The sequence below is a fragment of the Microtus pennsylvanicus genome, chromosome 13, assembly GCF_037038515.1.
Source record: "Microtus pennsylvanicus isolate mMicPen1 chromosome 13, mMicPen1.hap1, whole genome shotgun sequence".
Taxonomy (NCBI): domain Eukaryota; kingdom Metazoa; phylum Chordata; class Mammalia; order Rodentia; family Cricetidae; genus Microtus; species Microtus pennsylvanicus.
The window spans coordinates 77,340,981-77,411,556 of record NC_134591.1 but is presented as its reverse complement, the minus strand read 5'-3'; the positions used below and the strand labels follow the sequence as shown (position 1 = coordinate 77,411,556).

The 70,576-nt window shown below is 48.4% G+C and overlaps 2 protein-coding genes across 3 annotated transcripts in view; both read left to right on the top strand.

Moving 5' to 3' along the window:
• Positions 1–21,325: 21,325 nt before the first annotated feature.
• On the top strand, positions 21,326–50,816 carry Slc25a33 (solute carrier family 25 member 33). The gene is made up of 7 exons (XM_075945391.1): positions 21,326–21,619; positions 33,885–34,064; positions 40,625–40,702; positions 42,522–42,622; positions 44,366–44,432; positions 48,281–48,561; positions 50,353–50,816. Exons 1-7 carry the CDS (start codon positions 21,564–21,566, stop codon positions 50,550–50,552), a joined length of 963 nt encoding a protein of 320 aa, XP_075801506.1. The 5' UTR covers positions 21,326–21,563; the 3' UTR covers positions 50,553–50,816.
• Positions 50,817–56,548: 5,732 nt separating this feature from the next.
• Tmem201 (transmembrane protein 201) overlaps positions 56,549–70,576 on the top strand; it is a 22,813-nt gene continuing 8,785 nt past the window's right edge. Inside the window, exons 1-6 of one of the 2 annotated variants that reach the window (XM_075947184.1) lie at positions 56,549–56,781; positions 62,449–62,569; positions 63,367–63,561; positions 64,519–64,695; positions 65,507–65,856; positions 66,302–66,505. In XM_075947184.1, the coding sequence (XP_075803299.1) occupies positions 56,669–56,781; positions 62,449–62,569; positions 63,367–63,561; positions 64,519–64,695; positions 65,507–65,856; positions 66,302–66,505 (1,160 nt within the window). In that variant the 5' untranslated portion in view covers positions 56,549–56,668. Of the gene's footprint in view, positions 56,782–62,448; positions 62,570–63,366; positions 63,562–64,518; positions 64,696–65,506; positions 65,857–66,298; positions 66,506–70,576 lie in introns of both variants that reach the window. The other variant, XM_075947185.1, reaches the window with a different exon arrangement.

Genomic DNA, 70,576 nt, shown 5'->3' with positions numbered 1-70,576 from the left:
TGTCCAGGTGCAGGAGCAGGGAGGTAAAGATGGCTGTCCAGGTGCAGGAGCAGGGAGGTAAAGATGGCTGTCCAGGTGCAGGAGCAGGGAGGTAAATATGGCTGTCCAGGTGCAGGAGCAGGGAGGTAAAGATGGCTGTCCAGGCGAAGGTTCAGGGAGGTAAAGATGGCTGTCCAGGTGAAGGAGCAGGGAGGGCTATTCTCCTTTTTGTCTCTGCATTCTATGGGAGCCACCAATGCATCAGACAGTGCCTGCATCAGCGAGGGCCCACATTTTTTTTATGTGCATGGATGTTTGCCCTGCATCTATGTACATACATCGTGTACATTCCTGGTGGCCTCAGAAGCCAGAAGAGAGCTTCAGATCCCCTGGAACTGGAGTTATAGACAGGTGTGAGCTACCATGTGGGTGCTGGGAATTGAACCCAGGTCCTCTGAAAGAACAGCAAGTGCTCTTGAGTACTGAGCCATCTCTCCAACCCTAAGAGTCTAACTTTTGATTTAGGATGCCAATTCAAATATTGATCTTCTCCAGAAAAATTTCCCAGGTACACCCAGAAACTCTGTGTAACTGTCAGGGCATCCTCCGACCAATCAAACTAACTATGAAATTCAGTGTAACAGGGAACAAAGAGTTAAGAGCCCTGTAGGTCACTCAGCACCCATAACCTTCTCCCCCGCACTTTTTCATTTCAGTTCTTTCTTTTCTTTTTTTCTTTCTTTCTTTTTTTGGAGAAATTGTGTCACTATGTAACCTCTACTGGCCTGGAACCTGTTAGGTCTCAAACAGGGACAAATGGCTAAGGTGTCTATTCAACATATCAGTGTGGATGCTGGCTGCCAGGTTCTCCCTGCATCTTTCAGTCCCTACAGAGCTCTCCTGGCTGGAACACCCCAACTCCTACCTAAACTTCTTCCCTCCAGCTGTCCTCCCCAATATAATACAGCCATTTCAGTTACCTGGTCTGTCTTTTGGTCTGCCCTTTATCTTTCGGCCTCCCGCCCCCCTTCCTCTCCTCATGTGGCACAGGGTCATGTCAACTCTGAATTCTCCCAGGTGTCCCTGTCTCTGGCTACACTCTCCCTTTCATCTACAATAAATTTTCTCCTCCACCATACCTGGGAGAAGTCATGTCCTTCCTTTTTTTGTTTCTTTTCTTCCCCCCCCCCCCATTCAGAACCCACTACATACACCAGGCTGGCCTCGAACTCACATTGACCTGCCTGTCTCTGCCTTTCGAATGGAATGCTGGGATCAAAGGCATGCTACATCTCGTTGACACCGTTTGTTGTTTGAGCCTGCCTCCTCCTTGATGTGCGTGGCTCAGTCGTGTCTCAAACAGTCTTAGAGAAGAGAGATCGTAGCATATGAACTAGGGTGTATTCACTACTGGATTGCTGGAACATTCCCAGCCTGGAGGATAAAAGCCACCCCTCCTACAGACTGCCATTGACACCCAGGACTTCTCCTCCTCAACTCTCTCCTTCCCTGACTCACCAGGCTTCAGCCACACTGGTCTGCTTCCTTCTGCCCCCTACACAATCAGAGGTCCTCAGGGCCTTCGTACTTCCTGTCCACACTGCTCAGACTGTCTCCCCAGCCTCTTACAATGTAGTTTCCATGCATCCTCCATGTCTCAGCCTCAAGACAGCTCTGACCCTCCCCAAAGGAATCTGGATGTGCACGATTATTGCTTACTGCCTTCCTGCATTGAATGCCGGAGGAATTTAACAGCCCTTTATCCCGTTGCTGGTGGTTGATCTCCTCTAGAACTGAGCTCCACGAAGGACAAGGAGTGTTTCTTCTTCACACCAGAGTTCTGGGCCTAACATTGAGGAAAAATTCAGGTAGAGAGAAGCTGTGTGTATTTGTGCATATGTGTATGTAAGTGGTAATGTGTGTGTGTGTGTGTGTGTGTGTGTGTGTGTGTGTGTGTGTGTGTGGTGCATGCACACATACACGTGCGGGTGCCCAAGGTAGTATGTGTGCAGAGGCCAGAGGGAGACTTCAGGTGTCCTGCTTCCTCACTCTCTACCTTACTCCCTTGAGTCAGGGTCTCTCAGTGAATCTGGAGCTAGGGTGGTAGCTATCAAGCCCCAGCAATCCTCCTGCCTCAACCTCCCATAGTGTTACATAGGTGCTGGGATCTGAACTCAAGTCCTCGCGCTTGCACAGCAAGCATTCTTATCTACTGCCATCACTCCGTACTTACCTGACATCTTCTATCCGTTTTCACCTCCTGCCATCTCTCTGTTCTAACCTCCCGCCATCTCTCCGGTCTGACCTACTGCCATCTCTCCAGCCCTATTCCCCTCTCTCACTCCCCATACTTTTGCAGTGCTGGAGATAAAACCCACACAGGGCCTTGCACATGCTCAGTGCATGCTCCGCCACAGAGCCTCCGCCCCTGCCCTATGGCCTTCTTTACTGAGTAAAATGAAACCACACTTCTCCAGTGTCCTTAAGTACTAGTGCTAGAGATAAGGGGCCCTCTCCTGGTGGAACCCACAGGTCAGGGGGAGGGGCCTGGGGGCAGAACCATGAAAGCTGTAAGGAAGGGGAAACCACACGAAGCAGGTCCCCGATACCTCAGTCTCTTTCATTGTAAAGGCAGACAGCAATACTGTAGCCTCCGCTTATGGTGACAGAGAGCGTGAGTCCTAAGGAGAAGAGCAGATACTCTCTACATGTGGCCACGTGCTGGGTCTGACAGGCCTGTCCACTCCCCTTGCCTGGGCCCGAAGTGGCAGCCTCCTTCACACGGAAGCCCTGCTCACGCTGTAGTCACGCCAAGTCTGCAACTGGAGCCAGCTCCTTTGGAAGGATACAACTGTGGGGTCATTTCTGTGAGCCAATGACTTCTTCAAACCCTTGGGGCTTACCAGCCCTGGGCAGAGTATCTTGATTCTTTCTCTCAGGGTCACTGGACCCAGAAAGAATTACCTATGGAGGGCTAGGCTGTAGCTCAGAGGTCGCCCAGCATGCAGGAAGCTCTGGGTTTCATCCCCAGCACTGCATACACTGGGTGTGATGGTGCAAACCTGTAATCCCTGCGCTAGGGAGACGGAGGCAGAAGAGTCAGAAGCTGCAAGCCTTGCCGGGTAGATATTGTCTTTGAGGCCTCCCCGAGCTACATGAGAGCCTCTCTCCAAACAAGCAAGCAAACAAAAATTGCTCATGGAAAAGCAACTTGGTGCGCCTGAAGCTGTTCTGCCCCACCTCCACTACAGGGACTTCTACGTGAGGCACTGCCAGGGTCACCCACAGGGACCTAGACCTTTCTGCTTTGTGTGCCTGGAGGTGTGGGGACTCCTCAATTCCTGATCCTCCAAAGGGAACTTGAGTCTCTTAAAATGTTGTCAGGCGCAATTGAGGCGAAGCCACTGAGCAGACAGAGCCCTCCCTACCCAGCCACATCAGCCTCTACTGCTCTTCCTTCCTGGCTGCCTCTAGGCAGGTACCCAGCAGAGGGAGAGGTCTCCGGATTTCAGCACCAGTGGCTCAGAAAGCCAGCCATCCGCAGTGGACCTAGGACAAGCACTTGGCTGAGACCCTAGGTCAGCCTCACATTGAAACAGTAACCAGTTCAGGCTTGGTTGGAGGGCCCAGCAGGATCACCAGGAAGTTTAGTGTTGAAAGTGAAAGCAAGCCAAGGCTCTCAACAACCTAGGGCTCAACCACGAAGTTCTGCAGAGGGTCCAGCCTTTCGCAGATCAGAGAGATTATGAATGAGGTGTTGAGTCAGTGAGAAAAAACACAGACTTCTGTTCTGCGGGATAAAAGCTTCTCTCCCATTTTATTACTCTTTCTGGTGCTTACTCTTTCTTTCTCTGTTCTGTTCTACCCTGATGTTCCCCTTCTGTTTCCTGATGACTTCCCTCTCTCCACTTCCTGATGTCCTCTCTACCTTCCCTGGTGGTTTTCTTCTGTTTGTCTTTACTTTCTTCCTTATAGCTTATATATCCCAGCAAAATTTTTCAAGCAATATAAATTAGAATGTGGTTCCATGCTATAGAGATTTGCATTGGTATGGATCTTGGTTTGCTGATTTAAATTTAAGGTCAATTTTGTTATACTGTGTATATGCATTTTTGATCTTGATTAAGGCATTGTGTTTATCCAGCTCATTTAAAAGTGTAGTATATAATTAAGAAATATAGGTTAATAGATAATCATCTATAATAGTCAAACTTGTAGTCATGTTAGTTAGCTTTTCTAGATATATAAAGATATATTTCAGTTAGATAATCTTCAAACTTTTCAAAGATCTACAGAATATGACATTTAAAATGTTTTAAGAGCTTAACACTTTTCATGGCAATGAGAAACATCTGCTCCTGGCAGCACCAAGCTACTTTAAAAGGATGATGGGCATTAAAGAGGCTCCTTAAGGCATTGGTTAGCCATTTGGGCAAGAAACTGCTTTGGCCTATAGCAAGGCAGAACTTAGCTAGGCAGGGAAAACTAAACTGAATGCTAGGAGGAAGAAGGCAGAGTCAGAAGAAGTCATGTAGCCCCACTGGAGACAGACACTGGAACTTTACCTGGTAAGCTGCAGCCTCCTGGCTATGGACAGGTTAATGGAGATGACTTAATTTAAAATATGAGTTAGCCAGAAATACACCTAAGCTATTGGCTAAACAGTATTGCAAATAATATGGTTTACTGTGATTATTTCAGGGCTGAGCATCCGGGAACAAACAAGTGGACTCTTACAACAGTTCCAGTCTATTTTTTAAGTGAATGATTACAATGAATACAAGTAAAACCCAACATGTTTTCCATATCCCTTACATGATTAAGCCTTTTACATATTACAGTATTACAGGTAAAAAACAAATCACCCCCAAGAGTCCACATACATTCAAGTCCAAGCAACTTGATATAGATTAACAAAGTGTAAGCAAGCAAGGTGTTTTTCTCAGCCAGTTCTTTGGCAGCCTGAATTTTTCAGTTATAAAGAAAAGATCAACCACTTTATTATTTATTTCAAAAGGTAATCTTATAAAAATCTTAAAATAATCGCAAATCTAAACTTTTTTTAAAATTTATTACATATACAGTGTTCTGCTTGCATGTATATTTGCAGGCCAGAAGAGGGCACTAGATCTCATTACAGATGGGTGTGAGCCACCATGTGGTTGCTAGAAATTGAACTCAGGACCTCTGGAAAAGCAATCAGTGCTCTTAACCTCTGAGCCATCTCTCCAGCCCCAAATCTAAACTTTTATATATGAGAAACAATTAGTCATCTCTACTTAAATCCTCAGGGTGCATACCTACTCGCCAACAGCTTTTTATTGTTATTATTAAATAATATTAGTAAGCTAAGGGCAGAAATGGGTACAAGGAATTGATCATCATCACCTTTGGCTACCAATCTATCCTAGCAAGAAAGGTACGTCGGCCTGCAATAGCCAGGCTGCCATTATTTTTGTTCCCTGACCTCAATGAGTCCCTCAGTCAACTCTGTGCCTTTCTAAACTTTTAAATTGTTCCCCAAGATTTTCTACCTCATTGCCACTAACAGACACCATCTTAACCTGACCTTACTAACAATCTACGTGTCTAAATGTGGTGGTTGAATCACTAATCTGCTCCAGCAGCAGTGCGTGGAGAAAAGTCAATCACTGCTGTTGTAAGTATCAGTAACACTGCCCAGTGAAGGGCTAGAACCCCCTGGGAGTTTTCATAGATCACGAGGGGTACGGTGACCTTGAGAGCAAGTGGCAGAGCTGTGCTCAATAGCAGCCTGAGGTCTTCGGGACACAGTCCTCGGGGCTCTCCCTCTGCTGACCGTCCAGCCATGTTCCATGAATTCCAAAACCGTTTGTTAGTTCCCTCTCATGGCTCCCGACAATTTTCACATGGAAAGCTGAGGCCAGAGGGGTCGCCACCCTCCTGACTACAGGAACTCTGTGCCTTTCCATCTTGTGTGGACTCGGTGAGCGGGCTGCTCACTGGTTCCCGTGGGTAGTCTGTCTGCTACAGAGGCCATGACTGCCTCATCCTCATCTGTCACTCGGCATTTCCCTCCGAAGTCGGTTCACAGCCAACCTCTTCCCAGCATCTCAGCTTGCCCTGGTCTCAAGCTTGCCCTCCTTGTCTGCACTGTTCTACCCTCTCTGCCCCAACCTCCAGGTCCCAGCCTTTTGCCAATAGATTCCTTTCCATGGGCCACCAAGATGACGCTTTAGGAGCTGTTCAGCAGTTTCATTTGCTCTTGGGGTAGATGGTAATCTCAGGCTCGCGCTCTCTCTCTTCCTGTCCCTCCCCGTAATTCCCTAGCCTCAGAGGACTCATGACTTACCAGCCTCCCTCTCCAGGCTTCGGCCTTGTCTCCTGACACTCTCCATCCAGAGATCTCCCAACCCTTGCTGATCTATCTTCAGGGACCCATTCTTCAGAGGGGTCCCCCTGGTGCCTCCCCGGAGGAATGCAGTGATTTCTTCCACCTTTTCGAGATTTTGCATTTTCTCTCTTTTTTTTTAAAGATATATTTATTTATTATATATACAACTTTTTGCCTCCATGTATAACCACACGCCAGAGGAGGGCACCAGATCTCATTACAGATGGTTGGAGCCACCATGTGGTTGCTGGGAATTGAACTCAGGACCTCTGGAAGAGCAGACAGTGGTCTTAACCACTGAGCCATCTCTCCAGCCCAAGATTTTGCATTTTCTGAGGGCCCCATGAAGCTTGCACTCTGGAGGCCGGTGCCATGGTCAGATTTGTGGCAGAGTAAAGGTCAAGTCATGCATGCAGACATGAACAAACAGGTGAATGCATGAACGAGATCCCTCTGTGTCTCCTGCTCCTCCAGACTGGATGCTGCTGTGGATTCCAGGATTATTGCATCTCCACCATGAGATGGCCATATTAATGCCCTTGGCCCAGCATCCCCCAGAATCCAGGGCAGTAGCTGGCTGAGGAATAATATGTCTTCTTCTCAGGTCAGCATCACACTCAGTGGACAAGAACCCAGCACTATTTCTCTTGTGCTGAGGGTCCTCAAGGGCATGTCAATCAGTGTGGCATAAACCCAAGATGAGAACAGGGGAGCCAAAACTAAGAGAATAATGTGGCTTGTATTAATTGGGTGCTTTCTCTAGGCAATCCCAACTATCTTATGTCATCCTTACCATGCCCTGGAAGGTAGGTGCCGTTATGGTCCATATCATTATAGTTGGAGAAACCACTGCTCAGCAAGCCTCAGCAGTGGATTCAGCATCCTGGGATGTGAGCCCATCCGGCCTGACTCTCCTGGGAGCTGCTCACTCTTGTACCAGCTCAGCAGTACATAACCACACTCTGCAGGCAGAGGCAGCTGGGTTCATTTCTGACTCTGGACAGGACACAAGTTATTTAAAATCTCTCTCCCCCCTCCCTCTCACTTCCTTTCCCTCTGCCCTCATCTCTCTCATGTATGCATATATTTTGAGGGTCTCTGTGGGGGGGGGGGTGCAGCATGCGCACCTGTGTGCATACACCAGAGTGTGACATCTCACCTAGTTTTTGCTTGTTTGTTGGTTTTAACAGGGACTCTTACTGAACCTGGAGCTCACTGATTCAGCTAAATGCCTAAGGAGCTCAAGGACTGCCCTGTCTCCACTTCCGTGGCACTTGGCACTGGGTTACTTATGCATGCCATCAGCCTGGCTTCCCATGGATACTGGGGATCCAGACTCAAGTAGCCATGTTGTTAACAAGCACTTTAGTAAGCCATCCCCAGTACCTACTTAACCTCTCATCAGCTGGGATGAATGAGGATAAGAAGTCACCGGTGGTTGGGAGGCCCACATAGAAAAGACTCGTGAAGGGACTGGAGAGATGGCTCAGCGGTTAGGATCACTGACTGCTCTTCCAAAGGGCATGGCTTCAATCCCCAGCACCCACATGCCAGCTCACAACTGTTTGGAACTCCAAGACGTGACACCCTCACACAGATGCACATGCAGACGATACACCGAGCACATAAAATAAAAACAAATTATAAAAAAAAGAATTTTGTTTTGTTTTAAAAAAAAGAAAAGGTACGTGAAGGGTGCCATGCAGTCCAGGCTCAAGGGACAGGACTAAGAATACATACAGCCCAGTGACAGAGGGTTCCCCTAGCATGTGTGCGATGCCAGGGAGATGAGCACTTGGGGGAGGGGTGGTATGCAGGGGCAGAGACTCTGACTGATGAGCTTGGCAGTGGTTGTGGAACTCACGCACGGCATGGTCTGTGTCTGGCTGTCATGCAGACCATCCATCCCTGATGGTCGTCAGATGAAGTGAAACAGTTCCTAAATCTCCATTCCACAGTTGTAAAACCCCCAAATCACAACAGCTAGAGGCTAACCCTGCTGGCGTGAGAAGCTGGCCTGGCAGGACCTCATCTGGCAGCACATTCCGGCCTTTTCTGGCCGCAAAGCTGCTTACCGGGTGCTTAAAGAGTCCCTGTGTGTGACTATTCAAAACACTGTACACCTGAAAATGGAATACTGCCAGAGTCAGATATGGCTTTAACCAACTCCTCTAAAATTGTTACGACACAGGCCAGTGAATCACACCAGGCCTTTGCTCTCAGATTTCTCCCCTAGAGCTGTACCCTGACCAAGGCTTTTGGATGAGGGATTATGTTTATCCCATGGCTGCCATACAATAGGAGCTCAATAAATGACAGTTCTCTCTTCTTTTAGGATGATGACATCCTTAACGTCTTTCTTTACAGCCCAGCCCAGTGTTCAACATGTTAGTTCTTATTTTAAAAAAAAAATGAGCCGGGCGGTGGTGGCGCACGCCTTTAATCCCAGCACTCGGGAGGCAGAGGCAGGCGGATCTCTGTGAGTTCAAGACCAACCTGGTCTACAAGAGCTAGTTCCAGGACAGGCTCCAAAGCCACAGAGAAACCCTGTCTCGAAAAACCAAAAAAAAAAAAAAAAATGTGTTTGTGTGTGTGTGTGTGTGTGTGTGTGTGTGTGTGTACGTGCTTGCATGTACCAATTAAGGCCAGAAGATGGCACCAGATTCCCTGGAACTGACAGCTGTGAGCTACCTGATGTAGGTGCTGGGACCTAACTAGGTCCCAAGAGCAAGAGCAGCAATTGCTCTTAATGACTGAGCCATCTTGGGCTGGAGAGATGATTCAGTGGATAAGAGCACTGGCTGCTCCTGCAGAGGACCCAGGTTTAGTTCTCAGCACCCACGTGGCAGCTCACAGCTGAGCCACCATCGCTCCAGTCCCTAACACGGCCGTTATTGTTCCTCCTTCTCAACTATCAGCTAAATCAGCCTTGCCACACAAGTGAGGAAACTGAGGCACAGTTGACACTTTGATCGCAGAGCCTTGGGTTCTGCTGCCTCTCAGAAGCTGAGACCAAGATAGCAGCAGGAGAGAGGAAGGGAGAGATTTTCCTGACAGCACCTACCCACTGGCCAGCTACTGACCCTGAGGTGCCACCGAGCCATTAGAGTGACCACCAAGTTTTCAACATCACACAACATAATTACAAACATAAACGTAGGCTTCTTAAATTTGACTTTATTCCAAAGGTGATTTCCTTCTAAGAAAAGATCAGGAACACTGTGAGCAGGGACAAGGAACTCTCAGAGAGTCAGGGAAAGCAGGTTCCCACCTGGCAGAGACTCACAGGCTGCCCTGGCTTTTCCTTGCCAAGCACGGACAATGTTGGCCTTTCATTATCAAGGAAGCTTGGCTTGTACACTCTCACTAGGACCTTCGCTGGAAACCTGGCTCAGGCTGGATCTGTTACAAAGAGAAAGGGAAGTGCAGTGTCCTGGTGTTTGCCTTTTGCCCCACACGGCTGCTTCTACCCTCGCTGCCTCTGCATAGAAACAAGTCTCACTGGCTTCCTATCATTTGATTATACATGAAGCTACCAGAAACTTCCAGAGAAAAAAAAATGAGCCCTACCCTAGTCTCTGGGCTCTGTTGTGGAATATTATTTTAAGGTGTGTTACATTTGTTTATGCTACAGAACATTTGTTTTAATGATGCAGAGATGTGTTGCATTCCTTTATCTTGCATTTGTTTAACTCTGCGAAGCTGTGTTAGTTTGCCTGTATAAAACACCCGGGTGGGCTAATAAAGAGCTGAATGGCCAATAGCAAGCCAGGAGCAAGGATAGGCGGGGCTGTCAGGCAGAGAGAATAAATAGAAGGAGAAAAAGCAAAAAAGATCAAGAAAAAAAAAGAAAAGAAAAGAAGGGGTCAGCCAGCCACTCATCCAGCCACGGAGTAAGAATGAAAGTAAGATTAGAGAAATAAGAAAAGGAAAAATCCAGATGCAAAAGGCAGACGGGATAATTTTCAGAAAAACTGGCAAGCCGGACAAGCTGGCCAAGTCAGATGGTGGTGGTGGTACATGCCTTTAATCCCAGCACCCGAGGACAAAGGCAGGTGAATATCTGTGAGTTTGAGTCCAGCCTGATCTACAAGAGCTAGTTCCAGGATAGCTAAGGCTGTTACACAGAGAAACCCTGTCTCAGAAAAGAAAGAGAGAAAGAGAGGAAGGAAGGAAGGAAGGAAGGAAGGAAGGAAGGAAGGAAGGAAGGAAAGGAAGAAAGACAAGAAAGGAAGAAAAGCTGGCAAGAGGGCTGGAGAGATGACTCAGTGGTTGAGAGCATTGCTTGCTCTTCCAAAGGTCCTGAGTTCAATTCCCAGCAACCACATGGTGGCTCACAACCATCTGTAATGAGGTCTGGTGCCCTCTTCTGGCCTTCAGGCATACACACAGAAAGAATATAATAAATAAATATTTAAATATTAAAAAAAAAGCGGGCTAGAAATAAGCCAAACTAAAGCTGGGCATTTATAAGTAAGAAATAAGCCTCCACGTGTATTTGCTTGGGAGTTGGGTGGAGGGCCCCCTGTGGTGATATTTTATTTGTGCTTTAACAAATAATGTTTGCCTGAAGATCAGAGTGCAAAGCTAAGCCACTAGTTAGCCACACAAGTCAGGCAGTGGTGGTGCACACCTTTAATCTCAGCACTCAGGAGACAGATCTCTGTGAGTTCAGGGTCACCCTGGGTTTAACACTAGATTGATCCAATCTAAAAGAGAAATAGAGCTCACAGCTTTAATCCCAGCATTAGGGAGGTGGAGACATTGAGTGATGAGGCTGGGCAGAGAAAGAAATATAAGGCAAGAGGAGACAGGAGCTCCGGATTCAGTCTGAGGTTTCATAGAAACAGCATTCAGTCTGAGGACTTGTAGAGACAGGACACCCCATTCGGCCGAGGATTTGGTAGAGGTAAGAACTAGTAGCTGGCTGCTCTGTTTCTCTATCTTTCACCATGAGCCTCTATATCTGACTCCAGGTTTTTATTATTAAAACCAATTAGAATTTGTGCTACAGCCCCCCCCAAAAAGAACAAAGAGTAAAACAAACCAAATAAAACCATCTGCAGTGCTCATAAAGCAGACCTGTTCTCCGCAGCTCCCCACAAGGCGATGAAACCCCAAAGCCACGGTGGTGGCGAACAATTGCTGGTGCCAGCAGTTTCTGCAGCAAAACAAGAATTAGAGAATTAGAGGCTTGAGAGGCGAGAGCGAGGGGAAGAAACAAGACAGAACCCGCATCAGGTCACTGGAAGCCACTGGCCCTTGGAAACCTGAGTGGGGAAGGATGCTTTGCTTCTTCCACCTGCCAAGCTGGCAACATCAAATGGATCAACATGCGCCTCTTCACCTCTGAACTTGACATGCGGTACTTTGTTCACGCTATCTCTTTATGCTAGTGGTTGAATCCATGGCCTTGGGAATGCGAAGCATGTGCTCTACCACTGAGCTCCGCCCCATCCCCTGAGCTAGTGGTGCATGTAGTTGGCCTTGCTTTTTTCTATCTCATCAACTTCACTGGGCTACAACGTACATACAATAAAATGTATCTATTGCAAAGGGGACTTTGGTGGTGGTGGTGGTGGTGGAACAGGTCTCAGGTGGCCCAGAATGACCCCAAACTTGCTATGTAGTCGATCATGATCTTGAACTCCCAATCCTCCTGCCTCTGCTTCCCGAGTACTGGGATTATAAACCCTGTCAGAACACAGTCAAAAGAATGTTGCATAGTGCACAATGCCTTGGGGAACTGTGGAGAGGCCCCAGGAAAGAAGGCAGGCCTTTGTCCTCGGGTGCGTTTTATTCCTGGATTTTCTCGGATGTGATCACATGCCTCCTTTGACAAACATTTACATTCAGTTTATGAGTCATATTCATTCTCGTTGGATGTCAGGACATAGTCATAGAACCCAGTCCGGACCCTGAATGTGGGCACGGCCCTCTGTCTTGCTCTTCTGCTTCCCTAGATATAATCTATAGTGCCTGCCAGGCAATTATGTTTAAATTGGTCTGCCCTGAGAAAGGGCTGTTCTGTTGATACTTAGTATGTACGTACTGGTGTTTATTGACACGTTTTTCTGACCTCAAACACCCTTCCTTGGATCATTGCTTTCTTTGTTACATTTATGTATAAAAGTACAATGGAACTGAAATAAGATTGTCTCCAGCATTAGGCTGTGGTCTACCCCATTCTTCCAGGTCCTCAGATGCCAGGTCCAGCAAAGATCTGCACAGGTTGGAGGAAAAATCGACAGGCGTCATCCACCATCTATGGCAAATTTAAACTTTACTAGCAGGGTGGTGGTGGTGTACGCCTTTAATCCCAGCACTCGGGAGGCAGAGGCAGGCAGATCTCTGTGAGTTCGAGGCCAGCCTGGTCTACAAGAGCTAGTTCCAGGACAGGAACCAAAAGCTACAAAGAAACCCTGTCTCGAAAAAAATTTAAACTTTACTTTTACTTTGGACAGTCCCATGTATCCTAGGTTGGCCAAGAACTCAAAATGCAGCTGACGAAGACTCTGAACCTCTGATCAACCTGCTTCCATCTCCCAAGTACTGGATCAAAGGCACGTGCCGCCATGCCCAGCCTCAAAGTGGAACTTTCAATTAATTTTATTTTCATTCGGTTTTTATTCCTATACATCACAGAACATTTTTTTTTTTTGATTTTCAAGACAGGGTTTCTCCGTAGCTTTTGGTTCCTGTCCTAGAACTAGCTTTTCTAGACCAGGCTGGCCTCGAACTCACAGAGATCCGCCTGTCTCTGCCTCCCGAGTGCTGGGATTAAAGGCGTGCGCCACCACCGCCCGGCCACAGAACATTTTCTTGACCCTAAGACGTACCCTCCAGCTTACACTGCAATGTGCTGAATAGTTTCATGTCAACTTGACACAAGCTGAAGTCATCTGAGAGGAGGGAAGCTCGGTTGAGAAAATACCTCCATAAGATCAGGCTATAAACTAGCCTATTGGGTACTGTGTTAGTGATAGATGTGGGAGCCCATCATGGGCGGGGCCATCCCTAGGCTGGTGGCCCTGGGTTCTATAAGAAAGCAGGATGGGAAAGCCATGAAGAGCAAGCTAGTTAGCAGCATCCCTCCATGGCCTCTGCATCAGCTCCTGCCTCCAGGTTCCTGCTCTGCTTGAGTTCCTGCCCTCACTGCTTTCCCTGATGAACTGTTTGGTGGAACTGTGAATGAAACAAACCCTTTCTCCCCAGGATGTTTTTGGTCCTGGTGTTTGGTCACAATCATAGAAACCTGACTAAGGCATATAGTCAGACCTTCTTATCCCCCACCCCAGGCAGGGTCAGTTCTGCCCCTACTGTTCTATTGTATAAACAGAACCATGGACTCTTTTATGCCCGTTTCTTCCTCTCTTCCGCCTGTGTCTCTCTCTCTCTCTCTCTCTCTCTCTCTCTCTCTCTCTCTCTCTCTCTCTCTCTGTGTGTGTGTGTGTGTGTGTGTGTGTGTGTGTGTATATGTGCTATTATAAATAAGATTCTATTAAATTACAGTTACTTGTATGCGTGTGGTCATACGTGTGGCATGGCACATGTTTGGAAGTGCAAGAACAGCTTGCAGAGCCGGCTCTCTCTTCCCTTTGTGTGGGCTCTGGTACTGAAGCCAGGTCAGCAGACCTGTTGGCAAGTATCTTTCCCTACACAGTCATCAAGTACCTTCCCTGCTGAGTCATCTTATTGGCCCAAAATAGGGTTTCTTAAAGCTTCAAAAGCCAATTATTTGCAAATAAATAAGATAAAAAAAGACACTTCTTTTGAATACACTTTGCTTCCTGTGACCTTGCTGAATTCACCAATTAGTTCTGAGCTGCTGCAGAAATTACTCGGGATTTCGTACTAATTACATCATCTGTGACTAGAGAGGCTTTGACTTCTCCCTTCCAAATGTTAACAGACTCAGGCCTATTACACAGAAAGCCAATGTCCAAGAGACAGATGCTGAAGAAGACACAGCAGCCCCCCCTCCCCCGAGGATGCTACTTACCTGGACTAATGGCCCAGATCGCCTTCCAACCTTTGGGAAAGGAGGAGATGCTTACATGAGGACCAGGTTAGGAAATGCCTGCAGAAGCAAGCATTCCCCAAGAACTTTAGTCAGGTAGCCTGGTCTTTTGACACCTACCAGGGATGATACTCTCCTGGCAATTGCCACAAATGCATACATATGTACATATGTGTGTGAATATATCTATCTAATGAAATACAGCCCTATCTACCCGCATTTCCCCATCCCTTCCCCATGTTTCTTCAAAATGCCTTTTCCACCTCTCTTTCTCTTTCTCACCCACAAAGTGCAGTTAGTGCTGCCCATGTGTGCATGGGTGTGAGGCCATCCACTGGAGCATGGAATGCCCATCAGTGGCCACATCTTTGGAAATGAATGGTTCTTCCTCCCCCACCAATTGCCCACGGCCAGTGGCTCCTCAGGAAAGAGTGGGGCCTGGAGATCCTCTACTCTGTGTAACCAGAGACTGGAGGTATTCTCCATCCCCCGGACAGGTTTCTCTCCACCCACCAGGTCCCACTCACTAGTTCCCACAGCTGGTTATGAAATAACCACTCTGAGGCTTAATTTTTTCTTTTTCGAGACAGGGTTTCTCTGAAGCTTTGGAACCTATCCTGCAGCTAGCTCTTGTAGATCAGGCTGGTCTCGAACTCACAAAGATCCGCCTGCCTCTGCCTCCCGATTGCTGGGATTAAAGGCGTGTGCCACCACCGCCTGGCTCTGAGGCTTAATATTAATTACCTACTTTTTGACCTTTTAACTCAGGCGTCTTACTAACTAACTCTTACATCTTAACCCATTTCTATTATTTTATATTTTACCACAAGGCTAGTGGTTTGTTACCTCTTGCTTCTTGAGTGGCTACATGGCATCTGCCTGACTCTGCCTTCTTTCTTCCTCTTATCGCTGCTTAAATTTCCCACCTTGCTATATTGTGCCTTTCCACAGGCCAAAGAAGCTTCTTTATTAGCCAGTGGTAATAGTACATATTCACAGCATACAGAGGGGAATCCCACATCACCCTGTCTGTGCCAGGATTTTGGCTAGCTTGCTCTTGTGCGGATCTTGTGGGTTCGTGATTGCAATAGCCACATCCCATCCAGAAAACTGCATTTCATGGCAGTCTTCTCCAGCCACCTCTTCCCCGAGTCTGGGTGGTGGTGGAGTTAACGGAGTCATTCCACTGGGGCTGAACTCAGTCTCTTACTCTTTAGAGCAAGACAGTCTGAATATAGAGTGAAGACAAGCCCTGAGAATGAGAGAAGGGGGATAAACCAAGATGGAGCCGCTGACGACAACCCAGCACTCAGTCTTTGTGCTTTGCTTTGCTTTGCTTTTCTTTTCTTGCCTTACTGCATTGTCTGGAACCACTAATGCAGATGAAGAAGAGGTTAGAGCTAACGTTTTAGATGCTAATCTTGGGAATTAGGCAGTCGCTGTTTACCATTAAGTATGATGTCAGCTGTAGGATTATTTTTGTTTTGAGATAGTCTCACAGAGTTTAGGCTCCCTTTAAATTCCTGATTCTCTTGCCTCTTCCTCCCCAGTGAAGGACTAGGAGTCCACAAGATCCCAGGAAGTCAGGCAGAAAGGGAAAAGAGACTCCAGGTGGATTAATACACTTTGATTTGACAGATTTTTTTTTCCTGCCAGAGAGAATTTTTCAATGGAGCTTTCTAAGGAGGGTGAGGTAAATTGGTTTCCTGTGTCAAGAACTAATCTGTTCCCTCTCTTTGTCTAGATTACCCGACCCCCTGTGACAGCCCAAACCAGTCAGTTCTGAGGGGGAAAAAAAGGGGGGTAGCCAATCTCCAAACACAAAAAGTTTGTCTCTGAGACAAACTCCAGAACCACTTTAGGTCCCCTTCCCACCTGGGAACCTGTCTTTTCATGTGCTTTGCTTTGTGTTTTTGCTTTTACTAAAACTTGGCTGTGGGAGCTGGAGAAATGGTTCACCAGTTAAGAGCACTGGCTGCTCTAGCAGAGGACAGGCGTTCTCTTTCCAGCACCACACGGCAGCTCACAACCTTGTACACTTCAGTTCCAGGGGATCCAATGCTCTCTTCTGTCCTCCAAGGGGATATGGCAGACAGGTAACACACAGTCACACATACAGACCAAACACCCAAGCACATAAAACAAAAATTAAAAAAAAAATTGGCTGTGGTGAGACCTTGCTTTTCCTGCTTTTTTATTCTTTAAATAGGCAGAGGAAATAATAGGTTTCTACAGCCCTGGCCGACTCACCGTGACGGCACACAAGGGCTAGATTACAGGTGTGTACTGCACGCCTGGCGTAGACACCGTTTATCAGCGAGAAGATTGCTGAGGGCTTTTATCATGAGCAGTGTGCACGCACGCCAAACACCTTCCTGTGTTTATTGACATCCTCGTTCCCCCTCCCCACCCACCTTTGTTCTCTTGACCTGCTGACCACTTGGTTCCTCACCCACCCACCCACCCTGCTGAGTGTATTATTGCCGTTTCGATGGTAAACCCACTTCATATTCCCGGATCATGAGCCATTTGGTCATATTTTACCTTTTTATTGTAATTACTGAACTTGATTGTATATTTTTTCTTTTTGAGACAAAGTTTCATATAGCCCAGGCTGGCCTGGAACTCACTATGTAGCTGAGGATGACTGAAAACTTCTCATCCTTCTGGCTCTGCCTCTTCTGGGGTTCCAGATGCATACCGCCATGCCTAGCTGTGGAATGATCCTTCTGGACGCTGTGAAGATGTGCTGCTCTCGTTGTTAATAAAGAGCTGATTAGCCAATAGCTAGGCAGAAAGAGCTTAGGTGGGCCGGCCAAACTGAGAACCCAGGGAAGAAGGAGGGCAGAGTGGCCAGCCAGAGGCAAAGGAAGCAGGAGATGAACATGCCATACTGAAAAAAAGTACCGCCAAGTGGAAGAGCGTAGATAAGAAACGTGGGTTAAGTTGTAAGAGCTAGTTAGTAACAAGCCTAAGTGATCGGCCAAACATTTATAATTAATAAGTCTTTGTGTGGTTATTTGGGGAGCTGTCGGTCCTGATGAAGAACTCCACCTACAATGCCCAGTTTGTTTATTTATTTATTTATATGTATATGTGTGATTTTTCTGAATGTATTTCTATGTACCACTGTGTGCCTGGTACCCTTGGGGGCCAGAAGAGATCGCCGGATCCCTTGGAAGTGGAGTTAACAGTCAGTTGTAAACAGATTGTGAGTGCGGGGAATCAAACCCTGGTCCTCTGGAAGGGCAGCTGGTGCTCTGAACTGCTGAGCCATCTCTCCAGCCCATGCCCAGGTTTTGTGCGGTGTTGGATATGACCCAGGAGGCTTTTTTCAAGCACACTACTAACTGACCCGAAGGTTTGCACGTCTCATCAAGTATTTGTGTCCATTTCGGTCTCCAGGGACCCTCAGAGCCCACACTACTGCTTGAGACAGGATAAAGTCTCTAGAGCTGTGCTAAACACATGAAACCTCTAGCTCCCTCCACATGGGACGGCTGAGCCAAATAACTTATTTACATATATCAACAGAAAGTTCCAGACTTCCTTCTGAAAATGCCGCTTTAGTCTTCCTTCCCAGCAAGAGATACACCGGGGAGTGAGGGCTAGTGCGGGCCTTGCGCAGGATTTGACAGGCGCTGCAGTCAAATCCTCTCAGTGGGCGGGGAACGGGAGCAAGAGACATTAACCGAGAGGCTTTGCAAAGAGGCCAGTCTCTGAGCCGGCTTGAAAGACTCACAGCAAGGGGGAGGAAGGAGAGGTAGTCTAGGCCAGAGAAGGAACTGGGGCAGTGGAGGAAGGGTGACATCTTGGCATCAGAAGCCGTGCGTTCAAAAGCACAGAGGCGTGACAAGTCATTACATCAGCCTCCAACTTAGCTGTTGACCTTGAACAGATCTGTCCTGCTTGTTGGTAAAGAGGGAACCAAACAACAGGGCTGCCAAGACCCGGGTTTGCAGGGAGATGATATACGGGAAAGACCTTGGGAAAATTCCCACAGGAGCGCTGCCTTGCTGCTGACAAGGAGAGGAGGAGTCTCAGTGGCGCGACCAGCCCAGCACTTCACTGACAGGCCTGAGGAGCAAGCAGCCAAGAGACTGGCTCTTCCTGGGCGTCAGAGCCTAGCAACCAGCCTCACACAGGAAAGGGGAGGGCTCCAAGGGCTCCAAGGGTGACACCTCCTCTGATTTAGGATGGGGCGTGGTGGCTCTTGGGAGGCTGAGGCAGGCAAGCTGAGCTGAGTTCAAGGTTAGTTTGGTCTACCTTGAAAGTTCCAGGTTGACCAGTGCTGCATAGTGAGACCCTGACTCGGGGCAGAAACAGACAACCATACCCAGAGTCCTGCCTGGAAAGGGACAGTTCCCTTCTGGTTAAGAGGCTGGCAGTAGTTTGCCTAGGCTCTCCACTACCCTACAAACCTTCAGCTGGGGCTGGAAAGACGGCTTAACCACCTCAGAAAATACCAGTTCTCTTCCCAGCACCAACATGGTGGTTCACAACCATCTGTAACTCCAGCTCCAGGGGATCTGACTCCTTCTTCTGGCCTCATTGGTTACCAGGCATACATGTGGCATACATACATGCAGGCAACAACACTTATACATATAGATGCTTTTTAGTAAAAGCTTTAAAAATCAACTTTGGCTAACTAAGACAAGCTCTCACTTCCTAAGCAACTGAAGCAAAGGGTTTGGGTAGATACAGGAAGCATGAAGAATCTCACCTTTTTCTTTCCTTTCTCTATTATTAGAGCACAGCTGGTGTGCACCCACCCACACCGACACCCAGAGCGCTACCACTGGACTATCATCCCAGACTTGGAGCGCTACTATTCCCCCGCGCTGCCTGACAGCGATGGCTTTAATATAGAGCCATCACTGTGTTTGTATTTTACATGACTACCGAGCCTAGCAGTTGTTTCTCAGCAGTGCCCCCTATCAAACACAGATTGGCTGTGTTTACCCACAACTTGCCTCCCACTCCTGTCGCCCTGTGTGCACACAGGGCATCTAGCAGCTGGGTCTGGGGAAGGTGGCGCTTTGCTTTTCATCAGGTCTGGGAAACGGAATACAAAAGGTTGGCGTATTCCGCCTCTGGACACTCCGAAGGGTAAAGCGACAAAGGAGCGGATTGCGTGAACAGGTGGCTTCTAGCTAGCGGCGAAGTAGGAGAGATAAAAGGAAAGGGATGGGTTCCAGGAGCTAGAAGTGTCAGATGGAGGAGGGAGAAAGATTAAAAAAAAAAGGGAGGAGGAGAGAGTAGGGGCGGGAAGGGAAGGAGGAAGGGGGGATATGAATCAGTTTGTAAGCATAAATTTATGGCCTTGGTGCCTATGCAGGAACAGAGTCACTACCAGGACAGGGAACAGCAGAGGCTGAACAGGTTTGGGGGGAGAGGAGTAGAGTGGGAAGTTCAACCTAGGCCATTTGTTTATTAGTTTCTTGGGCAGTGCTGGGTGGCAGGTACCGTGACAGGAACAATCTGTCTGGAACAACCATGAAGTCTAAAAACAAGGTTCCCTGCTCCCACGAAGCTCACATTCCAGGATGGTTAGAACAGTTTAAATAAAACGACAAAGTAAGTGAGGAAGTCACGTGATCAGGGTGCTGCCAGGGTAACCAGGCAAGGCCCAGTCAGAGCCCGGCTTGGAGGTAAGAAGATGCCAGTCTCAGTGTGGCAGTGGTCCAGGACATCTAAGCAGAGAGGCAGTTTGGGTATCTCAGTCTGCATATTAGAACACACAGTACAAAATTCACAGTGAAAAATACATACTAAATATAACACTATTTATAGAAAGACCAAGAACGCTCAGAGTTCTAAGGGTGTGCTGGAGGAGAGCAGGCTCTTTAGATCAAGTGTTTGTTTTTCCTCCTAAGCTCAGAGCTGGGAGATGCAATATATAATCTGTGTCCTTTTTTGCACATGGGAATATTACAAAATTAACTTCTTAAAAAGATCCAGCGGGCTGTGGAGATGGCTCAGGGTAAGGGGACCTGCAGTCCAGCCTGATGACCTGAGTTCAGTTCCTGGGACCCACAGGATGGAAGGCAAGAACTGACTCCTGCAAGCTGTCCTCTGACCTCACACCTGCAGGGTGGCATGTGTGGACCCCATAACATGCTCAACACACACACACACAGCTGGGTGTGGTAGGTAGTGCTTGCTTTTTTATTGTTGTTGTTGTTTGAGACAGGATTTTTCTGTGTATCCCTGGCTATTCTGGAACTTATCATGTAGACCAGGCTGTCCTCGAACTCACAGAGATCCTCCCGCCTCTGCCTCCTGAGTGCTGGGATTAAAGGTGTGCACCCACATGCCTTTAATCTCAGTACTGGAAAGGCAGAGGTAGGTGGATCGATGTGACTCCGAGGTCACTTGGTCTACATAGAAAGTTCCAGGTCAACCAGGGCTTCATAGTGAGGCCATGTCTTAAAACAACAACAACAACAATAAAACAAACATATGCCAAGCCTGGTGGCACACATTTTTTAATTCCTGTACTCAGGAGGCAGAGGTAGGCAGATCAAACGTGAGTTCGAGGCTAGCCTGGTCTACATGACAAATTCCAGGCTATTCAGGGCTGCACAGTAAGACTATCTCAAGACAAATCACAAACACATAAACTTCTCTCTCTCTCTCTCCCTTTTCTTTCCTCTCTCCTTCCCCTCCCTCACTCCATTTCTTTTTCTTTTCTATTTTTTTTTTTTAAGGAGAGACCGGGAGCATGAGGCCTGGTTACAATGACCAAGCCGCCTGGGCAGGTTTTCACGCCATCCACTCGCAAGCCTGGCCAGCCTCGCACGGCCAACCTCCCGGGACCGACCCCGCCCCGCGTCTGCACGATCGCCACGCCCCACATCCACCTGTCGTCCAATAGGCACACGGGATGCGGGCCCACACCCCCGCCGCGCCGCGTCCCGCCCCGTGACGTCACGGCCCAGCCTCCGCCACGTGACGGCCGCGCGCCGGGCTCTGGCTAGCGGCTGGGAAGCGCCGCCGAGGCCGCTGACTGGCCAGGCGCCACGCCGCGGAGGGAGCCGGGCGCCTGGGCCTCCCGCGCGCGAGCTCGCGCATGGGAGCGTCGGCGGCTGCCTGAGGGAAGGCAGCGAGGCCAGCGGAGCCCGAGACCTCGAGGCGTCCCTCGAGCGGCTGCGGCGGGCTGCGGCGGGCCGCGGAGCCGGCGCGGCCATGGCGACGGGCGCTCAGCAGAAGGAGAACACGCTGCTTCATCTCTTCGCCGGCGGGTGAGCCTCGGGCCCGAGCCGTGCTCTCCTCCGCCCCGGCGTTGCCGCGTTCCCCCACCCGCCGCGGCCCGGGGTGAAGCGAGGGCTGGCGGCCCGGGAGGGTTGGGACTTCGGTCTCCCCACGGTCGCGGTCGCCACCCGGCGCGTCCGCGCTCCCATCCCCCACCCGCCGACCGCCTCTCTCCTTAAAACAATTCCTGGCTGGTGTGACTGTCACCAGGGGCGAGCGCTTCTAGCCCCTGTGGCTCCAGCCCCCTGCTTGTCGCTGGCTACGCTGCAGTCACTCACCGCTTCGGAGGTGCGGACGTTGGAGAGCCTGGGGAGCGCAGGAGGTACTGCGCTCGGTCAGAGGGCTGCGAGCAGGTGTCGCAAGGCAGCGGTGGCCTGCGGAGTGCGGGGGAACGGATGCTGGCCTGCACCACGTGGGAGGGAAAATGGGGACCTCGGAAGGTTTGTCTGTGCTAGTCGGTCTTTAAGCACCTTCAGTGCTTTTCGATGTAGGGACACATTATGGTATGTGGATACGAATAGGAGTTGAATTTTCCCCCTCCAAAAGAAAAAAAAACAGAAGTTAAATTATTTTTTTAATATTTGTTCATTTTTTTCCCCTTTTGTCATAGCGGCTACTGGCATGGGAGCCTTTTGGTGCTGGTGTTTTGAGGGTTTTTTTTTTTTTTTTGAGAAACGCTCTCATGTCTTGTAGCTGAGGATGATCCTCCTGCCTCCTCCACAAGAAAGATGTTGGGGTCACTGGTGTGGCCCAGTGAGCCTGGATTTTATGTGGTGCTAAGTATGAAATCCAGGACTTTGTGCATGCTATGCAAACTCTCTATGAAGTTACGTTCCCCAGCCCTGGGGTGTTGAGCTCCTTGGCCTAGCCCAGTTTTAAGTATAGGGTGCTTTACATAACCTTCAGGGTTCATCCTGAGCACTTTAGCTGTGGTCTGGACTATGTATTACCCAAACAGTTCCTTATACTAAACAAGTGCTGAATAATTCCCCGGAAAATAACCACGATGCTCCCATCGTTTCTGACGCCTTTGTACTTTTACTATGGCCAGCAGTTGTTTTCTCCGGACAGGTAGCTTTGATTGTGCTTCCACAGGAAGGATTTCTTACTCATTTTATTTCTGTCACCGTGTTATTCCTCTCATCCATGTCTGCACTGATCCTACCTTTGAGAGTGACACCCAGAAGGCTCCCTTAAAGGCGACCACTTCATATAAATTTGTCAAACCTGGGAATTTAAAAACACTTTAGGCATATTTTTAAAGGCAAGAGAATTTTTTAAAAACGAGTTTATGATGAATGAGCTTTTTTTTCCTTTCGTGCTATTTTTACTGAGGTGGGCTCTTAACATTGTGTTCATGCTCTTAACTGGAGGAGTTCCAGAGTGCCCTGTATTGTGACCCACTATAGTTGATGGCCTTGTCTGGATGAATCTCCCTGTAAACACTTCACAGTGCCCTCTGGCTGCCAGCCTTTTCTTTCCTGACAGAGAATACTGCAGTGGGCAGCGCAGGGCAGCTTCCAGGACTCATTAAGGTGTAGGGAGTTGATTAGCGCTGTGCCTGAAGCCGTGGTGTTTAATAAGCTCTAGTTGCTTCATTAGCAGTTTGAGATCTCTGTGTTTGCAGATAAGAAATGAACCTTCAAAAGATTGTTTGCAGAGCTGCTAATTGGATTTTAGCCTAAAATACTTCTGTCCCTTTTAAGGTAGAGCATGAAAGGAGTTGAATATAATGAACAGGGCACAGGCTGTAGTTAGAAGTTGTCAACCCAGGGGTCCTCAGAACATTTCCCTCTGTTGCTAAGCTGGCCTCTTTCCAGGGAGCTAAGTTCAATGCCTGTGAAAAGTCAGGGGTCTTGCTTTTAAAATCTGTTGTTTCTCTTGTTTATTGGCTAGTCATTGATGGCTGTATTCTCAGACAGATTTAATGCTATCCCAGATTAATAATAGTACAAACTATTTGTTTTTGAGACAAGATCTAGAATTCACAGAGATTCTCTGTCTCCACTTCTGCCTCACAAACACTGGAATTAAAGATGCATGCCACCAGGTCCTGGTAATTTCCAGAGATTTTTAACTCGCTATGACAGGCTTATCAATTTAATATAACCATTGAAAATTAATTTTAGATCCTGGAAACATGAAGGCTGCATCAAAATAGTTTGTGATCTATAATTTTTTTTTCTTGAAGAGCCAAGTTTCTCTATTATTCCCAGCGGTTATTGCCAAAGGAGAAAGTAGTCCTGAATTAACATGCAATAGTCAGGTTTTCAGAATAGCACATTGTCCTTTGAGAAGAAAGACCACCACAGACCCAACATCTGGAAATGCAGTTTGGCAGAGGTTCCCAGTGGCTTCCATACTCACTTCTGCACAGGACTGTGTCCTTTATGTCCAGGTGAGCCTCAAACTCCCCGCAATCCTGCCTCAGTCTTCCAAACACTAGGATTACAAGGCATGAGCCGTGTTACCCCAGTTCTCCACTTTGCTTTCTTAGTGATGTATTGAATGATCGTGGTAGTGTATTTTGAGTACAGTTTATCATTAATGTCTGTTTTAATATTCAGTGCGAGTTCTGTTTCTGAGGCCTGTGAGTGGGGATCAGTGAAGATGTTGGCTTAATTTACAGTGAGCGCCTTCTTACACTGACGACGTCTTTCTAATCCTCGCTTTTTCTTCCTTCACATCCATTATAAATCACATCCTTACCTGTGGACAAGATCTATTTCCTTTGACTAAATTAGTGAAGAAACAGCTGCTGAGTCAATATTTGTAGATTTTATGTGTATGGGTATTTTGTCTACATGTATGTCTGTGTATCACATGCATGCCCTATGCCAATCAGACTAGAAGAGGGCATCTGATCCTCTAGAACTGAGGTTACAAATTGTTGTGAGCTGCCATGTGGGTACTGGTCATTCAGCCTGGGTCCTCTGGAAGAGCCATCTCTCCAGCCCCAAACTAAAATATTTTTAGGACATTTGGTCTCAGCATTTTCAGTTTGCCTCTTAGTGTGAGTTGCTTGTGCACGACTGAGCTTCATTCTTGGTGTTAAAAGACCCTCTAGTGCTGTCAAAGCAAGAGAGTAGTACTCAGGCATTACTCGAACAAATATAGTCTACTGTTTCTTTCTGTGACTTACACCACTCCATCAAAAAAATGGCCAGAGTGCTCTCAAGTAGCCCTTCCTTGGAAGACCTGATTTGCCTTCAAGGGCCTGGGGGGCTTGTGTCGTCTTAGTCTTAGTGAGGTCCTTTGCCTGCCATGCCTCTGTGGGGGTGGTATTCGATCTGCATGGTACAGCTGGATTTAAGCTGTAGATTTAGATTGATTGTGTGTGTATGTGTGTGCGCATTTTGTAATAATAAACAGTTACATGACCTTTAAAATATTTTTAAATAGGGACCGGAGATACTTTATTAGTAGAGTGTATGTTTAGTATGACTGTGACCCCAGGTTTTTTATTTAATCCCCAACATGCTACAAAGGAAATATTGATGGGAATATGTAGATCTGGTAGCCCATAGATAGTTTCAGAATTTACTGTCTTCCAACAGATCACTGGCCATGGCTGACAGGTATACTCTGGCACTTTGCCAACTTAATCTTGATTATGTGGAAGCATTACAGGAATGACTGTTCCACTATCTAGGGGTTCAGTGTATAGACCATCCAAATTTTTCCTGAGGTCCAAGGCTGTAGCTCAGTGTGAAGCGTTGCTAGCATACGCATGTCCTCAGCTGGAGCCACCAACCCATATAAACCAAACAAACAATAGCACATTCTTACAGGAATTTTGATTAAACAAATATAATGACTAATACTTTTTATCAAGATATATATACTATTTATGAATATAAATTGACTTTAATTTATCTACTATAGTTGTAGCTATGAAAGGGTTTTGGGTTTTTTGCTTGTTTGTTTTTGATGGGAAATGCCCAATAAGATGGAAGTTTCTTTTTGTATATTTATTTTTCAAGACAGGGTTTCTCTGTGTTGTTTTGGCTGTCCTTGAACTCACTCTGTAGACCAGACTGGCCTCAAACTCACAGAGATCCGTCTGCCTCTGCCTCCCGAATGCTGGGATTAATATGTGTGCCACCACTGCCTCGCTAAGAATGGAAGTTTTTTGTAAGTACCATAAACTTCCTTCACTAGACCATTCCAAGTGTAGGTGACAGGCAGGTTACAACTGCCAGTCAGTATTAAAGAATTGACTGTCTTAACTCGGATGTAGATTGATGTGGTCTGAATTGTCCTAAATAGAGAAAAACAGTACTTTATTGCTGAGTTACTCATTAGTATTTGCTGAAGCTATATTGGTACAAGGTAATGTTAATTTAGATTTCTTTATTTTCACATTTCTTGTGAAAGAAATGATTCATCTTCATTTGGGATGCTTTTTTCCCCCTTAAAATTTATTTATTTTATTTTATGTATATGAGTGTTTTGCTTGCCTGTATGTATGTGCACCATGTGCATGCCTGGTGCCCTCTGAGGCCACAGGAGGATATTGTATCCACCATGTCAGTTCTGGCAACTGAGCCTGTGTCCTCTGCAAGAAAAAGCGAGTACTGAGCCATCTCTCCAAGCTTCGGGGAGCTATTTAAATAATTTTTCTTTCCAAATGAGATGGAATAGAGGATGTATATCCTAAAGGAGAACCAGTGGCATCCAAAATTGGTTTTGCTTTAATGAAATAATACGCAACTTACATAACTGACATCTCATAAGCTTTATGTCTGATATTCACATAAACTTTCCAGAATGTGATAGTTCATGAAAAGCAACTAATGTATTTCAAGTAGCAGAAAAGAGGAAAAATTATTGAATTGCCAAGGATTAGAAGGCTTGCAGAGTTCCTGTTGGTAGTTTGTTGGTAGAGCCCATTTTGTACCGTGTATAGTCCATGACCATGGAAATCAGTTTACCACTAGTTGGTAGTGATTTTTATAATAAATAGCCCATTAGGACTTGAGAGATGGCTCAGTGGCCAAAGGACTTCCTGCCAAGCCTGGCAGCTGGAGTTCAATCCCAGAGACACATGTGGCAGAAGGAGAGAATTGTGAGTTGTGTGCTGGCATCCACACATGCGCACCAACACACCCACCCACCCCACATTGAAGAAATAAATGTAATAAAAGTCTATGGGCCACCGAAATGGCTGTGCTGGTGAAGGCACTTGACACCAAACCTGACAGCCTGTGTTCAGTGTCTGGGACCCATATGGTGGAAGGAGAGATCTAACCGATCGCCACACGAGCACTGTAGTGTGCGTGTGTGCGCACACAAACACATACACACTAAATGTAATATTTTAAAGGTAAAACTTTTTTTTTTTTTTTGTAAAAAGCACATTGGCCTTGACGTTAGTGCCTAAGGTGAGTGGGTATATACTCAGGAAACAGAATATTTTACTGGAAACTTGTTTAATTTCTTTCTGACTATTTGAAATTCTGAGGTGAAAGTTAATTTATCTACATCATTTAAATTTTTTATGTAACTTTGTAACCTCATAAAAATAGCTGAAAACTTCAGTGTCCATTTTGTAGTAGTTGTTCTACCCCACACTGGAGGAGAGGTGTGTGGGAAATTAAGGGCCATGTGGATATAAAAAGATAAAGGTTAAATGTGCCTTTGTGTGATAAATGCTACTTCAACTATAAAAGGGAGGAGGAGAGAAAGTAGAGAAATGCCGAGAAGCAGGTGCTGATGTAAAAGGGGACAGGTGGGGGGCTGGAGAGACAGCTCAGTGGTTAAGAGCATTGCCTGTTCTTCCAAAGGTCCTGAGTTCAATTCCTGGCAACCACATGGTGGCTCACAACCATCTGTAATGAGGTCTGGTGCCCTCTTCTGGCCTGCAGACATACACACAGACAGAATATTGTAGGCATAATATATATATATATATATATATATATATATATATATATATATATATATATGGGGACAGGTGGTGGGAAGGACTCGAAGTGGTAGTCATTCAGGGCCGTTCTGTTGCTCTCCTCAAACCCTTCCATGTTTGCTCTGAGTGGAACATTCCAGAGAATTTTACTGGACTTTGGCATTATAGTAACCAGTGCAAACTTACCCTGGGAGAGAAATTAAATTAACGTCCAGGAAGTTTCCTTGTAGCCATTGGAAATGCCGCCTCCTCCACAGGAGTACTGACTGCCCTTTGAACGCTGTCTACAGTAGTCACGTCCTACCTATGAGCTTTCTCCAAACATGAAGTGTAAGTTTAGGGATTGTAGCTGTGAGCAATAGGAAACCCACTCTGCACTGGTTAACTCCTGGACCATACACCTGAGTTCCAGAGGGGCACAAGCTCGGGAGAGGGCTTGCGGAAACTGCTCCGGCCTCTGTGGAGCCCTGACTGCTCTGCCTCCCAGTGGTGCATGCTTGGTTCTCTCATCTGCATGCGGTTCCTCTGTCTCTCCCACCAGTTTCTTTATGGGGCCAACTTGGAGATACACCCATCTCTAAACCAGTCATTGCTCCAAGAGAATTCATGCTGAGTATCTGGGCCCAAATCACATGCTCCTCTCTGAACAGACTGTGGCCGAGTAGATGGTATCATGTTAATGGGCTTACGTGAGTCAGAGTTAAAACTAGAAGTGACCTTGATCCATTCATACTGTATGGCTTAAGAAACAGATCTGGTTAGGACAGAGGGGTACCCTATGCTGGGAGGCTGCCAGCAATGCCAGCTGCCTCAAAGATGGGTTGTCCGTTTTATTGGTCTAGAATGCAGTTTTGCAGCTTAGGTAGTGTGATTAATTGTTTTGTCCTATGCATTTTAGGATGTTCAGCAGCATACTGGCCTGCTAATAATAACATCTCTTCAACAACCAAAAATGTCTTCATACGTTGCCAGATGTCACTGGGGGTGGAGGCAGAATTGCTTGGGCTAGGAACCGAGGCTGGAATAGTGGTCTCAGATTTTGATTGCATGGCCCTAAGATTAAAATGTTCTTGCATCTCTCCATATGTAGTTCATGTGTGCATACGTGCAAGTGTGTGTGTGTGTGTGTGTGTAAAAGACAGTCCTGTGTGTGTGTGTGTAAGACAGTCCTACCGGGCAGTGGTGGCACACACCTCTAATCCCAGCACTTGGGAGGCAGAGGCAGGCGAATCTCTGTAAGATCGAGGCCAGCCTAGTCTACAAAGTGAGTTCTAGGACAGCCAAGGTTGTTACACAGGGAAACCCTGTCTCAGAACCCCCCCCCAAAAGACAGAATCTTCAAAACCTCTCTCCTCCCCCCAAAAAGGCAGACTCTCTCATAGAAGCTGAAGCTCATCAGTTTGACTACGTTGTCTGGCCAGTGAACTCTGTGGGTCCACCTGTCTCTGCCTCCCCATTCCTAGGGTTACTGGTGAGGCAAACATCTTACATGGTGGGCCATCTCCCCCGCCTGTGCCATGTGTGTAGTTTTATTACCCCCTTAATTCTAGACACATAAGATATACATATAAAATATAAATTACATTGTAAAGATTGTAAGTAAAATAACATTTTCTCTCTACATTCCTTTTTTAAAAAATATTTATTTATTTATTTATTATGTATACAACATTCTGTCTATGTGTATGCCTGCAGGCCAGAAGAGGGCACCAGACCTCATTACAGATGGTTGTGATCCATCGTGTGGTTGCTGAGAATTGAACTCAGGACCTTTGGAAGAACAGGCAATGCTCTTAACCTCTGAGCCATCTCTCCAGCCCCTCTACATTCCTTTTAAAAATTGTTTGTGTGTGTGTGGGGGGGGGAGACAGACGTCCACAGACAGATAGACAAAGAGGGATGTGTGGGTGCCTGTGAAGACTTGAAAAGGGTGTCAGATCCCCTAGAGCTATAGTTAGAGCAGTTGTGAGCCGCTGGATGTGGGTCTGGGGACCAAGGTTAGGTTCTCTGGAAGAGAGGTATGAGCTCTTAGCTAACGAGCCAGCTGTCCAGCCTCTACTTTACACCAGTGGCTATTTAGGTATCTCAGAACTCCTTAGGGTAGCAGTTCTCAACCTGTGGGTCACAATCCCCTGGAGAGGGGTCAAATGGGGCCACACATCACATATCCTGTATATCAGAGCTTCACATTATGATTCATAATAGCAAAATTATAGTTGTAAAGTAGCAACAAAATCATTTTATGTTTGGGGTCACCACAACATGAGGAATTGTGTTAAAGGGTCACAGTGTTAGGGAGGTCGAGAACCACTGACTTAGATCAGGGATCTAAATGATCCTATCCAGCCAGATAATTGATTCTCCACCTCTGCTAAAACCGTCGTCATATAACTCTGATGTCTGAACATTGGCCAAAGATGCTCACGTGAACCAGAGGCCCGGTCCACCCCATCAGTGTGAAGAAGAATCATGGGCCCTGCAGAGTGCTGGGGGGGGGGTGTCTTCCTGCTATTGTCCCTGCTTTATCCCCAGCCCATAGTAGGTCTGGACTGCAGATTGAGGACACTTAGCTGGTTCCATATGCTTCCTACAAGTGGAGGCTGTACCTTCACCCAGGCAACAACACCTGGAGAAGGGCATGGGTGTCTGCCTACCGTGGGCCAGTTGTGTTGGCCTCTGAGGACAGAGAGAGACTCTCATGGACCTTGCTAGCCTTGTGCCCAGGAATATGTAGACTAGAGAAAGAGAAAATGCTTGATGCTGCCATAGGGTTCCCAGGCCAAGTGTTAAACAAAAAAAACAAGGCTTTTTGTTGCTGTGACAAATAACCGAGCAGAAACAACCTAGAGGCCGGAGGGTTTATTTGGGGTGGTGATTTCACCCCATCCTGGTGGGCAGAACAAAGCAACTTCAAGCTGGCCAGGAAGCAGAGAGAAAAAAAAGAGAGCCCTGCTAGTGGGCACTCTTGTTTCCCCTCTTATTCCATGGGGTCCTAGTCCTAGCCACACGGAAGGCAGGTCTCCACCCCTTAGTTAATCCTCCCAGATGTAGCCAGACGTTTGTTCATTTACTTATATCAGTAAAAATAAAACAAATCTCGAAGGTGTCTAATTCTTTCTGTCTTTTCTCCTTTTGGGTTCCCATCACAGGACCTTGAATGCCTTTGTGAGTGATGGGCTTGGGCCTGTAGTTGACCACATTGTAGCAACTGGGGCTTGCCCAGTGAGTACTCACTCACTTGTAATAGTAACAGTGTTGTGTTTCCCTCCAGTGCTCTGTCTGTTTCATGTTTGATTTGAGACAAAATCTTGCTTTGTAGTCCTAATTGGCGAGGAACTCATGGTAATCTTCCTCTTTTTTTTTTTTTTTTTTTTGGTTTTTCGAGACAGGGTTTCTCTGTGGTTTTGGAGCCTGTCCTGGAACTAGCTCTTGTAGACCAGGCTGGTCTCGAACTCACAGAGATCCGCCTGCCTCTGCCTCCCGAGTGCTGGGATTAAAGGCGTGCGCCAATACCGCCCGGCTTGGTAATCTTCCTCTTGCAAATGCTGGTTTACAAGTATACACCAAGCAAGCCCAGCCCCACCCCTTCCCTTCCTGCTTGCCTCCCTCTGACCTTCCTTCCCTCATTTCATTTCTTCTCCTTTTTTTTTTTTTGGTAGTAGATAATACCCCTTTTTTTCTATGCTATGATCATGATTTTTTTTGTTTATTTGTTTTTATTTTTTCAAAACAGGATTTCTCTTTTTTACCCTGGTTGTCCTAGAACTCTCTGTAGACCAGGCTGGTCTCGAACTCACGGAGATCCGCCTGCCTCTGCCTCTGCTGGGATTAAAGAAAGGTGTGCGCCACCACCGCCCAGCAGTAATCACAGTTTTAAAACAGGTTTACCTGAATAGCCAGATATAGCTGTTTGCCCCCTTCCCTCACCTATATACATTTCTGTTTCACAACATTCAGGATACTTATGGTAAATTGGGGCACATATGTTCTGACCTCATAAGACGTTTGTTGGAGGATTAAATGCTTGTCACAAAATATTTTTTTGCTTCCTTCTTTCTTGCCTTTCTTTCCCTTTCTTAGCCGGGGTCTTGCTATGTAGTGTAGGCTAGCCCCAATCTCACGATCCCCCTTTCCAGTCTCCAGAGTGCTGGGATTACCCATGTGGTCTACAACATTCAGCGAAACAGCCTTTTAACTAGTAGTCCAGCGCTGAGTAAGCAGGATGTGGCTTCCTCTGTGAGCGTGAGCCCTTGTGCTGTGCAGTGGAGGAGTGCAGGTCTACCAGTGCAGCTGCGTGTCTGCTGAGGTCAGAGGGCAACCTCTCAAGAGTTGGTTCTCTCCTTCACTAGTTTAAAGATTTATTTATTTTTATTTTATGTGTTTGCCTGCTTGGATGTAAGGGCATTGTATGTGTGCCTAGTGCCCATGGAAGCCAGAAGAGGGCATTGAAAACCCTGGGACTGGAGTTAAGGATTTTATAAGCTGCTTTGTGAGCTGGGAACTGAACTCAGGTCCTCTGGAAAAGCATCAAGCGCTCCTAACCTCTCAGCCATCTTTCAGTCCCTTCCACTTTGTGTTTGAGGCTGGGGCTGCCTCGTTAGTTCTTCGCTGCTCTTTGTCTGTGAGCTTCTGGCTGATTCTCCTCTGTCTACCCCCATTTCACTGTAGGGTGCTGGGACTGGGGTGGCAGATTCAAACCATTCCAACCAGCTTTAAAAAAAACAAACTCAAGTCACCATGGTTGAATCACTTTTGTCCACTGCTGAGCCAGCTTGCCAGCCCTAATTTAAGTCCTACCTGGAGATTTTGCCTTATTCACTTTGGGGGTGTATATTAAGTGTCGGTTGCTGCTATAGATGTCTGGTGTAAGATTCTGCAAATGCTAGCCTGCCAGGAGTTCTCTCTCAGTCTAGGGCAAGGGGATGGCGGGTAAGAAGCAGAGTTAGCGCTTCCCCAAATATTTACAGCTTAAAAATCTACCCTCTGGCTGGCAAGATGGCTTGGTGGGTGTGGGCACCTGCTGCCAAGGTGATGACCTGAGTTCAATCCCCAGATCCACATGGAAGAAGAGAACCCACCCCTGCAAGCTGTCCCCTTACCTCTCCACACATGTCCCAATAATTGTAATAATAATAATACTTAATGATATAATAATAAAAAGACTTTCTCCGTGAATTCTCAACTGAATAATCCTCGGCTAAACAATTGCCCGTTGTGAACTTGCTTGGTCCTGATGCCACAGATGCAAAAGTGAGTCAGACCCCAGGTCCCAACTTGGGTTTGCTCTGCTGTAGGGCCATGTTTTCCGAGGAGGAAAATCCCTGGATGTATGGGTGGTAACTTTAGATGGCCCATGACATCATTTGTTATAGCTGGCCTGTTCAGCATGGTTTTGTAGATAGCGTTATGTAAGAGAAGGTGGAAATGGGTAGTTAGGGTAAAGAAGTGAGCTGCTGTCTTGTAGAAAGGTGTCTAAGCTGGGTGTGCTGATGACACCTGTGATCTAGCTTCTCAGGGAACCGAGGCAGGAGAATTGCAAACTGGGCAATTTAGGGAGACTTTGTCTTGAAATAAAAAAAAAAAAGTTTGAGATTGTAGCTCAGTGGTAGAGCATCTAGCCTGGCATGTGCCTAGGTTCAATTCTTGTACAAAAAAAAAAAAGTTTAAAAGTAATTCAAGAAATTTCTTGCTATCAGCATGCTGTGAAGGACAGAACTGAAGTTTAGAGGAATGACCCGGAGAGACGGTAACTAGGAAACAGTGTGTGCCCACCGTTTGTACAGTGGAGGAGACAGGCGTTCACTGGTTGAAAGTATGCTGTAGTGTTCAGTAGTGTCCATGTTAGAAAGTCTGGGCTGTAATGAACATAGGTTTTCAAACTAATGCGGTCTGCGTATTTGGCTTGAATGTGCAGAGATCTGTATTTTAGACTATTCATGGTGAGTCTCGTGGTGAGACTGGATGAACATCCAACAGTGGAAGTTGGTTGAATACTGTGTGGAGATACAGAGGGATGGCATCAGACTGTTGCGAGTGGTCAGGTGGCATCTGCGTTCACGGATCACTCTCAAGTGATTCTCTTTGGTTCTGGAAACCGAGCTAATTTTTTTTTTAACTTTTTGAGACAGGGTTTCTTTGTAGACCAGGCTGGCCTTGAACTCACAGAGGTCTGCCTGCCCCTGCCTCCCAAATGCTGGGATTAAAGGAGTGCGCCACCACCATCTGGCTTGTAAGTTGTATTAAATGAATGCAGGCACTTTGTCTTAAAGAGGAAAAAGCTAAATAGCGACCGCATTTTCTGCAGACTCGTGTTGCCCTCCTGATCTCCTGTGTCTTCCATCCTGCAGGTGCGGGGGCACAGTTGGTGCTATTTTCACATGTCCACTCGAAGTCATTAAGACGAGGTTGCAGTCTTCCCGACTAGCTCTTCGGACGGTGTATTATCCTCAAGTTCATCTGGGGACCATTAGTGGAGCTGGAATGATGAGACCAACGTCTGTGACTCCTGGGCTCTTCCAGGTTCTGAAGTGAGTGCAGTCCTCTCCGCGCAACCCTCGCCTGTCCCTCGCCCGGTCACATTATACAGTTTGGGTCCAAATAGAAGAATTCCATTTCTTATTTATTTTGTAAGGAATGGGATGGTATGCCAAAGCTCGCAGGTGGAGGACAAAGCTCTGGGGATGAAACTCAGGTTAGACTTGGTGACAAATATTCTTACCCACTGAGCATCAGGCTGCCTAGGAGGATTATTCTTTCAGTTTTAACATTGAGGAAGGGAGTAAAGTCCCCAAAGCAGGTGGTTATCAATAGGCACAGAAAGGCCAGAGGCAAGAATCAGGGGATGTGGAGGCAGCATAGATCTCGGTGAGTATAAACAGGATCCATGGTCCTCAGTGGCCGAGAGAACACTTCCTGCTTGGCATCAGGTGACACCTTTCATAGCGTCTTGGCATAGTGAGATGGAAGCAGGTGATCAGGCCATGTCACTAGTGTTCAGAATAAACTTCATACAGACTTGTCATGTAACTTGTGACCAGTTGACATGGCCCCAAAGCTGTCTGCAGGGCTAAGCCTGTGAGGGGAAAGAATGTCTCTCTACTGCAGGCCTTAGGGAGCATACACCCTCCTTGTCTAGTTTGTCATGTCTCCAGTAGCCGCACCCGCAATAGTTACTACAGCGGTGGAAACCAAAGCAACGGGCACTTCATCCCTGAAAATGCGAGAACCACTTCCACACGACACAAAAGCCAGCACTTCACTGCGGACCTACCCTTTCCTTTCTGATACAGTCTGTGGGTCTGTGGCTGTGAAGTCACAAACTGCCACTTCCCCACGACTGTCCATTTATACTGTATTTATGTCAAAGTGTAAACCATGGAATTAAGCCACATTCTTGTTTTAATGACACTGCCCATGCTAGAAAGGTTCTGTGCCGTTGTCTTGCTCACCCACGCTGCGTTTCCTCAGCCTGTGGTGTACGTTTTTAGGATTCTTCTGCACTTGGGCTGTCATTTAGTAGCTTTCAGGTTCTGAATAAATTCCATTGATCTTTCACAACGGCCTTAAAGGATGAGCACCTGGACCCCATTGCTCTCAGTTTAGAAAGACCTGCAGATTAGCAGCTGTGATACCCAGAGTCAGGTGTAGTGTGGAGCTCCCTTCTTTCTAGAACAGTTTAGAGCAGCTAAGAACAAGGTAAAACAAAACAGAAGAGCCCATATCACAGCTGGGCTGCAGCCTCTTCCAGGTCTTATGTGGAGGTGTCCCTGGTGCTGGCCCAAAGATGCCAGGAGCAGGACCTTGACCCCTTCACTGGCTGCTGCCTCTGCTTCCTTAGCTGTAACTGCTGCTATACCACCTTGTCTCTTGCTGCCGCAGCAGGATCCCAAGACTCTCCTGGTGACAGTTGTCCCTCATTCAGTCAATCATGGGTGATGGGGTTTCTCACTCATCCCCTGCTGCCTCTGTTATTAGCATAATTGTTTTCTACCCATCCCAAGCAAAATGGAAGCAGACCAGAACTCTGCTCTGCTGAGTTAGAGCTTCATCCCACAGACATAGTTCTGGGACCTCTCAACCCACAATGAATCCTGTCAGCTCTGCTTTCAAAATAGAGAAACCTGACCCCTATCCGTGACTTCCTCTAGTGCTGTTCTGTGTTGCTGACAGAGCCTGAGAGTTAACTACCTCCCTCCCCACTCTGCTCAACAGAGCAGCCAGAGTCCAGCCAGCCTGCGGGCTCTTCACTCAACAGTCCTGTGACTGTACTGTTCCCCTCCAGCCTCCTTGTTCCTTTAAAGGCACAGGAACGGGCATTGTGATGCACACCCATCTCAGCACTCAGGAGGTAGAGGCAGATGGGTCTCTGAGTTTGAAGCCAGCCTGTTCTACATAGAGAGTTCCAGGACATCCAGGGCTACACAGTGAGACCCTATCTCAAAGATAAATGAATAATAAAAGCACAAGAACACTTGTTAGCGCCAGTTCCTTGTTCTGGACATTATCTCTGTGGTTTTGACACCTTTGCAGGAATATCCTGCACTGACCTCGTTATTTGACTGCGCTTCCCTACGCCATCACGCTCTCCTTTATGCACAGCCCCTGCCTCATCCTCCAGCAGTGTGCCTGCTTATTTACATGCTCCTTTGTCTGCTCACCCTCACTCCAGCCTGGGAGGCGGAGTATTTGTTTCTATTAATAAAGTGTCCTCAGGCCTTAGAATATTGTGTGTGGCTAGAGAAGCATTCAGAACCAATAAAGTGATTCTATGAAATTGGGCAAGTCAGTACTGGTCCTGGAAAGGGCTTCCTAGCCTCCCACCATGGCGACACACGTGTGCTGCTGTTTCTAGTGGGTGCTTTCTTGTGCTTCTTAAGGGAAGGTTTGCAGCAGAGTTTCTTTGGATGGTGAGTCCTGATTCCCACCTGAAGAAGCATCCCCTCATGCCACGTGGATGTTCTTGTGGTTCAGATCCCGAAACATCAAACAGTGTACTGTCCTGGGTGGTGTGGTCAATAAAGAGGGCTGCTTCCCACTCAGCCTCTGGAGCCAAGCCCAGGGGTGATGCTCAACCAGAAGGGCTCTTTGTGAGAGAGACAATAAGCAAGGACAAGCCCCAGACCTTTTCTATGCACTACAAGACCCATCCTGGGTTCTGTTCTGAATTCTAGGAAACACTGTGGTTGTCAAAAGCACAGATGACTAATGTGGCCATTCATTTAAAACTCAGGTGCTTCTTACTTGCCCTACCCTTCTTGTGAGCACTGTTATAAAGTCATAAGAAATTGTGTGTGTACAAGTCTTTAAAATATGAATCACATGTCTTAGGTTAACTTATTAGGAAAAATATATACGCTGCTGAAGAATGGAAGAAGTTATTTCGAAAGATGGGGGATGGGGTGCCATGATGGTTCAGCGGGTAAGACACTTGCCAGGCCTTGCATCCTCAGTTTGATCCCCAGACTCCATATGGTAGGAGATATCCAGTTTACACATAACACACATACATACACATAATTTTTGTTTGTTTGTTTTCAAGACAGGGTTTCTCTGTGTAGCTTTGGAGCCTGTCCTGGCACTTGCTCTGTAGATAAGGCTGACCTCAGCAGAGATCCATTTGCCTCTGCCTTCCACGTGCTGGGATTAAAGGAGTGCACTTAGCTCACACACAAACACACACACATTTAAAAAAAAAATGCTTTGTGGGAGGGGCCTGGGGAAATGGCTCAGTGCCTAATAAGATGCCTGCTGTACAAGTGTGAGGACCTGAGTTTGGGTTTCAACACCCACTTCCAAAGCTGGAAGAGATGGCAGAGTGGTTAAGAGTGCTTCCTGCTCTTCCAGGACATGAAATAAACCATAAAAAAAATAGAACTGGTGATGTATATGTGCCTGTAATCCCAGCATGGGTGGGAGGACACCAGCCTTGTCCTGGAACTCACTAGGTAGCTAGTTTTGCACAGTTAGTGAGCTCCAGGTTTTAGTGAGACCCTGTTTCAATAAATAAGGCGGCTTAATATGGTTCCAGTTTAATCCCAACATTCAGAAGGCAGAGGGGGGACATCTCTGAGTTCCAGGCCAGCCAGAGATACACAGTGAGACCCTATCTCAGAAAATACACGGTATCTCAGAGATACACAGTGAGACCCTATCTCAGAAAATACACGGTATCTCAGAGATACACAGTGAGACCCTATCTCAGAAAAAAGAAAAGAAAGGATGGAGAAGGAAGGAGAAAGAAGCCTGACGTGACCTCTGACCTCCACATGGATACACCTATACAATATACAACACATAATTTTTTAAAATAATGCTTTGTCAGGTGTCTCCTTTTTTTAAAAGTACTTTTTTTTCCCTTCAGTTTTTCGAGACAAGGTTTTTCTGTGTAGCTTTGGAGCCTGTCCTAGAACTTGCTCTGTGGATAAAGTTGGTCTCAAACTCACAGAGATCCGCCTGCCTCTGTCTCCCCAAATACTAGGGTTAAAGGCGTGCACCACCACCACCTGGCCAAAAAAGTACTTTTTTAAAGTGAAGATTTAAGTTAACTGAAGTACCTTATTTGATTTTTTTAAAGGTCTTAATAATTTTTTTTTTTTTTTTGGTTTTTCGAGACAGGGTTTCTCTGTAGCTTTGGAGCCTGTCCCGGAACTAGCTCTTGTAGACCAGGCTGGCCTCGAACTCACAGAGATCCGCCTGCCTCTGCCTCCCAAATGTTGGGATTAAAGGCGTGCGCTACCACCACCCGGCTTAATAATTATTTTTTAAAATGCTTAAATGAGTATGTCTGTATGTGGGCATATACACATGTAGGCGGCCAGACAAGGAGTCAGATCTCCTGAAGCTGGAGTGACAGACTGATGCAGCTGCTGGAGACCAGCGAGTGATTGTGACCCCCACAAGCCATCTCTTCACCCCCTATTTCAATCTGAAAATTAATGTCCATATCAGCTAGTCCATGTCTTTCCAAAGCTGCCTTGCTGTGATGGATATTTGGTGAGATTCTTGCCTCTCCTATACGTGCAGGTCTAACCTGGGGAGAGAGGGCTCCAAACAAGACTGATCGATCACTTTTACCTGTGTTTCCAATATGAAAGGTGGCATGCAGGTGAGAGGGCGAGCCTGGGCTCTGCCTTGGTCTTTCAGAGCTGACATGTGCTGTGTAGTGGGAACTTGATTGTCCCAGAAGAGCTTATAAACACCCAGGCAGGGCAGAAGTTCAGCTTATGTAACAGATCGGACTTGTTGCCACTGTTCAATGCGTAACTATGGAGACTGTCTTTCTTCAGCTCTTAAAAGGCGGGAGTCACTTAAGGACACGCATTCCCTGCTGCATTATGGATGAGGACTCCCAGCCTCCTGGAGCCAGAGGTCCCCTTGACCTTCTTAAGTAGCCTCTAGGCCGCACGGTGCTCATTACTGCAGACCACAGTTGCAATCTACACCGAGCGACTGTCAAGTGAAGAGCATTTGAATCTTCAGTCTCAGGAGCAGGTCCCCTCAAGGCACTTCTGCAGACATGTCCTGATCAAGAAACTTGACCTTTGGAAACAGTCCTCAGGAAAATAAGAAAAGTGAGGGGTTTTCATTGAAAACATTGAATTGTGCCTCTGTCAACAGCCAGGTGGTTTACTTTTGGCCATCGTGACCATGAATTTTATTTTGAAGCATTGTGTTGATAGGAGCCCAAGAAGTGTTTCCTCTAACCCTTGATTTTTATAAACTTTATGTGCTAGAATTTTGGTCTCAGTTTTTATGACCTGTATTAAGATTTATTGAGGTTTTTAAAGATAGCCTTTTGTTTTGAAATAATTTAATAGTAGAAAAGTGACTTGAATGGCACAAATGACTTACACCCTCTTCTAGACTCACACACTGCCAGCATTTTACTACCTCCGCCTTCTCAGTGTGGCTGTGTTCATGCACACCTAACGAGCCATCTGAGAGTGTGCCTCATGCGTTTACCCTGTGCAGTACTTCTTGTTTATCTACCATGAGCAAAGTGTCCTCAAAACCACAGTGTAGACTTCAAGTTCAAGAATTTCTTCCCGAGGCTGGAAAGGCTGCTCAGTGGTTGAGAGCACTTGCTGCTCTCCTAGAGATGTAACATCAGGGCCCATATGGGCAACTCACAACTGCCTATAACTTGAGCTTAATGGGATTCAATACCATTTTTTGGCCTCTCTCTCTCTCTCTCTCTCTCTCTCTCTCTCTCTCTCTCTCTCTCTCTCTCTCTCTCACGCACACACACCAACACACACAAAGTAAGTTTAAAAAAATTTCATATATTAAATATGATGTGTTATACACATGTAATCCTAGACTTTAGGAGGGTGCAGCAGGAGGCTGGCAGGTTTGAAAACAGCCTGGGCTACACAGTGAGACTGCCTCTGGAAATGACAATAAAACCACTGATATAGTAGGGTCAGGTGTAAGGAGACAGAACTGAGACCCAAATAGTCTCCCGTGTGTGAGGTAAGTACCCTCTCTGCCACTGGCTTGCATCCTCATACCTCCCCCATTTTTGTACTTTATTTATTTTGTGACGGGGCTCACTGCCCTGAATTCACTGTGGTCTAGACAGACCTTGCCTCGGCCTCCTGAGGAAGTGAGATTGCAGACTGAAGTGAGCGGAATTGAGAAACAGGACCAGAGATTTCCTCGGGCAGTCTTTCTTTTGGGTGTACAAGATCTTTGTAGCATCCCTGTCTGATACTGCAGCCTTCTGGTTTTACATTGTAGCAGAGGGAAGTGAGAGTCTAGGGTCTCCTAAATGTTATCCCTTCAAGGAGGTGACATGAAGGTTTTCTCTTACTACCAAGATAGGCCTTGCTCAAAGGTCTTGTTTTGTTTTGAGACAGTCTTGTGTAGCCCAGGCTGGCCTCAGACTCTTTGTCGCCAAGGATGACTCTGAACTTCTGATCTTCCTGCTCCCACCTTCTAAGGGCTGTGGCTAGAGGTGTAGATCACCACACCCTTTTTATGGCTGAGGTTCAAACTCAGACTTCATGTGCCCTAGGTCGCACTTGCCCAAGCACCCCATCTAAAGTGTCTCGGAGATGTTAAAGCTATGTCTTTTCTTATCGTTCAGGTCGATCCTGGAAAAGGAGGGACCAAAGTCACTTTTTAGAGGCTTGGGTCCAAATTTGGTTGGAGTTGCACCATCAAGGTAAGCACTTGGCTGTTGCGCGAGCTTTCCAAGATTAGCATGCAGTAGTGAATCTCTTCTTTCCCAAGAGTGATGCTGTTGAATGGCTGCTTCCCCCCTCCCCTGTGTTAAAATTGCCTAAACATAGCCAGGTGGTGGTGGTGCATTCCTTTAATCCCAGCACTCGAGAGGCAGAAGCAGACGGTTCTCTGTGAAAAAAACAAGGTCTGGAGAAATGGCTCAGAGATTAAGATCACTGATTGTTCTTCCAAAGGTCCTGAGTTCAATTCCCAGCAACCACATCATGGCTCACAACCATCTGTAATGAGATCTCATGCCCTCTGCAGGTGTACATGCAGGCAGAATACCGTATAGATAATAAATAATAAAACATTTTTTTTTAAAAAAAGAAAAACAAAAACAAACAAGAAATTGCCTAAACTTGTCAGACATGGAGAAACAGTGGTTACCATAGGTTGGTTGGTTGGTTGGTTTTTTAAAATGGGGACATAAATCTGCCATCAGCACTCAGATTTCTCTACGTGAGATTTCTTACCCTGAGTGCAGTATGTGGTCTGTCCCTGGGTGTAGAAATGCCCAGTGTTACGGCACATGCAGATCCATGTCAGAATCTGCCTTCTCAGCCAGATGTGCAGGTGGCTCAGGACCAGCAGTCTGAAGGAATTAAAGGCTCCTAGACTTTGCTTCCTATAACATTACATCGTTGGTTCTCTACTTCTCCTTAAAGCCTTCGCAGAACTGCACTGCCCCAGTGCATTAAGCTGCTGGCTCCATTCACCTTTTTAATTAATGAAAATGCTGGCCACTTTTCACGGGCTCGTTATCCATGCACAGCTAGTCTCTCTGAATCACAGAAAGTTTTGGGCAGTGCTAATAGAAAAGGGAACTGTGTGTGTAAAAGGACAGGTTGCAGTGTGTGTCCCAGGCCAAAGTCCTAACGCTGTAGTATACAGGTTTTAGTTGCCTTTTCTATTCTGGAATCTGGAAGTGCTTTATTCCATAAAATAAGACTGGTGTGTTTGTTTGTTTAGACAGAACAAGGCAGTGAAAAGCTGGATCAAAAAGTTATACATTTCTGAGTTACAAGGGAAGAACAGAGAGAACAATAGAAAAATAATGAACTGATTCACATCAGGCTCCTCTCTTAGAAGGACTACAGCAGAGGGAGCCTGTTCATGCTGACTGGAACTTGTCCCTTTGTGGGATCTGTTATTTTCTCTAACCCTGCTTTACTCGAAGGGCCGGGTAGCTTGAGTTGGTAACAGGAACTGGAAACTTGAGCACAAATGATTACTCCCCACCCCCATCTTTCGTCCTGTCTGATGGGATCTGGTGCCAGAGCTTAGTCTAAACCAGTGGCCTCCTGGGAGCTTGTTCAACAGTAGCCAGGATCCTACGCTGAGCATTCAGCAGCGACAACGAGAAGCATCTCTCTTCTGCATGGCAGGGTTGAAGCCTGCTCCTGCTGCAGAGCTCCCGGGAGTACTCTCACCTCAGGGAGGACAAGGAGAGCAAGTTCCCATCTGAGAAAGCTAGACTTTTAAAAATGGCAGCATGCATTTCTACTCAAATGATTGACATTGTCCAGAATAAAGAATGCAGAAGGACTTTTATGAGTTACCCAAATCTCATTTTACTCTGTGGTCTTGAACACTTTTGTCGCATCCCAGGTACGGTGGCAGGCTTGGGTGAGTCCAACCTCAGACCCCTTATGCTGTTGTAGATGTTGTAATCCTGTGTGTTGTAGATGTTGCAGAGGGATGTGTAGACTTTAAAGTGCCTCGATGTTTTCCTCAGCAATCTCTCTTTGTCCTAACAGGGCCGTGTACTTTGCATGTTACTCCAAAGCCAAAGAACAATTTAATGGCATTTTCGTGCCTAATAGCAATACTGTGCACATTTTCTCGGCTGGTTCTGCAGGTATGTTACCTCACGAGTGAGATGAAGATTCACATTCCAGACCATGTGGTGTTTGTCTTGCTTTCTTTTTTCTTTCCAGGAATTAGAAGTTAACTCCCTGCCTCTTGTGCACCTAAAGTCATTTCCCAAAAGCTTTCTATTGTTGGTAGAGCAAGGCTGTTAGCAGTTTGTAAACTGGTTTCATTTGCTATGACCACTCAAGCTTCTTATTCCCTGCAGACGCACGTGCTTCCCTGCACTGGTGAGCTGTGCTTCTCTTAAAGGACATGAATGTGTTTTTCACGTCTTCCTGCTTTCCCTACTGGGTTCTAATGTGGAGTGGGAGCTGCCTTCTGTCTGACCCCTGAATATCTGGGGTGCATCTGCTCCGTACAGCGAGGATCAGGCTTGCTTGCTTTGTGTGCTATGTGGCACTTGAGGTTGAACTTAAGGCCTGTGCTTCCAGACAGGCTGTTCTTTTTTTGGGGGGGGGTGGTTAGTTTTTCAAGACGGGGGTTTCTCTGTAGCTTTGGAGCCTGTAGACCAGGCGGTCCTTGAACTCACAGAGATCGGCCTACCTCTGTAGTCTGTTCTCTTTTAAGGAAGTCCTTGTTGCTGACTGCAGAGCTCAGGGCAGGATGTTCCCTCAGGGAATACTTGTAAGGAAACGGGCCTCCTAAATTGCTAGGAGACCTTTGTCCCTTTAAATCTAAAGGTGTTTTTAGAGAATTTATATCAGCATTTTAGAATTCCTGCCTTCTGCTGACAGAAAGAAATAGCCACACCAATTTTATTTACCTTTGTTACTCTTAATAGGATTACTAACCCAGATTATGATTTTTAACCGGAGCAGAAAGTAATGTTAAACCACTTCACACAAGAACAGATTCCCCTTAATGCTGAGTCCTGAGAAGGGGTACATCTTTCCAAAATAGGTTGATCCATGGTGAACTGACCGTGACCCTGACCCCCGTTAATCAGCTTTGTAGTGTATGTAGCATTAACCCAGAAGACCTTGGTTAAAGCTAGCACACCTCAAGGCAGCCTTTCCAAGTACTGCCCTCCTAGTGTCTAACTAGCCTGCTTCCTCAGGACTGTGGGCACAGGGTGCAGGAGAGAGAGCTGGGCACTGGCATTCGGGCTGATCTGGAATGTTAAAATGCTGCAGAAGGCTTAACCAAAGTAATGATTCCTGGGGGTCCATCAGTTTCCTTAAGTTTCCAAGTTTGAATTCAGGTAACTGAAGACTTAACACTTGTTTCAGTGTTAGATAAACATAAAGATCAGCAAGTTTAAAGACAAATTATTTCTGAATTGAAATTTTAAATAGTTTTTGCCCTAGGATTCAAATGAACCAAATGCTAGCAGCACCACCTAGAGGCTGGAAAAGGCTATGTATGACAGTACCAACAGCTCTAGCACTGCGGGGAAGATGGATGGATGGATGGATAGATGGATAATGACAGATAGATAGATAGATAGATAGATAGATAGATAGATAGATAGATAGATAGATGCATAGATACACAGGTAGATACATAGATGGATGGATAGATAAATAGATACATGGATGGATAGATACATAGATGGATGGATAGATACATACATACATGGATGGATGGATAGATACATACATACATGGATGGATGGATGGATGGATGGATGGATGGATGGATGGATGCAGCTTGACTTCCGAGTACTGTATGGTAAAGGCAGCTCCAGTGCACACTGACTATATCAGTGACAGTTGTTTTTTCCCTCCAGCTTTTGTCACAAATACCTTAATGAATCCTATTTGGATGGTTAAAACGAGGATGCAGCTAGAACGGAAGTAAGTTCATAGTTCCTTCCTTATCTGAGAGTTCTGGTGTGGTTCCTTTATTTCTCCCATTGCCAAGTGTGGATTAAAAGCAGAGGTCCTTAGCTGTCCCCTCTGGATTCTCTGTATGTGTGTGTAGAACTGTCTTCTGAGATCTATACTGGTGGTATTGTGGGAAGAGAAGGGCACAGAGAACAAAGGAAGATGGACAGAGGTCCTCTCCATGGTCCAGTTTCCATGGGTATTCTCTCTGGGGTTCTCTGTGGACCCCATGTCAGAAGGTGTGCTCTGGACTCTACAGAGGCCTGGCTGTCTAGCCTACGACACAAGAGAGAGCACTTTAATTATAGCCCCAGATGGGCCAGCCGTCTGCCCTGAACCTAACCTGGAGTTTTTTTTTTTAAATATTTATTTATTATGTATACAGTATTCTATCTGTGTGTATGCCTGCAGGCCGGAAGAGGGCACCAGACCTCATTACAGATGGTTGTGAGCCACCATGTGGTTGCTGGGAATTGAACTCAGGACCTTCAGAAGAGCAGGCAATGCTCTTAACCACTGAGCCATCTCTCCAGCCCTAACCTGGAGTTCTTAATGTATTCTATGCTGTGTTCCCTTATGTTCTGGTAATGCCTACAGAAATACCGAGCTTTGTTTTCTTTACTTTTTTTTAAATATTTATTTATTTATTATGTATACAATATTCTTTCTGCGTGTATGCCTGAAGGCCAGAAGAGGGCACCAGACCTTATTACAGACGGTTGTGAGCCACCATGTGGTTGCTGGGAATTGAACTCAGGACCTTCAGAAGAGCAGGCAATGCTCTTAACCACTGAGCCATCTCTCCAGCCCTAACCTGGAGTTCTTAATGTATTCTATGCTGTGTTCCCTTATGTTCTGGTAACGCCTACAGAAATACCGAGCTTTGTTTTCTTTACTTTTTTTTAAATATTTATTTATTTATTATGTATACAATATTCTTTCTGCGTGTATGCCTGAAGGCCAGAAGAGGGCACCAGACCTTATTACAGACGGTTGTGAGCCATCATGTGGTTGCTGGGAATTGAACTCAGGACCTTTGGAAGAGCAGGCAATGCTCTTAAGCGCTGAGCCATCTCTCCAGCCCCCGAGCTTTGTTTTCTGATGAGACAGTTGTGTTATGTAGTTCAAGATTTTCAGTCTTGCTGCCTTGAGCCTCCCCAGGGCTAGGCTTACAGGTTAAACCACTACCCTTGGCTAGAACAAAGATTTTTAAAGAAATGGAAACCAACTGAAATAAATTCATCAATATTTTAAAAATCTGTGATATGATGGGTGTGGTGGTACACGCCTTTGATCCCGGCACTCAGGAACCAAAGGCTGGCAGATCTCTGTGAGTTCAAGGCCACCCTGGGCTACAGAGTGAGTTCCAGCCAAGTCTACACAGAGAAAAAAAAAATGTGATATACTAATAATGCTTTTTTTATACAAAAGTCAGATGTCTCAGCAGGCCAGAACTCCTGTGATTTTCAGGGCATCTTTCCTTAGCTGTCTCTAAGAAAGGGGAGAGCGCGAGATAGACTTTGCCTAAAGTTTTCCCAAAGTGTCGTGTGTGCCCTACACGTCCATCTTCCTGAGTATGCAGTCCCTTACTGGGCCCTTCCTCTCTGTGGTTGTGCTTCAAGCTTCTGGCAAGCCTTGTTTCCTGGCAGCCTCTGGTATCACCTTAGTGCTAAGTGTTCAGTGTCCTAATGTCACCTGTGTTTAGCAGCAGTTGACTGAGATCCTTTCTAGTGCTCAGGACATTTTAGACCTTTATTTAGGTGGGCTCTGTGAACATCTGTGAGCATGTCTTGTTCCAGTGGCTGCCAGGGAAATTGCTCCTGCCTTCTCTCATACAACATTACAACCAATGTGCTAAGAGAGTGGAGTCCAGAGGGACAAGGGGTGTGTGGCACCCAGCATGCTGGAGGGTCCATAGTACAACCTAGGCCGGATGGAGCGAGAAGAGGATAGCGGAGCCTCCTGAGACTACGGTGGCTTCCACCCTCTCAGAGGAAAGGAGCTCGGTGCAGGTGCAGAGGGGGGAGGGGGGCGCACAAAGATGGGAGCGAGAGAAGAGAGTCCAGAAGTTCAGCAGTTTAGCTTGTCTCTTTTTGCTTTCTAAATACTTTTATCTTATGTACATTGGTGTTTTGCTTACATGTATGTCTGTGTGAGGGCATAGGATCCCCCAGAACTGGATTAACAGACAGCTGTGAGCTGCCTTGTGGGTGCTGGGAATTGAACCTGGGACCTCTGGAAGAGCAGCTGATACTCTTAACCACTGAGCCATCTCTCCAGCCCCAGCTTGTCTCTGTTCTTTAGTTTATTGGTTTTTTGAAACAAGGCCTCACTCTGTTATCCATGCTCGCCTGAAACTCAATCCGTTCTCCTATCTCAGCTTTCCAAATGCTGGTATTACAGGCAGGCGTGAGCCACCGTGCCTGGTATTACAGGCGTGAGCTGTTTAAGCTCTTGTTTTCCATTCATGAGTCTAGTATCAGCAGCACTTAGTCTATAAAACAGAGTGAGTCTTCAGTGACTCTTGAGCAGAGGACATTGTTTAGAGACAAAAAGGAATATGTATAAAAGAAACAAACAAAAAATAGGTTGATATTTCTGTTACTTTCCTTGTAAAATGAGGACAGAGTCAGAAGAATAGTAAGAAATGGAGTATTTTAGCTCATTCTGAATTGCCATTTTTAAAAAAAGATTAAGGCAGGGGTTCTCACCAACCTTGGAAATGACAGAATAAAAATCTACCACTGTGTGCTGGAGCTATGTCTCAGCAGCCAAGAACATTTTCTGCTCTTACAGAGGATGCAGGTTCAGTTCCCTACACATCAGGCAGCTTACGACAGCCTATAGCTCCAGTTCCAGGGATCTAATGCCTGCACACAATTCACACACACACACACACACACACATATGTAAAGTAAATAAATCAGTAAATATTTAAAAATAAATAAATGAGTAATATGTCTAGATTAAAAATTCTATACAGCATAGCTAAGAAGAAATATAGATATATCCATGTACACACATATAAATATATCCATACATATGTGCATGTGTGTACCTTTTTCCCATATAAGAGACCATGGGTTTGTTCTTTGTCATGCACACAAATCACATTCCAGAGAACAATGTTAAGAAGGAGCACCGTGAGCTGGCGGATAACTCAGTGGTACAGAACTTACCTGCCGTGCTCAAAGCCCCAAGTTCAAACCCCAGCATACCAAAAAGGAGATGTCCAGCAGCCTTTCCCTGAGCAGTCCCTCTGGTGTCACAGTGTCTGACTCTGTATGTCATTTTGCCCAACTTTTGTTTTTCCAGAGAGGGTTTCTCTGTGTAGCCCTGGCTGTCCTGGAGCTCACGCAGTAGACCAGGCTGGCCTCAACTCAGAGAGCTGCCTGCCTCTCCTTCTTGAGTGCTGGGATGAAGGCGTCTCTGACTTCCCACTTAACTTTCCCTTATCTCTTGCTGTCGTAACTTATCATCGTGTCTGTGGCACAGTTTACCTAGCTAGTCCTGTTTTTAGGTATTTCAGTGATCCCAGCTGTTTTCTCTGACAAATATTATCCTCCATTAGCATTTTTTACAGTTGGGTCAAAGGCTACAAGCCTACTTTAATGACTGTCATTTCAGATGCCATCTATTCTGTGGGCCATCAGGTTTCTCAGCTAATTGAATTTGTCTCACAGTGGGTCAGAGGCAAGGTGGCCTCAGAACATGAAAGACAGGTTTCTTCTCCCTCGTCATTTCTGTGTCATGGGTGACCCTCATGTGACTTGTGTGTGATGTGTCTCTCAGCACCTATCATTGCTCCCCTCTGACAGGGTGAGAGGCTGCAAGCAAATGAATACACTCCAGTGTGCGCGCCATGTGTACCAGACAGAAGGCATCCGTGGCTTCTATAGAGGGCTGACTGCCTCCTATGCTGGGATCTCAGAGACTATCATCTGCTTTGCTATTTATGAGAGTTTAAAGAAGTATCTGAAAGAAGCTCCGGTGGTCTCCTCCTCGGATGGAGCTGAGAAAAGTTCCTCCGGCTTTTTTGGACTCATGGCAGCTGCGGCTTTTTCTAAGGGATGCGCCTCCTGCATCGCTTACCCACACGGTACAGTTCCCTCTGCTCTTTTCTCCCAGAGCAGCAAAACAGTTGTTGGTGGGAGAAGCCTTTATTTTATTTTATTTTTTTTTTTATTTTATTTTTTTTTTTTGGTTTTTCGAGACAGGGTTTCTCTATGGTTTTGGAGCCTGTCCTGGAACTAGCTCTTGTAGACCAGGCTGGTCTCAAACTCACAGAGATCCGCCTGCCTCTGCCTCCCGAGTGCTGGGATTAAAGGCGTGTGCTACCATCGCCCGGCTGTGAGAAGCCTTTAATCCCAGCACTTGGGAGGCCAAGGCGGCCTTCCCTCCGAGTTCAAAGACAGCCTGGCCTACAATATGAGTTCCAGGACAGCCAGTTTCAAGCTACATAGAGAAACCCTGTCTTGAAAAAAAACAAAAAGCAAAAATGTCAGGTTTGTTACTGTGCATAGACACCACAGCTCTGGTAGCACAGACTGAAATGCATGTGACATAGGCTGCGTGGCCCTTACGTGAGCTGCATGTGACAGTAGGATTGAGTCTAGAGTATATGCAGAGTTTCCCTGGTGAAGCATGTCTGATCCAGCCAAAGTGATGCTCTAGACTTCAGGAGATGCTTACCCTGTCCCTGCAGGACAGAGTGATGCCATCATTGTCTGCATTGACACAGGTCATATGAGTGCTGGCCTCTACCTTGCTCAGCTCCACCCCAGCGTGGCAAGAGTTTGCTGGGCCGAAATGTGGGTTACTGAACCTCTGTTTTCAAAGAATCCCAAAACTGGACTTTACTTAAAATTCCCTGATTAAAAAAGTTATGGGGGACGAATGAGTAGAATGCTACATAAATCTACTAGTTGGTCTTTTTTGTTTGTTATGAAACAGCTCTCTATGTAGCCCTGGCTGTCCTGGAACTTGCTCTTTAGACTAGACTGACCTAGAACTCACAGAGGTCCACCTGCCTCTGCCTCCCAAACCAGGTCCCTTTTGTCTGTCAGAATGCTAGGGACTGTGCCGAGGGCCTTGTGTATGTTGGACACTGCTGCTGAGCTGCACCCTTAGCCAAGATGCAAGAGCGAGATAGCTACTGTCCCACCCACCTGCTTAAAAACCAGCTCATTTGCTGTGAGAACAGGTTGTGTTTTCAGAAGCCCCGGCACAGCAGTGACAGCTGCACCAGAGTCTCGGGAACAAGGGTCAGGTCCCATTGTATTCTGGAGCACCACCCAGCAAGCCACAAAGGTCCCTCCCAGCTCTGAGGTCTGCTCAAGCAGAAGTGACCAGCACTGGGCCAGTGTGCTGGGATGGAGACCAGGGGGCTTTTCAGCTAGACAGAGTAGGGAGACCAGAGGAAATCTTTTAGACTAATTAGAATATGGTCTAAAAATAACTTGTCTTTTCTCCTTCTTACCTTCCTACCTCCCTATCTCTCTCTCTCTCTCTTTCTTTTTTCCTCCAAGACAGGTTCTCACTGTGTAGATCTGGCTATCCTTGAACTCACAGAGATCCACCGGATTCTGTTTCCTGAGTGCTGGGAAACTATGTGCCACTATGCCTACTAGAATTTAGCCTTTAATCCCAGCACTAAGGAGGCAGAGGCAGGCGGATCTTTGTGAGTTTGAAGCCAACCTGGGCTACAAGAGCTAGTTCCAGGACAGGCTCCAAAGCTACAGAGAAACCCTGTCTTGAAAAACCAAAAAAAAAAAAAAAAAGAACTTAGCTTTTCCTTGTCCCTCTCAGCATGTGACTGCCTTGTCCAGGTGAGAACCACGAAGCCCAGTAGACACAAAGCCTTGACTTCCTCACACTGTCTCTCCCACAGAGGTCATCAGGACACGGCTGCGAGAAGAAGGCACCAAGTACAAGTCATTCGTGCAGACGGCGCGCCTGGTATTCCGGGAGGAAGGCTACCTCGCCTTCTACCGGGGACTGTTTGCTCAGCTCATCCGGCAGATCCCCAACACTGCCATTGTGCTGTCTACCTATGAGTTCATCGTGTACCTGCTGGGAGAACGAGCTTAGTCACAGGCCACACAGTTGTGCTCTAGAAGAATAAAACTGAAAACCTAGAGATTTTCTTTTCCGTTGATGTGTAGTGTTCCACACCGAAACAGCAAAGGCCATAGACTGCCCGGCTCATCTCACCTGTTGGACATTGCCTTTTGGATTCATGTTTCTGGAAGGTTTTAATTCATTAACGTTAATAGTTAATTAGAACTTTTTTTTTTAACTTAAGAGGATTGAGGATTGAGCAGCAAGTAAATTAAATCATGCTATTTAATTTAAGTTTGTGCTGGGTTTGTGTTCTTTTGTGCTCACTGTACCATAAACCAGCCACAACCTCTTTTCTAAGCAGCTGTGAGGACTCCCTGACAGACAGGGACGAGCAGTCACGTTTGGTGGCACTGTGGTGAACTTCCCACAGCTTTCCCTCTGGACATTTCCAGTTCCCAGGTAGTTTTATCCGTAGTCTAGGTTTCCAGTCACTGAAATGGAGGAAAATGTGACTTTAGCCCCCCACCTTTTTTTTAAGACAGGGTTACTTGCTACTGATCTCAGACTTTAGTTCTCCTGCCTCAGCCTCCAAGTGCTGAAAATGCAGATGTGTGCCGCTGGGCCTGACTGACTGAACCCCAGTCAGTTTGAAAGCACTGCTTATCGGCTGCTCACCTCCTCAGTGTATTTGCAGGAGTGAAATCTGCTTCAGCCCAGGTGCGCTCGCAAGTGTGGGGTGCTGCAGCCTCCAGGGTTGGCCTCAAACACTGAGTGTGTAGTGTGTTGATCGGTGCCACACTCTGCTGCGGAGGAATGCGGCCCTGGGGAGGTACTTCATTCTGACAGGGACGGTGTTGCCTAGATACCTCCTTTTCAAGGCAGGGCTTCTCTGTGTAGCCCTGACCGTCCTGGAACTCCCTCTGTAGACCAGGCTGGCCTCAAACTCAGAGATGGTCCTTGCTCTCTGCTGGGATTGGCATGAGAAAGGTATGAGCTGCCACTGCTCAGCCTAAGGTCTTTTAAATAACTGGAATTTTAACCAGATTATAGACGGTGCACAGGTATAATCCTAGCACTCAGGTAAGCGGGAGAATCAGACATACTAAGTTCAAGGCCAGCCTGTGCTTTGTGAGACTCTCTCTCAAGATGAAATAAGTAAATGCTAGGATTTTATTTAAAATGGGCTCTTGTATAGTTCAGGCTGACCTCAAACTCCCATATAGGTAGCTGGCGATAACCCTGAACTTCTTCTGTGTTTATTTCTTTGTTTGAAATAGGGTCTCACTGTGTAGTCCTGTTTATCTGGCTAGCCTGGAACTCCTTTATAGACCAGGCTGGCTTTGAACCCACAGAGATCTGCCTGTCTCTGTTCCCAAGGTGCTGGGATTAAAGGTGTGCACTACCATGCCTAGACAGCCTCGAACTCCGATCCTCCTGTTTCTCACTCCCCGAGTGGTGGAATTACTAGGCTGTGCACCACACTCTATCTGTGGGGTGCTGGAGAGCCAGTGCAGGGCTTTGTGCATGCTGGGTAAGCAATCTTGCCAGCAGGTCGCATCATCAGTCTGTGCCCTGACTCTAGAGGAATGCAACGGGATTAAAAAGACCATAGGAAGGCTAATACCAGAGTGCAACTCGATGCTCAGGGCCAGCCTGGTCTACATAAGGAGTCCCAGGTCAGCCAGGACTACAACTGAGACCTGTGTCAGGAAGAAGGGTGGCCAGAAAAATCAGTGGTCAGTCCAACTTGACTCAGAAGCTTGAGCAGTACACAAGGGAGGGCATGTCTCAGGATCTCACAGATGCCGCAGCCTCCTGAGGGCTTTCAGGTTCAGCTGCAGATGCTCTGGAACGGCCAAGAGATCTTCAGTTGTGTTGTTCTGTTTGTTGTCCTTTCTGTCACAGAGACTGAGACGGGTGGGTGTTCCCCAGCTCCTTAGCAGGATTTGCTTCAGGAGGAATCTAGAGGTCCAAACAAGTAACTGTTTCTCCATACTCCTGAGCTGCACGACTGTAGGCAGGAGAGCCGTCTCCACCCCAGAAACTCGTAGCTGCTTGACGCGGTATGAGGCAGCAGCCCGTTTTTAATACTTTTGGTAAAACCTGGATAATTGCATTTGTTTTGGTTTCTGTTTGGTTTTTGTTCTGTACTTTACGTGTGTGAGTGCTTGCTCAACTGTTGACAAGCACACAAGTGTGGGGCGTGCCTCGAGGTTAGAAGAGGGCGTGTGGTCCCCTGGAACTGAAGTGAATTGTGAGCCGCCGTGCAAGTGCTGGGAACCAAACCCAGGCCTGCAAGAAGAAATGCTCTTTCCAGGCGGTGGTGGCACACGCCTTTAATCCCAGCACGTAGGAGGCAGAGGCAGGTGGATCTCTGAGTTGACGCCAGCCTGGTCTACAAGAGCTAGTTCCAGGACAGGCTCCAAAGCTACAAAGAAACCCTGTCTCGAAGAAAAAAAAATGCACTACACAGAGAAACCCTGTCTCGAAAAAACAAAAAAGAAAAAAAGAAAGGAAAGAAAAGAATAAGTGCTCTTAACCACTGAGCCATCTCTCCAGCCCAAGTTTCTTGGTTTTGTTTTTGAGACAAGATCACAATTATTCTAGGTTGGCCTCAAACTCATTATGTAGCTGAGGAGGACCTTGAATTGGTCTACTTGTTTTTGCTTCCCCAACTGTGTGGCCGTACTTGGGTAGACTGCTTCATTTTCACTTGTTTTTTGGATATGGATAAATACACTTATATGAGCTAGTATAAGTTAGTTTTCTGCATTGGAAGACAAACTTCAACACCCAGAGCAGGAAGGGAGAAGCTGAAAAGGAAGGGAAAGAAGCCGTTGAATTTTAAAGCAGAAAAGATCGTGGAGCTGCCCACAGAGCAATACCATCGTGTATTCCTTTCTCCTTCACAAGTTCACTCACTGGAAAAACTTTACTTTTGAACAGGATCTGTGTTATTGTGGCTCAACTAGAACTCACTCTGCAGATCAGGCTGGCCTCAAACTCAGAGACCCACCTGCCTCTGCCTCCTACGTGATTTGATTGAAAGTGTTCACCACCACACCCAGCCCTAGAGATTCATTTTAATTTTATTAAAAATTTATTTTACCAAGCTCAAGTGATGGCTCAGTGGTTAAGAGCACTGGCTGCTCTTCCAGAGGACCTGGGTTCAATTCCCAACCCCACATGGCAGCTCAGAACTGTCTATAATTCCAGTTCCAGGAGACCTGACACCCATGGCAAAACACCCATATACATAAAATAAAAATAAGTATTTTTTTTAAAAAAGATTTATTTTACTATTGTCTGTGTATGAGTGCTTTGCCTGTTGCTTGCATGAATTGAACCTGGTCCTCTGTACGAGCAATAGGCTAGTCTAATCCATTCCCTTTCTTTATCCATAGGTCTGTATGTACATGCATATGTTCCTGGCTTTATCAGCCCTCACTGCATACTGGCATCTGCCAAGCACTGGGCTAAGGGGTCAGGTATTTTCCCATGAAAGTTAATCCTGGCAACCTTGTCAGCAGTGAGACTACATGACACGCAGATTGCAGGTGGAAAACTGACCTGCAGGAATGCATGTCCTTCCTACTGAATAAATGAAGGAAGGAGGGCCAGGAGGCCAGAAAGCCTGGTGGATGTTCTAACTCAAGGCCAGTAGCTAGTGCCTGAGGTAGTCGGCTTAGAAGGTGGAAAGATTAGTTTTGGCTGTTTGAGTGGTTCAAGTCCATGATTGATTGATCCATTGTTCAGGGGCCTCTAGAGAGGCAGCAGCACAATATCAGGTGCACAGCATAGCTAAAGCCATCTGATGGCCTGAAAGCAGGAGACTAAACTCCCACAGTCCCCTGCAAGGCACGCCCCTCGTGGCCATCTACTGGTAAAGTCCCCTGCAAGGCACGCCCCTCGTGGCCATCTACTGGTAAAGTCCCCTGCAAGGCACGCCCCTCGTGGCCATCTACTGGTAAAGTCCCCTGCAAGGCACGCCCCTCGTGGCCATCTACTGGTAAAGTCCCCTGCAAGGCACGCCCCTCGTGGCCATCTACTGGTAAAGTCCCCTGTAAGGCACGCCCCTCGTGGCCATCTACTGGTAAAGTCCCCTGTAAGGCACGCCCCTCATGGCCATCTACTAGGCCTTACCTCATAAAAGTTTTCACCACTTGGGGCTAGAGAAATGGCTCATTTGTTAAGAATACTGGCTTTTCTTCTGGAGGATGTGGGTTCAGGTTCTGCCAGCTACATAATGACTCAGAACCTGCTCCCTCAGGTTCCAGGAGACCTGGTGCCCCTGGGCACCAGGCACCATTGTGGTCCACAGACACACACACAAGCAAAACACTCATACAAATAAAAGGGTTTTTGTTGTTTTATAAGTTTCCTCTTGTCACTTTCCAGTAGCTTCACCAGCCAGAGACCAGAACTTTAACATGGAATGCCTGCGAGCATCAGTGATGTCCAGGCAGTTCTCAGACAAACGTTATCTATCAACGCTTGACCTTCCCTGGAACTCAAGGCAGGCACCAAAGGGAATGATGCTTCATATATGATACTTCCAGAAAGGGAATGATACTTAAATATGGCACCACAGATGTTATGGGCCAGCACAACCTAGACACGCTCAGAGCTAGTAAAAGTCGCAAGAAAGACGAGAAAGGCCGCCAGCCCTGTGATTTCACTGTTTGCTCATCCTGCTTCCTCCTTCCCACCTCCTGAATGCACACATAGGTGGGTATATGGACAGATGAACTGGCAACAGAAAGCAAGAGATTACGGTGACCCTCAGCCCACCACTGCTCAGAGAACTCGATCCTAAAAGCACTCATAAAATTATGTGTGTTCCACAGAAACAATGTGCAAATATATTTCCTTTATTTTTAATTTTTTGATTTTATGAGACAGGGCCTCTCTATGTATTTCTGGCTGTTCTGGAACTCACTTTGTAGACCAGGCAGGCCTGCCTCTGCCTTCCAAGTGCTTGGATTAAAGGTGTGTGCCACTATGATTGAAATAATATTTCTTGCTAGAGTTTTCCTCCTTCCTTCTTCTTTCTCCTTCTTTCTTCCTTCTCCTTTTTTCTTTTTTTTTTTAAAGATTTATTTATTTATTATGTATTCAACATTCTGCCTCCATGTATGCCCACACACCAGAGGAGGGTGCTAGATCTCATTACAGATGGTTGTGAGCCAACATGTGGTTGCTGGGAATTGAACTCAGGACCTCTGGAAGAGCAGACGGTGCTCTTACCCACTGAGCCATCTCTCCAGCCCCCTTTTTTCTTTTTTTAAGACAGGGACTCAGTATTAGCCTTTGGATTGTCTAGATGACCTGGAACTGACTATGTAGACCAGGATGACCTCAAATTTACACTTTAATCCGCCTGCATTTACTGGGATTAAAGCTGTGCACCACTAAGCCTCAGTGAGTTTTTCTTGATCATTAATTTAGCTCACGTCAATGCTGAAAACACTCCTATAACGTGGCTCCACCCTCGAACTCACCCCCTAAGGTAATCGATTTGAAGTACATAAGCTTCATCAAACTTAGCATTCTATGAAAATTATCTACAAGCGACTTAAAAAAAAAAAGTACCACCCCGTGAGGGCTAATACCTCGAGCTCAGCCATTCTTTACGACAGCTCCGTTATGTTCTGAAACATGCCTACCCTGTGATTATTTAACCTCGTTCCCATCTTTGGAGTTTGTGTTTGTGCAAGTTAATTTTTAACCACGGTGGCCTCTGGAGCGGCACAGGCGACTTTGGCCCGACGCCAGGAAAACAGGACTAACCGGAGGAAAGCAGTAGGAAGCGTTGGCCCGGGATAGCTGGACTAAGCAGCATGATATACGCCTGCGCAGGGAGCGGGCGCGGGCGGGGCTCCCTCCAGCTCTAGAGCATGGCTTTCCAACTCCGGCCGCTGGAGGGCGCTTCCGAGCCGGCGCCGAGCGTTTCCGCCGGAGCCCCGCCCACTCAAGCTCGCCCCGCGCCACCATTGGCTACACGGCGGGAGCGCGCCGAGTCAAGGGGCGGGCCCGCGCCGGCTACAAAGCGGCGAAGGTCACGGCGCCAGCAGGAGCGCGCGGGCCGCCGGGAATTCGTTCTGCGGCCCGCGCCCCCGGCCCACCGACCTCGCCCGGGAGCCATGGAAGGAGTAAGCGCGCTGCTGGCCAGCTACCCCACCGCCGGCCTGGCGGGCGGCCTAGGGATCACGGCGTGCGCCGCCGCCGGCGTGCTGCTCTACCGGATAGCGCGGAGGTGAGTGCGCGCTCCGCTGCACGCGGCCCGGGCCGCTGCCGCCCCGCCCCCGCGAGGCCACGGCGGAGTCTCGGTGCGGGCCAGGCCTGCTTGCGAATGCGCGAGATCTCCTCTGCCCTAAAGACCTCGTCTGGAGGCAGCCTCGGAGCGTGGTTGGGGGAGGGGGCAGCCTGCTTGTTCATCCCTTCGAGGCGTGAGCCTTTGGCTGTACTGCCCTGTTGGGCCTCTGCAGCCCGTCGGTTAGGGTGATGAGAGCTGGCACTTGGTCCGCCTGCTATGGCAGTAACACTCCTCAAGGGAGCTCCCCCCGGAGTAGCCTTCGAGCTAAATACTTAGAAGAGGCACGTGTGAACAGTAGCAGCCTGAGACAGACATTTAGGGAACTTGTCTACTGCCCAAAGATGAGGAGGCTGTACTCTCTGGACACCTGTCTGGGATGGGTTTGGGGGCTGTACCTCTGCCCTGTCATGGCTTAGAGATCACGGGGACCCCAGTACTCAAAGCTGGTCTTGGCCATTCGCCTCCCTGGTCAAGCCCCGAAATGGAATAGCCTCTAACGAATGGTGAAGAAATAGCCCGCCTCATCATATCACAGAGGACAGGAATATATGCGGCGTTATGGAGCTTCTTGGAGACAGCCAGGGATGTGCAAAGCTCAGGACTTGTCCATAATCTCATGCCAACAAGGAGTTGTGGTCTGTCCATGTCCCAAGCAGAGCTTGCCCAAAGCCCAGGCTCCACCTGGTGCCATTGCCTCTCTCCCAGTCCAGGACAGGCTGCAAGAGCGGAGTGGAACTGACTGTGGCCAGTACTGGGTCACCACCTGTCACCCCTTGGTGCCCTCGGCTGGAGACAGGAATCCAAGGCCTTGGTGAGGTTCAGGGCATACATTTGCAGTGGGAGCCAAGTCCCTTGGTGCTCACACCAGACTGTCAAGGCGGAGACTTTGGTGCAGATTGGTCAAAGCGTGGTGCTGCGTGGTGTCTTCATCTGGAGGGAAATTGGCCACTCACAGTTCTGAAGTGAGACTGGCTTAGCCAGAGGCTGCAGCTTTCTCCTTCCCTAGCGGGGGATGCTGTGGCAGGCAAGAATCATCAGCTGTGGCAGAATGGGCGTTGAGTAAGCCAGAGAAAGCCTCCAAGGAGTTGTTTTTGGAAGGGCACTTGGTGGAGTGGGTGCTTGTAAACTGAGCACAGAGCTAACAGGGCAAGTCAGTGTGGCCCTGGGAGCTATGCGAAGAAGTCTCATCAGCTCTCTTCAGGTCAGTCCTTCCTGACTTTTAAAATTGGCTAAAGAGTGTCTGCGTGGTGGCACTGTTCTTTAATCCCAGCACTCGGGAGGCAGGTGCAGGCAGATCTCTGAGTTCGAGGCCAGCCTGGTCTACAAAACAAGTTCTAGGACAGCCAAGATTGTTATACAGAAAAACCCTGTCTCTCTCTCTCTCTCTCTCTCTCTCTCTCTCTCTCTCTCTCTCTCACACACACACACACACACACACACACACACACACACACACACACACACACACACACACGGAGCCAAAGTGGTTGCTGGGAAGTCCTCTAGAGCCCAAATCCGGCCCCTCTGCTTCCTTACCCGTGGAGTTTTCTTGTCCCTGTTAATGATGAGAGCAACTGCCATTCCTGTATTGGTGACAGGTGACACGCAGTGAGTATCTGCCGTTAAGTAGCAGCTCCTGTCAGGCAGGTACTACCGTTCTCACCCAGTTTACAGCTGGGGAAACAAAGCCTCGAGAAATGCCCTTCGTCGCCCAGCTGTAAGTGGAAGAGCCCCGTCTCACACCCACAAGCAGCTTCTCTGAACCTGTAGCTCTGGGGTGGAGGCCCCACATCTCTCTCAGGTGCCACAGTTCTTCCTGCTACTGCTCTGGCCTGACTTGGGTTTATATAATGTACTTGGGATTCGCCCCTTGTGAGTGCGTCTCGGCACCCATCGCCATCCTGCGTGCACAGCCTGTGGCGTCAGCTGGTGTTTATTAAGATCGTAGTTTCTGTGTTTGGAACTCAGGAGGACACAGCCTCTGGATGCATAGCAAAGCCTATCCCACCATTCAGAGGCCTTCTGGCAGTTACTGTGTCTGGGCTCACCTCAACACTCACCATTCTGAGCTGCCCGCTCCAGTTGAGCGGACGCCACTCCTATGCGCACATTTCATATGACCCTCTCCTGCCTGCTGCCCCGCTGCTGAGGGCACCTGTTTGTGGATGGCAGCATGTGTCCCGCAGGTTGGCTAGTCAGTCCTGTGGCATCTGTTGCCAGCTACTCTGAATTCTCATTCTTCTCCTTGTATCCCAGCCCAGTTGGTGCGTACTGCTCATGCGTCATCTCTGAAAGCCTTGAGTGGTGCTCGATGGACAGAGTGGGTGATGTGTCTGTCCCCAAGGGATCAGTTTGGGGGGGGTCTCTGTTCTCGTCAGCGATCCCTGTGAGATTGGGCCAGAGATCTGGACCTCATTGGTCCAGGCTCTGTGGAGTTGCTGCTGCCATTGAAGCGCGGGTGTGCCTCCCTGGACTCTTCCATTTGGTGAGGTCACACTTGGAAGAGCAGAGAAGGTGCATCCTGTGAAGCTGAACTTTCCCTGGAACCCTGAGATCCAGGCCTGCCTCTCTCAGGCGTAGCCTGTCAGGCCACTTTGGGAGAGGTGGGTATACTGGCCTCCCACAGACTCAGAGTAGCCCACGACAACTGAGCCCCATCCAGTGTCTGTGTGATGTAGCATGGGCCCTGAGTGGTTCCCAGGCCAGGGGACTTAAAAGTAGTGCAGAGGTGTGGGGACAGGAGTTTGGCTCTTCCCAAATGTCCTGGGCTAGTGGAGAGAACATTACCAGAGGCCCATGTTCGTGTTTCCCCTGTTGTGTCCAGGCCCTTGGAGAGGACACCAGGCATGTAGTCGCCCCTGTCCCCTTCTGTAAAGATCCGTCCACCATGGCTCCTTCAGGTTCCCTCTGGTATCCCAAGAGTTAAAGTCAGGGTGACCCGCTGGGGAAATGGTTTCCAGGTCCCCCACCCACCCGTGGGTTTGGCCATGGGCTGAGATGCTGCCTCTGCCAAATCACCTTCCTTCCTGTGTTAAAGGGACATTGTGTCTCATCACCTCCACCTTATTCCCCAAATGTGATTTATCATGGAATTGAGGTTTTTGGCTTGAGGAAGAAAAGTGGGCCAAGGAGTTTGCAAGGGAAACTTAAGGGGACTTTCCTTGAGCAAAAGCTGGGTGAGCTCTAAGGCCAGAACTGTCTGCTCTGGCCTGGGGACAGTGTGGGAGCTGTAAAGTGGCTGCTGGGACAGTTTTCATACATGATGCAGCAGCGCTGGTTGGTGCTAGAGGTTCCAAGATTCTGGCCAGCTGCCTGCTACCCCTGCCACATACCTTTTGGGGCTGTCCCTGAAGGAGATAGCATCTGGTATAGAGATCCCACCTAGCCATGGTGAACAATGGTTTCTTTGGCCACAAAAGAACACCCCCTTGCAGCATCCACCCCCTCCAACTTTAGGGAGGATGAATCCCCCGCCTTCCACTTCCACACCAGGCAGGCTTCTGTCAGAGGCCAGGAGCCATTTCCCTAGCAACAGAGCTGGAGACCCAGAGTGGAAATGATGGCTTCCTGAGTGGGAGGGGCTTCCTGGCAGCCTTGGTACCCAGAGCAAGCCCAGAATTGGCCTTTCCCAGCAAATAGAACAGAGCTAAGGAGCCCCAGGGGCAGATGGGTGTATGTCTCAGACTCGGGGACATATGAGAGGTCACACTGCCTGAGTACCAGCTATGAGGCATACCCTGGACATAATTACAAAGAGGCCTATAAAAGATGTACAAATTACCACAAAGTAAGTGCTTAATTGCCCGGGAATACCACACACGTGGGCACCCCGGCAGAGCGCATTTCCAAATCTCCAGCTGCAGCCCCTGCCGCAGTTTTCTGCATTGCTCTTTCTGTGATGGGGCCAGTAACGCTTTCGAGTACCAGGTACTGGCAGCGGGCTCTCTAGGGCAAAGTCTGAGCAACCCATTGGAGAAGTGAGGGCTTAGAATGAAGCATCTAGGAGGTAGAGTAACCGTTGAGACGCTAGCACAGGGGACCCTGCCCAGCTTGTGCACTGTGAAGGGTCTGTTTCTTTGTGGACTGGCTTGTTTGTTTTTAAGCTCTGTGTGTGTGTGTCTGTGTGTAAATGCAGGGGTCTATGGAGGTCAGAGGCATCAGATCACCTGAAGCTGGAGTTAACAAGTGGTTGTTAGCCACCAGAAGTAGTTGCTGGGATCCAAACTCAGGTCCTCAAGAGCAGTGAACAATCTTGACTGCTGAGCCGTTTCTCCGACACGCCTTCCTGCTGAGTGGCAGGGTCAGGCCTGAACTGAGGCAGAAGGAAGTGTGAGGCTGCTAGGGACCCCAGCCTCATCATCCTGCGTCCCTGTCATTTCTTGGTATTGACTAGGTTAGAGCACTGTTCGGGGCTTCCCAAGAGCAAGCCCTGTCTGTGAGGGGGGTGTTCATACCCCAGCTGACAGGATACCTTTCTTAACCTGCCCATGGGAGGGGGAAGGGAGTAGAGCTGCTGGCCAGGCGGTGTAGACAGTCCTGCAGGAACTAGAGCCCACTCCCAAGGCTGTCCTCCCCGCTGGGCTTCTGACTAGGTGACCCTTTCCATCACACAGCTCCTCACATCCTGTCATTGCGTGCTGTTGTCTTCTGGAAGCAGCTAGCACTGTGCCTGCTCCGTTTTACAGGCATGGCTTACATGCTGAGTTTGACAAATGGGAATCTCATGGGGACACACATACATAAGCTTCCGTAACCTGGGATTCAGCTCCTCCTCTTTCAGGATGCTAAGGCCAGGAAGTCATGCTGTCTGAGGAGCTGGGCATTTCTGTGGGGTGGCTCACTCTGCCCAGTTCTCAGCAGTGCCCCTGAGCTAGACATGGCCTCTGAGGGACAAGACAAGGTCAGGGGACAGGGCTCCACACCGGCTGCCTTTGCTGGTATTGTTTCTAGATTCCTGGCCCTGGATTTGCTGGGCGGTTGCTGTGTGACCTCTGCAATGCTGCACAGATCCCCCAGTGTCTGGGCCGGGATTATCCTTCAGGCCCCACCTGTTAACAGACGTGTGGTCAACAAAACCCGCTGTGGGCCTCCTCCCCTGGCTGAGCAGCTGTGACTTGTCACTGCCCGTCACCAGTCCCTACCCCTTGACGTCCTCGGCTCTCTCTCTAGGGATTTTTTCCTGGGAAGGACAAAAGGCTCTCTTCAGTCTTAGAACTCTCCGGAAATATGGCTTCTACACCCTAGGATCAGACCTTATGGGGGGATAAGGGGTTCTAAGCTTCACCTCTTTTGGTCCATTGGTTAGCTAGCCCTAGCCCTGTGCCCTCCCATCACCCTAATGTCTGAGACCCTGAAACAGTGGGGGCTGGTGGCCCTGGGCTCCCAGGTGGCTGCTACAGAGCCTACAGAGCCGGTGAGTCTCCAGCGGCCTCTCGTGAAGTACTGTCAGTTAGCAACACAGCATCATCTAGGGGCCCGCCTCCCTCCGCCATGACTTCCTCTTCTGGCTGGACCTCCATCTCCACCTTGGATACCACTTCCTGTGCTTGGATAATCTTTCATTTCACCAAGGTCTTCCAGGCCAACTCTGTTGTCCTTGGTCCACAGGGTGAAGCCAACGCATACTATGGTCAACTGCTGGTTCTGCAACCACGATACACTGGTGCCCTATGGGAATCGCAACTGCTGGGACTGCCCCCACTGCGAACAATACAACGGCTTCCAGGAGGTGTGGGCTGGCGCCGGGTGGAGGGCCGGTGCTCAGGCTGCTGCTGACACATACCATGCCACTGTAGTCTAACTGTGGCCCTGCCACCATGTCTCCCTTTGAGGAGGAAGAGCAGGTGCAGGGAGCTGTGGCCAGTTGTCCTGTGTTACCCAACAGGTGGCAGGATCGGAGTTCAAGTCCAAAGTCAGGCAGGTTTGCAGCCCAGTTGCTGCAGACACTAAGTATTCAGCTTTGTGGGTGGTTTGTTTTCTGTCACGGCTTTGTCTGTCCAGCTACCATAGTGTGTGAGTGTCTGAGTATGGCTTTTACTGAAACTAAAACAGACAGCCTACCCAAAGGCCCACTGGCAGGCTTAGTTTTCAGAGTGTTTCTTGGGGATAAAGCCAGGGTAGGAGACGTGGGTCAGGGGCACCCCACAGCCTGCCCTGATGCACAGATTGGGTGGCTTCTCAGCACCTAGATGTTGAGGGTTCCATGTGAGGCAGCATCAGAAGGAATGTGTAAAGAAGCCAGGGTAGGGGGCTGGAGAGATGGCTCAGTGGTTAAGAGCATTGTTGTTCTTCCAGAGGTCCTGAGTTCAATTCCCAGCAACCACATCATGGCTCACAACCATCTGTAATGAGACCTAGTGCCCTCTTCTGGTGTGCAGGTGTACGTGCAGACAGAATACTATATACATAATAAATAAATAAGTCTCTAAAAAAAAAAAAAAGAAGAAGAAGCCAGGGTAGGATTGTCTGAAGTCCTGGAGCATCCCTGAGTGGGCCACACTGACTGGAGCCCTCTCCCTTGCCCAGAATGGAGACTACAACAAGCCGATCCCCGCACAGTACTTGGAACACCTGAACCACGTGGTGAGCAGTGTGCCCAGTCCCCGTGACCCCACACAGCCGCAGCAGTGGGTGAGCAGCCAGGTCCTGCTCTGCCGGCGGTGCAGCCACCACCAGACCACCAAGATCAAGCAGCTGGCTGCCTTCACACCACGTGAGGAGGTGAGCATGCAAGCATGGGGGGGGGGCAGAGCCAGATAGCTATTCACACCTCCTACCGTCCCCACATTCCAGGGTGTGGGGCTTCCTTCTCAGCGGGAGCCCAGCTTGCCCTCGGTGTGATCTGGTGACGCCTGGGAAGACTCGGTGGAAACCAAGGCCTTGAAGGGTTTGTCCCTGAGCAGCGGGAGGTAGAGGCCTTGGGCTCTGGCTGCAGTTTCAGGGGCTCCACCCTGGTCTCATTCAGTAGTCTGTCCTGCCTAACATGGCATCCAGGGAAAAAGGCAAATCCCACCTGAGGCTCAAAGGTGCCTAGGAGAGAGGAGAAGTCAGGAATGAGGCAGAAGACAGGAGGGAGAGCTGACAAGATGGCTCAGCGGACGAAGACACTTGCTGCCAAGCGTGATTGTCTTCAGTTTGCTTCCTAGGGTGCACATGGTAGAAGGAGAAAAACTCCCACAAGTTACCCTTCAGCCTTCACTCATACGCTGACACACATACAGTAATGAAATGAGTAAATGCTATTTGAATGTTTTTTACAGTGAGGACGTGAGGTGACTTTCCATTTGGGCCCAACAAGAGATCATATGGCCATTCCTACTGACCACTGGCTGGGCCTTGCTGTGTCTCTGAGGGAGCAAGGGATGGAGCATCTCTCCTGAGCTGCTGTGGAACGAGAGTGGTCGGCTCTGGCAAACCCAGACTGAGCCAGCAGCTAGCTTGCTCCCTGAGTGAGTTAGACCTTCAGACTCAAGGAGAAAGGCAGGGTCTAATACTAGGTTTTCCTCCTGCCAGAACCTAGTGGGTCCTGAGCTACAGAGTGACATTAATGTCACTGTCTGGCGGGCTCCTAGCCTCTGCTGGTTAGCCCTTACTCCCAGGAGCTCTTATGACCATTTCACAGGCAGGGCCAGCGTTTAAACCCAGTTCCCACATATAACACAGACCTTCTACCCACAGGGCCGGTATGATGAGGAGATTGAGGTATACCGCCACCACTTGGAGCAGATGTACAAGCTGTGCCGCCCATGCCAGGCAGCTGTTGAGTACTACATCAAACACCAGAACCGCCAGCTGCGTGCCCTGCTGCTCAGCCACCAGTTCCGACGTCGGGAGGCTGACCAGGCCCATGGGCAGGTCTGAGGCTGTGGGGCATTTGGGTGTTGAGTGTGGGGGAAGATGCTCTGAGAGCTGGACCCTAGCAACCGAGACATAGCATAACATGCCAATACCACATTTCTGAGAAACAGTTGCCTGATGGCCCCTTGCTGTCGTTGTCGGCTCTCCCTAACAATGGGGGGTAGAGAGACCGCTCAGCCCTTAAGAATACTAACTACTCTTCCAGAGGACCTGGGTTCAGTTCCCAGCACCTACATAGCCGCTCACAACTGTCTGTAACTCCAGTTCCAGGGGACCCGACACCCTCACACAGATATACACGCAGGCAAAACACCAATGCACATAAAATAAAAATAAAAATTACTTTAAAGGCTGGGCGGTGGTGGCGCACGCCTTTAATCCCAGCACTCGGGAGGCAGAGATAGGCGGATCTCTGTGAGTTCGAGGCCAGCCTGGTCTACAGAGTGAGTGCCAGGACAGGCTCCAAAGCTACAGAGAAACCCTGTCTCGAAAAAACAAACAAAATTACTTTAAGAAAAAAAAAAGAGTGATTAGGATCGTGACGTGGCTGTCGCACACCTTAGCCAGGTGTGATAGGAATGTTTGATGAAAACTCAACAATGATTAAAAAATTTGAAAGAGAAGTCACCAGTGTATAGAAAGGATTCCTCTAAAGGAGAAGGAGCAGAGCCCTCCCTGGAGACCATCCCAGTGAGGCAGTAGCCTAGGTCTGGAGTGGGGCCTATGAACAGCATCCCCATATCGTGGGCACAGGGGTGGCCATTGCTGGCTCTCTTGCTTCTCACTGACCCGTCTCTTCCTCCCTCAGAGCTTCAGTTCCTCGGCAATGAAGGCACCCTTCCAGGTCATCCTGCTCCGTGCCCTGGCCTTCCTGGCCTGTGCGTTCTTGTTATCCATTACATTGTATGGCCCCAGCGAACCCTTCACCCCAGGAGCCGCCCTGCCCCTGGCCCTGCCTCCTGGGGGCAACAGCTCTGCTGCATCCGACAACACCACTGCTCAGGCCGAGGGCTGGCAGCAGCTGCTGGGCATGTTGCCAGAGCACGCCACAGAAAAGCTACGTGAAGCCTGGGCCTTTGGGCAGAGCCACCAGACCAGCATTGTGGCAGTGGGCCTGCTCACCTGCCTGCTGGCCATGCTGCTGGCTGGCCGTATCAGGTGTGTTGTGGGGCCTTGGCCATGGGTGGGCAGAGGTCTGCAATGCTGCCTAGGGTCTTTCTGGCCCCCTGCTCTGGACTGAACTCCATGCAGCTAGACAAAGCTGTCTAGTTTCTCCGGGATCAGGAGGACAGCACAGTACCACAGGCGATGGCGACACTGAGCCAGTCCTCCGCTGCCTCGGCCTCGGCCCGGCCTCCTCACAGTCTCTAAGTCAGAGTAGTAGAAGCCACCTGCCCCTGGTTCCCAGGCTAGGTCATGGGTGTAGGAGCCCCGGCTTGCTTAGTGCGGGCAGCCTTTCATAGAATGAAAGACCCTCCACTGACCTCTCTGTCCTCGTCTCTGAGCTGGACCCAGTGTGGATGGGGTGTGGGGGCAGGAAATGGTGGGGCTCAGGGTTTGGTAGTGTCTGCCGGGCACACACTCACCTTGCTTTCTCCAGCAGGCTCCGACGGATCGATGCCTTCTCTACCTGTCTCTGGGCCCTGCTGCTGGGACTGCACCTGGCAGAACAGTATCTACAGGCTGCTTCACCAAGCTGGCTCGACACACTCAAGTTTAGCACCACGTCCCTGTGCTGCCTGGTGGGCTTCACTGCAGCTGTGGCTACAAGGAAAGCTACGGGCCCACGGAGGTTCCGGCCCCGAAGGTCAGAGAAGCAGCAGTGACTGCGGGGGGTGGGGAGGAGGACAGGTGACGGACCTTGGCCCCGCTCTCTGAAGCAGGCAACCCCTGTCTTCTGTTACCCACCCCACTCCCACACCTTTAGCAGAGCCTGAGTTCATGCTTACCCCTCCGTTTCCCCCTTTACTTCCCAGCACTTCCAAGCCCCCACACCCCAGTCTTGGTGCTCCCAGGCACCTGTAGGTGCTCACAACTGCCACCATCTCTCTGGCCTAAGACCTTTTCATAGCCCTGGTGATCCAAACATGGCAGCTCACAGGTGATCTGCTTCTGACCCATGGCTTCCCGCTAGCTCCAGGCACCCCCGTCTTGTCCCCACTCTTCCTGGGGAGACTGCCTGCTGTATTCTTGTCATTTGCTATACCCTGTCTGGTCAGCGAGGCTGTGGCCTCAACAGGGTGAGCCAGGACCAGAGCAGAGCTGCCCCTCCTGGTCCCTTGTTCCCTCCTGGAATCTATTCCCAGTTCCTTGTTTCCCTCGGGGTCGTTCCCTGGGAGTGGAGAGTACATCATTGTGTGGTCAGCAGGCACCTGTAGCCCGCCAGGCAGGAGGAGGACGTGTTATCCCAGATCAGTAGCTGCTCTGCACAAACAGGACTGTTGGTGACACAAGTCATTGTCACCTTGTCCATCTCTAGCATCAGTGGCTTCCTTGGAATAAATTTTGGAGGGTGCCAAGGCTTTGGCCCTCAATTTCTCTAGGGGCAGCTGCAGGGCCCATGTCTCAGCCTCACCCTTCTTTCAGGCACAGCTTCCTAGGATGCCACCCCCAAAAGTCTCCACCTTAGGGGAAGGACCATGGATCAGGCCCTTGCTAGCTGTGTGGTTCTGGCCAAACCCCTGTTGTCCCTTAGCCTTGGTTAACCATCTGAAGTGGGAAATGGGTCCTTATGTAGGGCCTTGGGGTGCTGGCCTCAGTGAATTTGAGGACCACATGGTGACCACATAAAAACTCATTGTCTAAGGCCATCCAGAGCTGACGTGCTGCCCTCTGGTGGCTCCATTGGACTGCACACTCCCTCCATTGCTGGGTTCTATCACTTATATTAACATACATCCCACTGAGCTGCAGGCTCCATCCCCCTCTGCACCAGAGCGCAGGCAGATTACACATGAATGAGTGTCACGTCAAACGTGGCCATCAGCTGCTGGGTCTTTGTGAGGAAGCTTCTTAGAGCCCCATTGGGAGCTTGACAGAGGTACCCAGGCCCCGCTGTGGTAAGCTTGTTTGAGGGTCCTTAAAAGGCATTCTGCCCTCTACCCTCCGTAATCAGGCAGCAAGCCAAGTCTTACCCTGCATGTGTGGTGAGCTGGAGGTGTCAGAAGACGGGTCTTGTTTCTGGCGTTTCAGGGCTCAGCTTGCTCTCAGTTAAGGGTGTAGAAGGCCCTTCTGAAGAGGTGTGGATGAGGCCACAGTTGAGGTGTGGGCCTGCTACCGCTGGCCCTATGGCACAGCTTCCACCTGCCTGACTCTCCCAAGAAACTGGTCCCAGAAAAAGACGGGACAGGTAGTGGGCCGTTGTCTATGTGTTCTGTGTCCTCTGCGTGGTGTTGTGATCTCACTCTGAAAGAGGCCAGCAGGAGGGTGCTGATTTCTGCATTCTTGGCTTTGGATAGAAGCAGGGTGTGTGTGTGTGTGTGTTTGTGTGTGTATGTATTTAAATTATTTATGGTACACAGAGCCAGCTCTGGCCAGTCAGGATCCCTGCTAAGCATGTCTCTCCTGCCTGCTGGTGGGTGTAGAAAACATGATGGAACAAGGATTCCTGGCATTTTAAAGAGTTTTGTGTTACTTTTTAACATTAATAGTCCTTTAAAGTTAGTTGGAGAAAATACCAGCATGTTCTGGTGTTGCTGGCAGAAGCTGAGGAAATGTGGGCACCCTTGGGTTGTGACTTGTTGAGTGGGGACGACCACCAGACTGTCCCTGGTCAGAGTGGGATCGTCCCAGGTACCTACAGATTGTATCCCTGAAAAAGGAAGGAGGGAGCCGTACTCAGCTCTGGGTCTGGAATCCCTACACTGGCCCAGCAGACTAGTAACACTTGCCCTGGGATAAACGACCAGGATCGCCCTCCTCCATCCCCTGGCTAGCCCATATGCCTGCTGTGCCATCTCTCTGAACCCAGTACAAGTCTTGTGTCGTGTAGTAGGATTGTGACTAATTGTCTAGCGCCCTAATCACTGTAACCATCACTGGCCATAGACGTCATGTTTTGAATGCTGTGTTTTCAATAAATGCCTCCTGGGCCCTCATTCGGGTTGGCACCAGGTACCGCGTCCTTTTTTCTTTCATGATTCTTCAGAAGGGCTTCTGTGCCAGGGTGGGAGGGGTGGGTTTCAGGGACACTGCATTTACACAGGAGTCTGGGCTTGGGAGCAGGTTGGGGAGCTGGTGATGACATCGGATGGCTTGAGGGCACAGCTGTTTCTGTCTTGCTGCCCAGTGTTTTTCCCACGTGAATAAGCTGATGCAGCTACTTTTTTTGTTTGTTTGTTTTTCGAGACAGGGTTTCTCTGTGTTGCTTTAGAGCCTGTCCTGGAACTAGCTCTTGTAGGCCAGGCTGGCTTTGAACTCACAGAGATCTGCCTGCCTCTCCCTCCTGAGTACTGGGATTAAAGGCGTGCACCACCACTACCCAGGTAGCAGCTACACTCTTGATAGGGCTAGCTATGAGGAGGAAGTCTTGAGGCTCCCACCTCAGCCTTATGGCCCTGGTCACAGGACTTCCGGGAAACATGCGACTCAGAGAGTTGGGTTCGAGCTTGCAGGGATTCAGGGACCATTGAACTAAAGAAGCGCTGGATCCTTTTCAGGGGATGCTGCCTCAGGGACTGCCCAGGGCAGAGCAGAGCTGAGCCCTTGCCAGGCTCCCACCTTTGGGATCCACTCATCTGATGATGCTACCTTGTGTCACAGCCAGAGGGAACAGACCTCCAAAGCCCTCTCTCACAATGCTGGTGTTATCAGAGGCTTCAACACCCACAACGTCCCTGTGCTTAGTGGCCAGGACTGTCAGGCTTGACCACGGCATGGCCCCAGGGTTGAGCAGAGCTGGAGGGAAGGAGGATATGCTAGCAAAGGCCAGCCCATATGGGGCCAGGGGACTATAGTCCTTCTCTAACTGGGACCCTCTCTGTGTACTCTGCTTGCTGAACCTTGGGGGCTGTCTATTTCAGGGTCACCCTTGGCTCCTGGCTATGGCAAAGAATGGGCACAGGAGGACTAGTGTAGTGTCCTGCTGCCACCTGCTGGAAGGGCTTGGCCATGCCTGTGACCTGCTTTGAGACTGACACCTGCCACAACTTCCAGCAAATTCCCACAGTCAAGCGTGTGGTACCCAGGTTCCAGCCTCACCTCTGCTGGCCCTACAGAGCCTGAATGTGTCCCCCTGAGCCATTCATTGAGGTCCTACCAGACAGACTCAGTCATAATCCTGAAATGGAACGAGAAACTGCCCTTTTTGTTTTTTGTTTTGTTTTGTTTTTTGGTGCTGGAGATCAAATCTAGACACCCCCCCCCACACACACAGACACGCACACTTGACAAATACTTTACCACTGAGGTTAACCCCATCCTACAAAAGTCTTAGAGCAAGGAGTAGGGCTTCTGACAGCCCCCAAAAGGAGCAAAGTTAGGGTGTGTCCACAAATGCCCCTCTGCAGTTTTGCTGTGCCCTGATTTCCCTGTGTTCCCCAAACACTGAGCTAGAAGTTCAGGTGTATCACGGTCCTTTACAAGAGACTGGGAAGGTCATGTGATTGGGTGTTCACCAGATGGCTACATACATTTCTCTCACAAAACTGAAAAATGGGGAGAGGGGTGGTGTGGAGCTTGGCTAGCAGTAGCTCCCCACCCCAAGCCCTCGGCCATGACGGCATGGGGACCTAGGCCCCTGCTCACCATGAGGCCTGACCCTGCCAGCCCATCCGTCGGCACATTGTCTGCTGGGTTCATTTGTCCCTTGGGACCGAGGTAAGGCTGGATACCCGAATCCTTCCAGATGGCAGACTAATGGATTAACTGCCTCTGCCCC

What these genes read in the sequence shown, in the direction of transcription:
- Slc25a33 (XM_075945391.1), top strand. Translation starts at nt 21,564, where the DNA reads ATGGCGACGGGCGCTCAGCAGAAGGAGAACACGCTGCTTCATCTCTTC. An exon ending in GTTGGAGTTGCACCATCAAG is followed by an intron (nt 40,703 to 42,521) that starts GTAAGCACTTGG and finishes TTGTCCTAACAG; the next exon opens with GGCCGTGTACTTTGCATGTT. An exon ending in AGGATGCAGCTAGAACGGAA is followed by an intron (nt 44,433 to 48,280) that starts GTAAGTTCATAG and finishes CCCCTCTGACAG; the next exon opens with GGTGAGAGGCTGCAAGCAAA.